This window comes from Lynx rufus, unplaced genomic scaffold, assembly GCF_022079265.1.
Source record: "Lynx rufus isolate CCGP_SWC_20201006 ecotype Redwood Valley unplaced genomic scaffold, mLynRuf1.p SCAF_1, whole genome shotgun sequence".
NCBI classification, from domain to species: Eukaryota; Metazoa; Chordata; class Mammalia; order Carnivora; family Felidae; genus Lynx; species Lynx rufus.
The window spans coordinates 84,609,952-84,670,899 of NW_025814823.1; the positions used below are offsets into that span (position 1 = coordinate 84,609,952).

The 60,948-nt window shown below is 40.6% G+C and overlaps 1 protein-coding gene across 1 annotated transcript; it reads left to right on the forward strand.

Annotated features, from left to right (window-relative positions):
• The first annotated feature begins 32,581 nt into the window (after nucleotides 1-32,581).
• PGBD2 (piggyBac transposable element derived 2) lies at nucleotides 32,582-54,529 on the forward strand. Its single transcript, XM_047082249.1, has 2 exons — nucleotides 32,582-32,646; nucleotides 52,143-54,529. The coding sequence occupies exons 1-2, from the start codon at nucleotides 32,630-32,632 to the stop codon at nucleotides 53,902-53,904; spliced, it is 1,779 nt and encodes a 592-aa protein (XP_046938205.1). The 5' UTR covers nucleotides 32,582-32,629; the 3' UTR covers nucleotides 53,905-54,529.
• The last annotated feature ends 6,419 nt before the right edge of the window (nucleotides 54,530-60,948 follow it).

Consider the following 60,948-nt stretch of genomic DNA (forward strand, 5'->3'; position numbering starts at 1 on the left):
TAGATCAATGGAACAGAATAGAAAACGTAGAAATAAATCCATAAATATATTGTCAATTAATCTTTGACAAAGCTGTAAAGAATATCCAATGGGAAAAAGGCAGTCTCTTCAACAAATTGTATTGGGAAACCGGGACAGCTACATGTGAAAGAATAAAACTGGACCACTTTTTTGTATCATACACAAAAATAAATTCATAATTGATGAACAACCAAAATGTGAGATCTGAAACCAGAAAAATCCTAGAAGAGAACACAGACATTAACTTCTTTGACATCAGCCCTAGCAACTTGTTTCTAGATACATCTTCTGAGGTACAGGAAACAAAGGGGAAAATGAACTATTTGGATTTCATTCAAGATAAAAAGTTTCTGCATAACAAAGGGAAGCCTCAACAAAACCAAAAGGCAACAATCAGAATGAGAGAAGTTATTTGTAAATAATATATCTGATAAAAGGTTAGTATCCAAAATATATAAAGAACTTATGAAACTCACTCAAAAAGCAAATGACCCAATTAACAAATGGATCAAAAGACATGAACAGACGTTTTTCCAAAGAAGACATCCAGATGGCCAATGGACACGTGGAAAGATGCTCCACATCACTCATCATCAGGGAAATACAAATCAAAACCACAATGAAATACCACCTCACAACCTGTTAGTATGGCTAAAATTACAACATAAGGAACAACAGGTGTTGGTGAGGATGTGGAGAAAGGGGAACCCTCTTTCACTTTTGTAGGGAATGCAAACTGGTTTGGCCACTACTGAAAATAGTATGCAGGTTCTTCAATAAGTTAAAAACAGAAGTATATGACAGATCATAGAAGCTCTATGATCCAGCATGTACACTACTATGTATTTACTCAAAGAATACAAAAATACTATTTCAAAGGGATACATGCACACAGAAATTTATAGCAGCATTATCTACAATAGTCAAATTATGGAAACACCCCTTTTGCCCATTGACTTTTGAATGGAGAAAGAGGATATGTTATACTTATTTATATTTATATATAATGGAATATTACTCAGTTGTAGAAGGAATGAAGTCTTGCCATTTGCAATGACATGAATGGAGCTAGAGATCATTATACTAGGTGAAATAATTCAGTCAGAGAAAGTCACATACCATATGATTTTACTCCTATGTGGAATTTAAGAAACAAAACAAATTAACAAAGTGAATAAAGAAAGGGAGAAGCAAGCCAAGAAAAAAGACTCTTAACTAAAGATAACAAACTTTTGGTTACCAGAAGGGAGACAAGTGGGGAGTGGGTTAAATAGGTTATTGGGATAAAGGAGAGCACTTGTGATGAGCACTGGATATTGTATGGTAGTGTTAAATTGCTATATTGTAAACCTGAAACAAATATTATACTGTATGTTAACCAAAACTTAAAAAAAAAACTTATGTGTAGAAAAAAAGAAACATATATAAGTGTTGGTAAATGTTATCATAGTCATTGTTGTCACATGATTAACTTAGTAAAATATGGCACAAAACTTGTTTAAGAGAAGAAAGGAATAGAGTAAAATTTTAACCAAGGCTATAAAAATCTCCATTTGAAGCAAAAATAAGCTACAAAACTGACTTAAACCATTCTAAAACAGGATAACTAAAACCGCAATATGCTATGCCCTAAACTAAAATGATAGAACCATTTACTTTTATTTATTTATTTTTGGCCAGAATAGTAGGAGCAATGATTTAAAACTCAGAGGGAGGGTAACAGTGGATGTTTTTATAATAGAAAAGGAGAGAACATACAAAGACACAGTCAGAAATCCATGTGAAGACAAAGGTATAGATTGGCATAATGTACCAGAAGCCAAGGAAGGTAAGGACATCCATTACTGGTTAGTCCCCATCCTAATCCAGGATGATCTCATCTCAAGATCTTTTTTAAATAATATCTGTGAAGACACTCCAAATAATGTCAAATGTTGAGGTTCTGAGTGGATGTATGTTTTGAGGGAGCACCATGAATCACACTAAGTGATGATTAAGACATTCAATACTGCGAGCAAAGCAAGAGTCTTTATATTAAAAAGAAAATGTCTCAATGCACTCTAAGGAGACATCTCAGAAAAGGAGATAAGACCTGATCTACTAAATGGGTTCACCATCTGGAACCCACCACTCAATCATTCCCCTCTTCCCTCTCTTTACCTCAGTCCATCTTTCCATGACTATTTTTTCTCTCTCATTTTGATTTAAACCTATTTCTCCCTTTATCCTAGGATACCCCTACTCCATATCTCTATAATCCTTAGTAGACCACAGTAGGGATATGATGTTTCTGGTGGTTGGTAAGCTGATTTATTCTGGAAAAGTATTAGCCTGTCATTTTTTTTTCTTCTTCCATTCCCCATTTGAGCTCATTCATAAATGGAGTCACAGTCTCTAGGACATGTATTGCCATATGAATAATAAAGTTCTTCCTTATGCCCTTTCTATTATCTGAGAGGAGAGAGGTAGGAAACCAGGGTGAAGGGGAGGTGTAATACCTCCCCAGGTTAAATTCTGACTTAGCTAGAGGTTATGAATATTTCCATTTCCTGATTCTGAGTAGAACAATCTTGTCAACCAAGGAGGGTCTCAGATTTTCAACTGAACACTTACACAGGAGAAAATGGCTTAGCTAGAGATCCTACCTGTTAATTTGGAGAAAGGTTGGTTATGAACTAGATAGGTATTTATCTCCTAGAAAAGGTAAGTCAGTCACCTACACTAACTTGCTAAGCAAGATATCTAATATGTCTAACACCAAAGTCCTGACCTCACATGAAACCTGTTCTTCTGTCATCCCTCCTTTCTCAGTTTATGTCAACACTGTTGTCCCGTGAAAGCCAACACTTTGAGTCTTCCTTGACTTTCTCTCATCTTCTACATTGAATCTAGAAGGAAATCCTTTTGTCTCTACTTTGAAAGAATGTCCAGAGTAACCCTAATTCTCTCCCTCTTTATCATAAGCACCCTAGTCCATTGGCCTGTCCATTATGACTGATATGAACAAGTGTAGTAGCATCCCATCTGGCTTCTTGCTCTGCTTCACCTCATAGGGCACTTCTAAAATCTACATTAGACTGCATTCTTAGTCGGCTTTAACATTGAGTGAACACTGAAGCTGGCAATGGCCTATAAGACCCCACACATCAGACACATTATTTATTACCCCTCTGACTTCATTTCTTTTTTTTTAAATTTCCTTTTTTTCTCACTATAATTCTTAATTTTAATTTTTAAAAATTTGCATCCAAATTTCTTAGCATATAGTGAAACAATGATTTCAGGAATAGATTCCTTAGTGCCCCTTACCCATTTAGCCCATCCCCCCTCCCACAACCCTTCCAGTAACCCTGTTTGTTCTCCATATTTATGAGTCTCTTAAATTTGTCCCCCTCCCTGTTTTTATATTATTTTTGTTTCCCTTCCCTTATGTTCATCTGCTTTGTCTCTTAAAGTCCTCATATGAGTGAAGTCATATATTTGTCTTTCTCTGACTAATTTCACTCAGCATAATACCCTCCAGTTCCATCCACATACTTGTAAATGACAAGATTTCATTCTTTTTGATTGCCAAGTAATATTCCATTGTTTCTATATACCACATCTTCTCTAGCCATTCACCCATCGATGGACATTTGGGCTCTTTCCATACTTTGACTATTGTTGATACTGCTGCTATAAACATTGGGGTGCAGACTTTCGGGGAAGATGGCGGCGTAGGAGGACGCTGGGCTCACTGCGCGTCCTGCTGATCACTTAGATTCCACCTACACCTGCCTAACTAACCCAGAAAACCACCAGAAGACTAGCAGAACGGAGTATCCGGAGCCCAGTGCAGACGAGAGGCCCATGGAAGAGGGTAGGAAGGGCGGAGAGGCGGTGCGTGCTGTATGGACTGGCGGGAGGGAGCCGGGGCAGAAGGGCAGCCTGCCGGCCAAGCAGAGCCCCCGAGTCTGGCTTGCAAAATCTGAGGGGAAGGACGGAGTGTGTTCCGACAGCAAGTGCGACTTAGCATCTGGGAGGTCATAAGTGAACAGTTCTCAGAAATCGGGGAGGCTGGAGGATGAAGGGAGGGAGAGTTGCTGAGCCCCAAGACGACAGAGCTCAGTTTGGCAGGGAACAAAGGCACTCGCCAGCGCCACCTCCCTCGCCCATCCCCCAGACAAAATCCCAAAGGGAACCAGTTCCTGCCAGGGAACTTGCTCGCTCTGCGCAAACACCCAACGCTGTGCTTCTGCGGAGCCACCCCTCTGGCAGCAGGTCTGACTCCCTCCCACTGCCACAGGGACCCTCCTGAAGTGGATCACCTAAGGAGAAGGGAGCTAAGCATGCCCCTCCTGCCCCCGTGCACCATGCCTACCCACCCCAGCTAATACGCCAGATCCCCAGCACCACAAGCCTGGCAGTGTGCAAGTAGCCCAGAAGGGCCACGCCACCCCACAGTGAATCCCGCCCTAGGAGAGGGGAAGAGAAGGCACACACCAGTCTGACTATGGCCCCAGCGGTGGGCTGGGGGCAGACATCAGGTCTGACTGCGGCTCCGCCCACCAGCTCCTGTTATACACCACAGCATAGGGGAAGTGCCCTGCAGGTCCGCACCACCCCAGGGACTATCCAAAATGACCAAACGGAAGAATTCCCCTCACAAAATCTCCAGGAAATAACAACAGCTAATGAACTGATCAAAAAGGATTTAAATAATATAACAGAAAGTGAATTTAGAATATTAGTCATAAAATTAATCGCTGGGCTTGAAAACAGTATAGAGGACAGCAGAGAATCTCTTGCTACAGAGATCAAGGGACTAAGGAGCAGTGACGAGGAGCTGAAAAACGCTTTAAATGAAATGCAAACCAAAATGGAAACCACGACGGCTCGGATGGAAGAGGCAGAGGAGAGAATAGGTGAACTAGAAGATAAAGTTATGGAAAAAGAGGAAGCTGAGAAAAAGAGAGATAAAAAAATCCAGGAGTATGAGGGGAAAATTAGAGAACTAAGTGATACACTAAAAAGAAATAATATATGCATAATAGGTATCCCAGAGGAGGAAGAGAGAGGGAAATGCGCTGAAGGGGTACTTGAAGAAATAATAGCTGAGAACTTCCCTGAACTGGGGAAGGAAAAAGGCATTGAAATCCAAGAGGCACAGAGAACTCCCTTCAGACGTAACTTGAATCGATCTTCTGCACGACATATCATAGTGAAACTGGCAAAATACAAGGATAAAGAGAAAATTCTGAAAGCAGCAAGGGGTAAACGTGCCCTAACATATAAAGGGAGACCTATAAGACTCTTGACTGATCTCTCTTTTGAAACTTGGCAGGCCAGAAAGGATTGGCACGAGATCTTTAATTTGCTGAACAGGAAAAATATGCAGCCGAGAATCCTTTATCCAGCAAGTCTGTCATTTAGAATAGAAGGAGAGATAAAGGTCTTCCCAAACAAACAAAAACTGAAGGAATTTGTCACCACTAAACCAGCCCTACAAGAGATCCTAAGGCAGACCCTGTGAGACAAAGTACCAGAGACATCACTACAAGCATAAAACATACAGACATCACAATGAATCTAAACCCGTATCTTTCTATAATAACACTGAATGTAAATGGATTAAATGCACCAACCAAAAGACATAGGGTATCAGAATGGATAAAAAAACAAGACCCATCTATTTGCTGTCCACAAGAGACATGTTTTATCTGAGGACACCTTTAGATTGAGAACTATTTATCATGCTACCGGAAGCCAAAAGAAAGCTGGAGTAGCCATACTTATATCAGACAAACTAGATTTTAAATTAAAGGCTATAACAAGAGATGAAGAAGGGCATTATATAATAATTACAGGGTCTATCCACCAGGAAGAGCTAACAATTATAAATGTCTATGCGCCGAATACCGGAGCCCCCAAATATATAAAACAATTACTCATAAACATAAGCAACCTTATTGATAAGAATGTGGTAATTGCAGGGGACTTTAACACTCCACTTACAGAAATGGATAGATCATCTAGACACATGGTCAATAAAGAAACAAGGGCCCTGAATGACACATTGGATCAGATGGACTTGACAGATATATTTAGAACTCTGCATCCCAAAGCAACAGAATATACTTTCTTCTCAAGTGCACATGGAACATTCTCCAAGATAGATCATATACTGAGTCACAAAACAGCCCTTCATAAGTATACTAAAATTGAAATTATATCATGCATACTTTCAGACCACAATGCTATGAAGCTTGAAATCAACCACAGGAAAAAGTCTGGAAAACCTCCAAAAGCATGGAGGTTAAAGAACACCCTACTAAAGAATGAGTGGGCCAACCAGGCAATTAGAGAAGAAATTAAAAAATATATGGAAACAAACAAAAATGAAAATACAACAATCCAAATGCTTTGGGATGCAGCGAAGGCGGTCCTGAGAGGAAAATACATCGCAATCCAGGCCTATCTCAAGAAACAAGAAAAATCCCAAATACAAAATCTAACAGCACACCTAAAAGAAATAGAAGAAGAACAGCAAAGACACCCTAAACCCAGCAGAAGAAGAGAAATAATAAAGATCAGAGCAGAAATGAACAATATAGAATCTAAAAATCTGTAGAGCAGATCAACGAAACCAAGAGTTGGTTTTTTGAAAAAATAAACAAAATTGACAAACCTCTAGCCAGGCTTCTCAAAAAAGAAAAGGGAGATGACCCAAATAGATAAAATCATGAATGAAAATGGAATTATTACAACCAATCCCTCAGAGATACAAACAATTATCAGGGAATACTATGAAAAATTATATGCCAACAAAATGGACAACCTGGAAGAAATGGACAAATTCCTAAACACCCATACTCTTCCAAAACTCAATCAGGAGGAAATAGGAAGCTTGAACAGACCCATAACCAGTGAAGAAATTGAATCTGTTATCAAAAATCTCCCAACAAATAAGAGTCCAGGACCAGATGGCTTCCCAGGGGAGTTCTACCAGACGTTTAAAGCAGAGATAATACCTATCCTTCTCAAGCTATTCCAAGAAATAGAAAGGGAAGAAAAACTTCCAGACTCATTCTATGAAGCCAGTATTACTTTGATTCCTAAACCAGACAGAGACCCAGGAAAAAAAGAGAACTACAGGCCAATATCCCTGATGAATATGGATGCCAAAATTCTCAATAAGATACTAGCAAAGCGAATTCAACAGCATATAAAAAGAATTATTCGCCATGATCAAGTGGGATTCATTCCTGGGATGCAGGGCTGGTTCAACATTCGCAAATCCATCACCGTGATACATCACATTAATAAAAGAAAAGATAAGAACCATATGATCCTGTCAATCAATGCAGAAAAGGCCTTTGATAAAATTCAGCAAACTTTCTTAATAAAAACCCTTGAGAAAGTCGGGATAGAAGGAGCATACTTAAAGATCATAAAAGCCATTTATGAATAGCCCACAGCTAACATCATCCTCAACGGGGAAAAACTGAGAGCTTTTTCCCTGAGATCAGGAACACGACAGGGATGCCCACTCTCACCGCTGTTGTTTAACATAGTGCTGGAAGTTCTAGCATCAGCAATCAGAAAACAAAAGGACATCAAAGGCATCAAAATTGGCAAAGATGAAGTCAAGCTTTCGCTTTTTGCAGATGACATGATATTATACATGGAAAATCTGATAGACTCCATCAAAAGTCTGGTAGAACGGATGCATGAATTCAGCAAAGTTGCAGGATACAAAATCAATGTTCAGAAATCAGTTGCATTCTTATACACTAACAATGAAGCCACAGAAAGACAAATAAAGAAACTGATCCCATTCACAATTGCACCAAGAAGCATAAAATACCTAGGAATAAATCTAACCAAAGATGTAAAAGATCTGTATGCTGAAAACTATGGAAAGCTTATGAAGGAAATTGAAGAAGATATAAAGAAATGGAAAGACATTCCCTGCTCATGGATTGAAAGAATAAATATTGTCAAAATGTCAATACTACCCAAAGCTATCTACACATTCAATGCAATCCCAATCAAAATTGCACCAGCATTCTTCTTGAAACTAGAACAAGCAATTCTAAAATTCATATGGAACCAGAAAAGGCCCCGAATAGCCAAAGTAATTTTGAAGAAGAAGACCAAAGCAGGAGGCATCACAATCCCAGACTTTAGCCTCTACTACAAAGCTGTCATCATCAAGACAGCATGGTATTGGCACAAAAACAGACACATAGACTAATGGAATAGAATAGAAACCCCAGAACTAGACCCACAAACATATGGCCAAGTAATTTTTTTTTTAATTTTTTTTTCAAAGTTTTTATTTATTTTTGGGACAGAGAGAGACAGAGCATGAACGGGGGAGGGGCAGAGAGAGAGGGAGACACAGAATCGGAAACAGGCTCCAGGCTCCGAGCCATCCGCCCAGAGCCTGACACGGGGCTCGAACTCACGGACCGCGAGATCGTGACCTGGCTGAAGTCGGACGCTTAACCGACTGCGCCACCCAGGCGCCCCATGGCCAAGTAATCTTTGACAAAGCAGGAAAGAACATCCAATGGAAAAAAAGACAGTCTCTTCAACAAATGGTGGTGGGAGAACTGGACAGCAACATGCAGAAGGTTGAAACTAGACCACTTTCTCACACCATTCACAAAAATAAACTCAAAATGGATAAAGGACCTGAATGTGAGACAGGAAACCATCAAAACCCTGAGGAGAAAGCAGGAAAAGACCTCTCTGACCTCAGCCGTAGCAATATCTTACTCGACACATCCCCAAAGACAAGGGAATTAAAAGCAAAAATGAATTACTGGGACCTTATGAAGATAAAAAGCTTCTGCACAGCAAAGGCAAAACTAATGAATAGCTAATGGCAACAAAACTAAAGGCAACCAATGGAATGGGAAAAGATATTTGCAAATGACATATCGGACAAAGGGCTAGTATCCAAAATCTATAAAGAGATCACCAAACTCCACACCCGAAAAACAAATAACCCAGTGAAGAAATGGGCAGAAAACATGAATAGACACTTCTCTAAAGAAGACATCCGGATGGCCAACAGGCACATGAAAAGATGCTCAACGTTGCTCCTCATCAGGGAAATACAAATCAAAACCACACTCAGATATCACCTCACGCTAGTCAGAGTGGCCAAAATGAACAAATCAGGAGACTATAGATGCTGGTGAGGATGTGGAAAAATGGGAACCCTCTTGCACTGTTGGTGGCAATGCAAATTGGTGCAGCCACTCTGGAAAGCAGTGTGGAGGTTCCTCAGAAAATTAAAAATAGACCTACCCTATGACCCAGCAATAGCACTGCTAGGAATTTACCCAAGGGATACAGGAGTACTGATGCATAGGGGCACTTGTACCCTAATGTTTACAGCAGCACTCTCAACAATAGCCAAATTATGGAAAGAGCCTAAATGTCCATCAACTGATGAATGGATAAAGAAATTGTGGTTTATATACACAATGGAGTACTACATGGCAATGAGAAAGAATGAAATATGGCCCTTTGTAGCCACGTGGATGGAACTGGAGAGTGTGATGCTAAGTGAAATAAGCCATACAGAGAAAGACAGATACCATATGTTTTCACTCTTCTGTGGATCCTGAGAAACTTAACAGAAACCCATGGAGGAGGGGAAGGAAAAAAAAAAGAGGTTAGAGAGGGAGAGAGCCAAAGCATAAGAGACTCTTAAAAACTGAGAAAAAACTGAGGGTTGATGGGGGGTGGGAGGGAGGGGAAGGTGGGTGATGGGTATTGAGGAGGGCACCTTTTGGGATGAGCACTGGGTGTTGTTTGGAACCAATTTGACAATAAATTTCATATATTGAAAAAGAAATAAAATAAAAATAAATAAATAAATAAATAAACATTGGGGTGCATGTGCCTTCAAAACAGCACACCTGTATCCCTTGCATAAATGTCTAGTAGTGAAATTTCTGGGTCATAGAGTAGTTCTATTTTTAGTTTTGTGAGGAATCTCCATACTATTGTCCAGAGTGGCTGCACCAGCTTGCATTACCACCAACAATGCAAGAGATCCTCTTTCTCTGCATCCTCGCCAACATCTGTTGTTGCCTGAGTTGTTAACGTTAGCCATTCTGACAGGGGCAAGGTGGTATCTCATTGTGGTTTTGATTTTTATTTCCCTGATGATGAGTGAAGTTCAGCATTTTTTCATGTGTTGGTTGGCCATCTGGATGTCTTCTTTGGAGAAGTGTCTATTCATGTCTTTTGCCCATTTCTTCACTGGTTTATTTGTTTTTAGGGTGTTGAGGGTGATAAGTTCTTTATAGATTTTGGATACCAACCCTTTATCTGATATGTCATTTGCAAATATCTTCTCCCATTCTGTCGGTTGCCTTTTAGTTTTGCTGATTGTTTCCTTCGCTGTGCAGAAGCTTTTCATTTTGATGAGGTCCCAGTAGTTGATTTTTGCTTTTGTTTCCCTTGCCTCCAGAGACGTGTTGAGTAAGAAGTTGCTGCGGCCAAGATCAAAGAGGTTTTTGCCTGCTTTCTCCTTGAGGATTTTGATGGCTTTCTGTCTTACATTGAGGTCTTTCATCCATTTTGAGTTTATTTTTGTGTATGGTATAAGAAAGTGGTTCAGGTTCATTCTTGTGCATGTCACTGTCCAGTTTTCCCAGCACCACTTGCTGAAGAGACTGTCTTCATTCCATTGGATATTCCTTCCTGCTTTGTCAAAGATTAGTTGGCCGTACGTTTGTGGGTCCATTTCTGGGTTCTCTATTCTGTTCTACTGATCTGAGTGTCTGTTTTTGTGCCAGTACCATACTGTCTTGATGATTACAGTCTGTGGTATAGCTTGAAGTCCAGGATTGTGATGCGTCCTGCTTTGGTTTTCTTTTTCAAGATTGCTTTGGCTATTCAGGGTCTTTTCTGGTTCCATCAAAATTTTAGTATTGTTTGTTCTAGCTCTGTGAAGAATGCTCATGTTATTTTGATAGGTATTACACTCAATATGTAGATTGCTTTTGGTAGTATTGACATTTTAAAAATATTTGTTCTTCCAATCCAGGAGCATGGAATATTTTTCCATTTTTTTGTGTCTTCTTCAATTTCTTTCTTAAGCTTTCTATAGTTTTCAGTGTATAGATTTTTTCACCTTTTTGGTTAGATTTATTCTTAGGTGTTTTATGGTTTTTGGTGTAATTGTCAATGGGATCGATTCCGTGATTTCTCTTTGCATAGGAATGCAACCGATTTCTGTGTGTTGATTTTATATCCTGCAACTTTGCTGAATTCATGAATCAGTTGTAGCAGTTTTTTTGTGGAATCTTTTGGGTTTTACATGTAGAGTATCCTGTCATCTTCAAAGAGTGAACTTTGACCTCCTCCTGGCTGACTTCATTTCTTTGACTCTCCTTATTCACTCAGCTCGTCATGCTGTTCCTCAAACTTGCTAAGCATGCTTTCACTCCAGGGCTTTTGAACATGCCATTCTTTTTGCCTAAATTATTTTTCCTTTTGAATTCTGAATGCTTTGTTCTTCATATCTCTTGGCTTTTCACTCAGATATAGTTTTCACAGTGAGGTCTTCCCTGACCACACTATGTAAAACTGGATTTGCTATTCCCTTTCCCACTTTATTTTTTTCCATAGCAGTCTCTAACATATATTTTACTTGTTTGTTTATGGTTTTTCTCACTGGAATGTAAGTACCATGAAGAAAAGGTGTGGTTTTTTTTCCTCACTGTTTTAACTACAGTGCTTAGAGGAGAAGAATGAGTGTCACAGAGTGCTATTCATTAGACATTTGTTGAATGAAGGAACAAATGAGACACAGGTTCTGGGGAGTAAAGTAATCTGAGAAACACTACCTTTACATTACCTAAAATAGCACCCCACACTTATAGCGATCATTCCTTATCCTCTTAAGTTGCTAAATAAAGCAATACCACAAAAATGTGTTAAATAAACCACATTTTGACACATTACATACTACTTGTTTCTTGAATGCCTCCTCTATTAGAAAGTGAGTCCATGAGAACAAGCACATTTTGTTCTCTGTTGTATCTGGTGTCCATGGCCTCACTGCATATAAGTGAAATGAACAATGACAAACTTGAGTGTAACATTGGCTGAGGATATCACAAATTGTCATAACTTGTATATATTTCTTACATATATGTATATATTTATATATATATATTTCTTACATATAACTTATATTTTGTAACACACTTTACAATGTTAAATAACAAGAATTCAACTAAGTAAATATTAGAGACCTGTTTAGCTTTATAAATTTATTCATGGATCAGGCAGCTCCACATATAGCAAGTAGATGTGATGTCCAAACAGCTATAAAAAAGGTTTTTAAAAGTAGAAAAAAGAAAATTATTAGCAAAGAATTTATTGTTGTAGGCAAGGTTGCCCTCCTGAGGGGAACAGAGAGTGTCTATCATTAAATTTCCTAAAACTGACTAACAAATCTCTCTGGTGACTGGTTAAAGGCTACATATCTGAGGGAGTTGAAACTGTATTCAAGTCCTACAAGCATGCATTGTATATTTGCTTTGTAAATGAGTATTCTAAAGGAAAACTATCTTGTCCTTAAAGACAATGCTTCTTATCCCTGCATTCCTTGATGTTACTACTTGTGATTCCTGCCTATATGTTAGTCTATAATATTTGAGCTCTTACAAGATGTAAAAAGTATATAACCCTGTAAAAACATCATTTTCCAGAGCACTCCCTTCTTTGGGAAGATGGTGTTTCTTGGGCAGCTGTCTCAACTCTGGTTCAAATGAAACTTTCTTTTAGAGATTCTAAAAGGTTTGTTCATTTTGCAACTCACTTTTCTTTTCTGCCCTATTTGGGGGCCCCCAATCTGATGGTTACCAAGCCAAATTCCTCAGGACACAAGACATGCTTAGTAAGATTTTGTTGTTTTTGCTAAATATCTGCAACTTTCAGGACTATAGTTCTTGGACATAAAATAAATTGGTATGCTGGAAGGTGTCATGCTTGAATCTAGAACTTAAGGATCCATTAGCTAAGCCTTTTGGGTTTCTCAGACTTGAACTACTACCTAAAAGGGATGTGCCACTGGATGGAGGATTGTGCATGTTTTACAATATATCTTGTTGCATGGAGATTTTCTTGCAGTTGGCGGGCAAACTAGTGTGAACCTAACCCATTCCATGACCAACTTATCCTAACATAAGAGTCTTCTTGAAGTAGCAAATGATCTAATAGACTTTCAGTCCTAAACTCACACCCCCCAATTTTGCAGCTTTTTGGTCTCGAAAATGCCCGTTAGCAATAGCCCTTATCTACATAAAACAAGACGAACATCTGCACCTTTTTAATCTTTTTTTTAACCTTTATTTATTTTTGAGACAGAAAGAGACACAGCATGAACAGGGGAGGGTCAGAGAGAGAGGGAGACATAGAATCTGAAACAGGCTCCAGGCTCTGAGCTGTCAGCACAGAGCCCAACGCGGGGCTCGAACCCACAGACCGCAAGACCATGACCTGAGCTGAAGGCAGACGCTTAACTGACTGAGCCACCCAGGCGCCCCACGTGTGCACCTTAATGTATTGACAGTAACCACAAAATGTTAGTGCCTCCTGGTCACAAGAATGCCTTGTGTGCACACTATCACCAATTCCCATGGAAACTGTTGAGGTTTTCTACCCAGGGAATTGTGGTCTGAAAGGTCAGAGTTTGGCCCTGGGAACATCCTCTGCCAGCTCAGTTGGGCACCAGGCAAACATGGAAGATCAACTGGGTTCCATATTTATGGAAGCTCAGTTGCCTCTGGGAATATCTCCTGGCAGCTCAAGTTGATGTGCCTTGTAAAAGAATGCCAATTAGATTTGAAAGTTTGAATGCAGAAAGTGTGGAAGTCAGAACTGAGAAGAACTTACTTATAGCCCTTGGAAATGTGAGAAGGACAGGGACTTCAAAGGATTCATGGAGAGCATGCTTATTTATTTATTTATTTTTATTTTTTTTTTTGCATTGTCCCTGAATGTTGCCAAAAGTTTGCTTCGAATGACACTGCTGATACCAAATCTGTTAAATAACAAAAACTCAACAGAATAAATTTAAAAATCTAATTGGCTTTATATATTGATTCATGAATCACACAGCATCCTGTCTGGAAAGTAGAGGGGAGTTCCAAAGGTCTACAGAAAAGGGAAAAAAAATTAAACGTTTTTTAATTTATTTTTGAGAGAGAGAGAGAGAAAGCATGAATGAGTGGGGTAGGAGTGGGGGGGGGGGGTGGGGGCAGAAGATCCAAGGTGGGCTCTGCGCTGATGTGGGCTTGCGGTCAGGAACTGAACCAAACCATGAAATCATAACCTGAGCTGAAGTCAGATGCTAACCAACTGAGCCACCCAGGCACCCTGGGAAAGGTTTTTAAAGATAGAGAGGAATTGACAAAAAGGAAATTATTGTCCACGAACCCATTATTTTAGACAAGGTTGTCCTCCTAAGGGGTACTGACGGGGTCTCTCAGTAAATTTCCTAGTGCTGACCAGGAAATCCCCATGTTGACTGATTAAAGTTTACATTTCTGCAGAGTTGAAACTGCAGTTAGGTTAGGTAATAATTGTTGGTTTACTGACTTCAGGCCTTAACTTAAGTGACACCATTTTGATTTTATTTTTACAAACAGTGACAAAACCAACCAAACAAAAAATATCTTCTGGAGAATTGCCAGGGTAGACAAGCAAATGCAAAACCTTTGCTACTTGACTCTCTTGGATGTTTAACATAGGTTGTTCCCAAGAATATTTGTGTTTAGACAGAGCCTTTGAGGCCAAGTCACCCTTTTCTGTGAAGTATGCTGTCCCATGTATCTCATAAAGCAGTAATTCTCAAGCTGTGAAGGTACAGGTGGGTTGGAGTAGAGGAGGAATTTTGCGTCCTTGGTGTGAAAAAGGAAACCACAGGCTCAAAATGTGTCACTTACATTGAGTTCCTACATTGGGGATTAATACCAATCTAATTGCAGATTTGGGGTGCCTGGATGACTTCGTCAGTAGAGCATGCAACTCTTGATCTCAGGGTTATGAGTTTGAGCCCCACATTGGGTGCGGAGATTTCTTAAAGAAAGAAAATAGGGGCACCTGGGTGGCTCAGTTAGTTGAGCATCCAACTTCAGCTCGGGTCATGCATGGTCTTGCAGTTCTGAGTTCGAGCCCTGCATCGAGCACCGCATCAGGCTCTGGGCTAACAAACAGCTCAGAACCTGGAGCCTGCTTCAGATTCTGTATCTCTCTCTCTCTCTCTCTCTCTCTTTCTCTCTCCCTCCCCTGGTCATGCTCTGCCTCTGTCTCTCAAAAATAAATAAATGTTAAAAAAAATTTAAAAAAGAAAAAAGAAAATAAATTGTAAACAAAAAAAATTTAAAAATTGCAATTTCAACCTCCCCCAGAAATGTAGTGTTTGTTTACTGGTAAGTCAGGAATTTTTTTGATCAGTGCCAGTTTTCCATAATAGGCCCTCTCCATCCCCCAAAGGCAGATGAGGTCAATTCCACAATAAAATCCCTTGCCTTTACCCACAAGGAAAGTGGTCTTTCTAGGAACAGTCCTTTTCCTTTGCTAGTAATTTTCTTGCCCCACCTTTCTTCTATAAAAAACTTCAATTTTGTATAATTCCTCAGAACTTTCCTCCATTTACTAGAGGGAATGCTCCCCAATTTGTGAATGATTTAATAAAACAACTTAGATCTTTAAATTTAGTCAAATGAATTTTTTATTTAACAATGAGCATACTGGAGACATTTTTAGTGGTCATAACTGGAGGGGCAAGGGTGTGGTGTGCTACTGGCACCTAACAGGTAGAGGCCAGGGATGTTCAAATATCCTATAATCAGAATTTTCAGATTTAGCAAATAAAAATACATGTAGGGTAGTGTCTCCAAATAAAATACAGGACTCTCAGTTAAATTTGAATCTTAAATTAACACTGTTGTTTAGTTGAAAATCAAATTTAACTGGTCACCTTGTATTTTATGGTGACTCTACCCGTAAAGCACAGGACAGACCCCCACAACAGAGAATTATACAGGCCAAAATGTCCAGAGTATGGAGGTTGAGAAAACTTGTCACAGACCAGTGGTTTTCAAAACCTACTTTGTATCACCTCAAGGGATGTTGGGCCTGCCCTCAGTTTCTGATTCAGTAGGTTTGGGGTGGAACTCCAGGATTTGCTTTTTTACTAAGTTCCCAGGTGAAGCAGCTATTGGTCTGGAAAACTGTTACCCAAAACTAAGTTCACCTCTTGGTGGATGTGGAGCCAAAATACACAACGAACCCAAAGAATAGGAAGAGTAAGAGTTTTACTTGCAACAGGTAAAGGGTGGTCTTTCCCAAGAGAGTCTCCTTGAACAACAAAATTGGGTAAATTTTAAGCTAAGGGAGCACGCATACTCCTGAAAGGCTTGCACAATGGGGAAGACAACAAGGAATTAGGGTAAAAGTCATCTTAAGTTGACTGTCTCCAGGTTGAACTCACAAGGTCCAACCAGGTGAGCATTATTAGTTCAATGGCTCCAGTAGGTCTTGTACCTGAGTGCTCAAAGTGGTTTAGATTCTGTAAAGTTAACTCAAGTATGTGTGTCAGGTCAGTCTTCACTTTTGAGTCAGCACTGGGAGTTTTAGCACTGATTATATTGTCCCTTACGTGACTAGGGTATCTTCTGGCTTGATAGCGGCTATTTGCTTTTAAATTCTTTCACAAGATGGTCAGCGTCTTAAAATGACTTTTCTTATGTAGAGAAAGCGAAGTCTGTACTTTTCCAGAGGCCCCCCTAACTCATTCTGTTTACAGAACCACCAACCTAGATAGAAAAAAGCCTCCTGCTTTTGTGACCAGGGGCGAGAAAAGTGCCTAGACTAGCACGGGAGAGAGCAGTGTGAGCGGAGCAAACAGGAGATTCTTCTGACACTTCTGCGGCTCAGACAGGCTCGCGGAGGTACTTCCAAGGTCCCTCTAGGCTCTGCGGAGGCCCTGGCCTCTCTGTGGTTGCTCGGGTCGGGGCGTGGTCGGGGGCGTGACTGGGGCGGGACACAGAAGGCAAGCCCAGGCGCCCAGAGCGCTCTGGTGCCGGACGTTGCGCGGCCGCGACGCCCGAGGCGGGCGCGGCCCGGCGCTTTGGGGTTCCCTGCCTCGCTCTGTGTCCAGCGCGGCTCAGCGAGACTTCAGCCCGCACGGCGCGCAGGTAGGCGTCGGCCCGCTCGCGTTGCGGACCGCCCTGGTTTGGGTTCAGGAGCGGTGGGGCCTGGCGTTGCGTTTTCTCAACGGCATCCCAGGCTTTGGCCCTCAGCGCCGCGCGCGGATAGTGGTTACGAGGGACTGGTATGGTGACAATGGGCTTCTGGGCTCCTAAGGCCGAACAGCCGCACTCCCGCTGTAGGGCGGGAGGCGGGCTGAGGGCGGTGCGGACTCAGCGGAGAGAACCTAGAACCTTTGGACTGGGCGGGAATGCGCTGAAGCAGGATGTACGGGAGTTGAGTGGTCGCCACCTGTGGGCGGAGTCCCGGCTGCGGAGAGACCTGGTAGGGGGCGAGTCTCGGGTCGCGCTCCCTCAGGGGAGGGAGCACCCTCAGGGAGGGGTGACCCGGAGCGGGGACTTGCTGGGTGCTTCTGCCTGCCTCTGCGATCGCGGAGTGCCTTTTGTTTTCCTATTCTCGGTTTGATTTTGTAATGGGGAAGAGGAGGGGAGGGGGCTGGTGTCTCACAAAGGCTTTTCCCCAGCCGTTTTGCACGTGGCTCAACTTTGAGGCATTTACATTTGTAAAATGTCTTATTAAAGAAATATTTTCGAAATAATTTCAGAATTAAGAAAAAGTTTAGAAACTAGTACAAAGAATTCTCATTCTATTCACTTGGACTCTCCAAATGTTAACATCTAATTTAACAGAACCGCAAAACTAGGACACTAACATCTACAGGTTCTATTCAGATCAGTCTGTTTGTCTAGCCCATTTCTTTTCTGTGGTATAGGATCCAAGTCAGTATTTAGTTGCATTTAGTTGTCTTATTGGACAAATTTACATTTTAACCAGTAGAGGCTCTCTCCCCTTCAGAGTGGCATTGGAAGCACCAGATCTCAAATCAGAGGGTCTTTTCTTCCTCCCTGCCAGGCCCAATAGAGAGTGGCAGCTTTGGTCATCCTCTGTGCTTTGACCCATCCTGGTCCTAGCCAGCCTCTCTTGATTCTCCTTCTACTTATCAGGCCTATCTCCTTTTGTCCTCAAATCTCTGAAGATGCCCTCCTTGGCCATCTTCTCTTTCAGTCTGGGCATCTTCCCTGGGTGATCTCTTGTGGCTTTAAGGATTGTTGTGGTTTTGAGCAAACCCAGGTCCAGCCCAGGTCATTTCTCTGTCCCAGACTTGCTTAGCCTGTGGCCTACATGATACGTTTCTGGGTTATCTCAAAAGCGTTTCTGTCTCAATATGAGCATAAGGCACCTTGAGCTCACTCACATCTGGTCCTCTTCTAGTGCCCCCAATTTCTGTGAATGACATCACCTTACCCTAGCCACCCAGACACTCCTGGGGAAGGCATCCCTTGTCAGCTCTTCCCCCAGCTCTAGCCTGCAGTCAATACAGATTTGGTTACCTTTTTGAATTCTCCCTGGGCTGGCCCACTTTTCTCTATGGGAACCACCATCCTGCCTTTTGTCTACCTGTGCTTGCTTTGGTGCCCTCAGTTGGCTGCACCACAGTCAGAATAAGCTTGTTAAAATGTCCAAGTGATTTTGTCGTATTCTGCCTATAATCTTTAAAGATATTCCTTTGCTAAAAAAAAAAAATAGAGGACTTATTTCTCACAGTTTCAGAGAATCTTTATAAGTATATTTTGGTAAGGGTCAGTCATATATCAAGAGTTCCTAGTTCTGTTCTGAATAAGTGACTGAAAGTCAAAAGGTAAAGATGGAAATGAAGGCCTGATAAGGTGGATTAGGTTCCCTGAACTATGGCCATTTGCTCATTTGTTCAGTTCGGCAAGTATTTATTGGGTGCATACTGCATGCCAGGAGTTGTGTTGGCTTCTGGGGATATAAAGGTGAATAAATTTACCAGGCAACTGCCTGGCCATGGGGGCACTTGGTGAGGTCAACATGCAGTAACTCTTGACTTAGATAAGAACATTGCAGGACATAGGGTGGCCTGAGCCTAGGCAGGGGCTCGGTAGGGGAAGGCTCAGGACCAGGCTGTTTAGTGGCCTTGATCTAATACCAGAGCCTGTGCAGTTGTGATCTGGGAAGGTTCTTGGCAGATTGTGAGGATGGGCCAGTGTCAGAATGACTTGATTGGGGGCTGTCACTGAATGTCAGTGAGTGGAAGAGGACCGCCTAGGGCACAACAGAGAAAAAGGTAATGAGCTGAACTGCTGAGGGTTAGCATGACTGTGAAATGGTAACCAGGTCACATTATCTGACCCCAAACTGGCCAGACGTGTTTGGATTTTATCAAAGTCATACTAAAGCACCCCTAATCAAACACAGGATTTCTGCAGCAAAATGTATGGATACCTACAGTTAGAAATAGAGATTGCAGAGAGCCTCACATCATTTTAGATTTTGCTGCCAGAGTTTGTTGGTACATTTTGAAGAATTGTTCAGTTTTCACAGCATTTTTGACTTCTGAGAATTGTGGGGGAGGGATTGTGGATCTCAAATGATAGCTAACACTTTTAGAGCCAGGCCCCTTGTATGTGCTTCACATGCCTTGACTCTTATCTTCACAGTGACCCCACTAGGATTGGTACCATGAAGATATCATTTTATAGGTGAGGAGATGTGGGCACAGACAAGGTTAGCGACTTACCCATTATTACAGAGCTTGCCACTGGTGGCTCCATGGTCTACATTCTTACCAGGCTGCAGATTTGTGAATGGGAGGTGGGGAGAGGGGTTGAAGGACCAAGGTCTTTCTCCTACTATTTAGACACCTAGCATCTATAGCCAGCCTGCCTGAGTGCTGAGGAAGGTCAGAGGAGAAGGGAGGTGGGAGGCCCATAGAGGTTATAGTCACATACTCAGATACACTAAGGGCTTGTGGGACTTGTTTCCGTGATGCCTGCATCTTGTGTGGTTGGGCTGTAGGGGAATTTATATGCAGCGTCAAGTAGACCAGAGGAAGAGGTGAGGTGGTCAGAGACGCTGTGTGGACAAGCTGGGATGTGGGCTGGCTGGGCTTTGAGAAATAAGGATTCTGTAAAGAGACTCTTCATGAGACTATAGAGTGGGGAGATAACTGTTTTCTAATTTTCTTCCTCTAGTTGTGCAAGATACATGTGTTCTGGAACACCACAGAATACCTTCTGCCTGCCACTCCTTCATCACCGCAGACAGCAGTCTTCCTGAGGGGCACAGAGTGGATCAACTCGCTAGTATTTGCTCACGGTGTGCAAATATCCTTGTGCCTTTGTGTGTGTCTGTGTGAGTGTGCAAAAAATATATAAAATGCATGTGAACAAAAATAATGAAACAATGTTCAATACCCTGCTTAGTTTAAGAAATGGAACCTTATCCAAACCTTAGAAGTCATTTATCTGTCTGCTCCAGTTCATCTTTTCTCTTCAGAGGTAACCACTGTCCTGAAGTATCTTTTAATCATTTCCTTGCATTTCTTTATGGTTTTACCATGTGTATGTGTGTATTTCCAGATAATACATACTTTAGTTTTGTTTACCTTTTTGGTCCTTATAAAATGAATGCATGTAATGAAGTATGTGGGTTTTTTTTGCTAATGATTTTTTTTGCAATTCATTCAGTGGTGTGTGTGGCTGAAGTTCTTCATTCACTTTTTTTGTTGTATTTCATTATACAACAAAAAAAGGGAGATCCTTTTTTGTTGTCATAACTGGCAAGTGAGGTGCTACTGTCTCTAATGGGTAGAGGTCATGCATGCTGCTAAACATTCTGTAATGCACAGGACAGCCTCCCATCTCCAGCCCTCCCACACACTGAAGAATTGTTTAGTCCCCAGTGTCATTGCTGAGGCTGAGAACTCTTGCCCTAGGGTAAATACTTGGGGTGGATTGCTGGGTGTGGGTTTGGGCATAGATACTAATGCATCTTTTACACTCCTTCCAGCACTGAGGCCTCTTGTATGACTCATGGTCCTCTCCAATACTTGATAATGTCTGCCTTTAAAATTTTTGCCAACCTAGTGAAGTGATGTGTGAAATGATACCTCAATTGTGATTGAAATTTTTATTTCCCTAATAGTAATGAGATTGACTGTCTTTTCATGTTTGCATGCTGTTTGTATTTCCTTTGAGAAGTACCTGCTGATATCCTTTTACCCATTTTCCTGTTGTGTTATTTGTGTTTTTCTTAATTGTTCCTCTGATTTCTTTGTATATCTTAGATTCTTTGGGTCTCCTAGATACTAATCCCTTATATTTGTTACAGGTAACTTTTTCTATTTATGAGTTTCTTCTGATGAACTAAGAAGTTCTTAATTTAAATGTGGTGTAATTTATCATTTTCTTTATGGTTAATACTTTCTGCGGAAAGATGTGGTTCTTGCTGGTCCCCAGGTGGATGTGACTGCCTTTGGGACCACATTCAGTCAAGGCTGCAGCTGAACCACAGGACTGCTTCAGGGACCACAGCTGGGACTAAGATTAGCTGGTCTGCCACTGGGGGATTGGATCGGTGTGTCTCCCACTGGTTCCCTGGACCTACCCTAGACTGTGGCAGAGAGAGGCTGAAACCATGTCTCAGGGCTGCTTCTGGGTCCACAGCTGACACTGAGGTCAGCAGGCCTCATACTAGAAGAATGGATGGGTGCTGCTAGGTCCCTGGGTGAGAAGGACTAAGGGCAGACTAGAGCCTGGACACAGGGGTGCTTTGGGATCCGTAGTCTGGTCCAAGGCTGGGGGACCTATTATTGGTGTGTGGACACTGTGGCTCTTCCTAAGTTCCTTGGCACATGGGATTGGTTGCAGGACTATGGCCAGGCAGGCCTGGAGCTCAGTCCCTAGGGTGTTGAGGCTGCCTTTGGTTTGTAGGCCATGCTGCATTTGGTGAACTTGCCACCAGAGTGCTGGCCTTTTTTCAAAGAAGCTTTCCTTAGTCTTGGTTCACCCCAGTTTAGAAGCCTCCTACCAGGATCCCAAAGCACCTACAAAGGCACTTTTCTGTGGTTGGCTGCCAAATCATTGTGTAGGGAGACACAAGATAGGGACTTTCTGTTCTTCCATCTTGCTGACATCACTGCTGTTTAGGATAGACCAAACGTTGTCAGTTTTGCTGTTCAGGTCTCAGTAATTTTGTCTGCTTGATTATTAATCACTGAGAGAGGTGTATTGAATCTCTCACTACTGTGATGGATTTGTCAGCTTCTGCAGTTAATTTTTACTTTATTTTGAGGTTGTTATTAAGTGCATAAAATTTAAAATTATTATATCCTTCTAGCAAGTAGGAGATTTTTTCTCTAGAAGTTACCTTCTTTTTCTCTGATAATTGTAAAAATTAACATAAAATAAAATTTGCCATATTAACTGCTTTTCACTAGTGTTAATATACTCAAATTGTTGTACAGCCAATCTTGAGAACACTTTTATCTTGCAACATTGAACTCTACACCCATTAAGTATCATCTCCCCATTTCCCCCTCCACCCTCCACTGGTGTTAGCAACCACCCTTCTACTTTCTGTTTCTGTGAATTGGAGTAATTTAGATACCTCATATAAATGGAATCCTACAGTGTTTGTCTTTTTGTGCTTGGTTTATTTAGCATAATATCCTTAAGTTTCATCCATGCTATAACATGTAACAAGATTTTATTCCTTTTTGAGACTGAATAATACTCCATTGTAAGTATATACCACATTTTCTTTATCTAGCCATATATATATATATATATATATATATATATATTTAATTTTTATTTAAGTACAAGTTAACATACAGTGCAATATTGGTTTCAGGAGTAGAATAAAATGATCCATCACTTACATACAACATCCAGTGCTCATCATCACAAGTGCCCTCCTTATTACCCAACACCCATTTAGCCCATCCCCACCCAACCACTCCATCAACCTTGTTTGTTCTCCATCATTAAGAGTCTCTTATGGTTTCCTTCCCTCTCTTTTTTTTCCCTCTTCCATATGTTCATCTGTTTTGTTTCTTAAGTTGCATATTTGAGTAAAGTTATGTGGTTATTTGTTTTTTCCTGAATGAATTATTTCACTTAGCATAAAATACTGTAGCTCCATCCACCTCTTTGCAAATGGCAAGATTTCATTCTTTTTGAAGGCTGAGTGATAATGTTCCTGTGTGTGTGTGTGTGTGTGTGTGTGTGTGTGTGTCCATTCATCAGTTGATGGACGTTTGGGCTCTTTCTATAGTTTGGCTATTGTTAATAAGGCTGTGATAAACGTTGGGGTGCGTTGACCCCTTTGAATCTGTATTTTTGTATCCTTTGGGTAAATATCTAATAGTACAATTGCTGGATGATAACGTAGTTCTATTTTTAACTTTTTGAGGAACCTCCATATTGTTCTCCAGAGTGGCTGTACCAGTTTGCATTCCCACCAGCAGGGCCAAAGGGTTTCCCTTTCTCCACAATCGCGCCAATGCCTGTTGTTTCTTGTGTTGTTAATTTTAGCCATTCTGACAGGTGTGAGGTGGTATGTCATTGTGATTTTGATTCATATTTCCCTGATGATGAGTGATGGTGAGCATCTTTTCATGTGTCCATTAGCCATCTGGATGTCTTCTTTGGAAAAGTTTCTGTTCATGTCCTCTCCCATTTCTTTACTGGATTATTTGTTTTTGGGTGCTGAGTTTGGTAAGTTCTTTATAGATTTTGGATACTAACCCTTTATCAGTCAGATATATCATTTGGAAATATCTTCTCCTGTTCCCTAGGTTGTTTTTCAGTTTTGTTGATAGTTACTTCACTGTGCAGGATCTTTTTATATTCATCAAGGTCCAATAGCCCATTTTTGCTTTTGTTTCTGTGCCTCCAGTGATGTATCTAGTAAGAAGTTGCTGTGGCCAAGGTCAAAGAGGTTGCTGCCTGTAATACAGCAAAATTCCTCTAGAATTTTGATGGTTCTCTGTCTCACACTTAGGTCTTTCATCCATTTTGAATTTATTTTTGTGTATGTTATAAGAAAGTGGTCTAGTTTCATTCTTCTGCATGTTGCTGTCCAGTTTTCCCAGCACCGTTTTTTAAAGAGACTTTTTTCTATTTGATACTCTTTCTTGCTTTGTTGAAGATTAATGGACCATATAATTGTGGTTCCATTCCTGCATTTTCTATCTGTTTCATTGATCTGTGTGTCTGTTTTTGTGCCAGTACCATAGTGTCTTGATGATTATAGCTTTGTAATAGAGCTTGATATCTGGAATCGTGATGTCTCCAGCTTTTCTTTTTTTTTTCAGGATTGCTTGGCTATCTGGGGTCTTTTCTGGTTCCATACAAATTTTAGGATTCTTTGTTGTAGCTCTGTGAAAAATGCTGGTGGTATGGGGGCAGGGTATTGACAGGGATTACATTAAATGTGTAGATTGCATTGTGTAAAATGTAGACATTTTAACAATGTTCTTCCAATCCATGAACATGGAATGGTTTTCCATTTCTTTTTTTTTTTTTTTTTCAACGTTTTTTATTTATTTTTGGGACAGAGAGAGACAGAGCATGAACGGGGGAGGGGCAGAGAGAGAGGGAGACACAGAATCGGAAACAGGCTCCAGGCTCCGAGCCATCAGCCCAGAGCCCGACACGGGGCTCGAACTCACGGACCGCGAGATCGTGACCTGGCTGAAGTCGGACGCTTAACCGACTGCGCCACCCAGGCGCCCCTGGTTTTCCATTTCTTTGTGTCCTCTTCAATTTCTTTCATAAGCGTTCTATGGTTTTCAGAGTACAGATCTCTTACCTCTTTGGTTAGGTTTATTCCTAGGTATCTTACGGTTTTTGGTGCAATTGTAAATGGGATTGATTCCTTGATTTCTGCTGTGTTGTTGTTGTTGTTTAATGCAGTACATTTCTGTACATTGAAATTGTATGCTCCAATTTTGCTGGATTCATTTATCAGTTCTAGCAATTTTTGGGTGAAGTCTTTTGGGATTTCTAAATAGAGTAACATGTCTTCTGCAAATAGTGAAAGTTTGACTTCTTCCTTGGTGATTTGAATACTTTTTGTTTCTTTTTGCTGTCTGATTGCTGAGGCTAAGACTTACAATACTATGTTAAATAGTATGGTGAGAGTGGACAACCCTGTCTTCTTCCTGACCATAGAGGAAAGGCTCTCAGTTTTTCCCTATTGAGGATTGTATGAGCTGTGGAGTCTTTCAGATACGGACTTTATTATGTTGAGGTATGTTTCATCTATCCCTATTTTGCTGAGGGCTTTTCTTTCAAGAATGTATGCTATACTTTGTCAAATACGTTTTCTGCATTTATTGAGAGGATTGTATGGTTCATGGCTTTTTTTTTTTAATGTGTATCATATTGATTGATTTGTGAACACTGAACTACCCCTGAATCCAAGGAATAAATACCGCTGATCGTGGGCAATAAATCTTTTAAGTCCTGTTGGATACAATTTGCTAGTATCTTGTTGAGGATTTTAGTATCCATGATCATTGGGAATATTGGCCTGTTCTCTATTTTAGTGGGTTCTTTTTCTCATTTTTGGATTAAGGTAATGCTGGCCTTGTAGAATGAGACTGGAAGTTTTCCTTCTATTTCTGTTTTTTGGAACAATTTGAGCAGGGTATATATTAACTTTTCTTTAAATGTCTGGTAGAATTCCCCTGGCAAGTTGTCTGGCCTTGGACTTTTGTTTGTTGGGAGATTTTTGATAACATTCAATTTCTTGGCTAGTTACGGGTCTATTCAAATTTTCTATTTCTTCATGTTTTAGTTTTGGTAGTTTGTATTTTTCTAGAAATTTGTCCATTTCTTCTAGATTGCCCAGTTTGTTGGCATATAATTTTTCTTAATATTCTCTTAGAGTTGTTTGTATTTCTAAAGTGTTGGTTGTGATGTCTCCTCTTTCATTTGTGATTTTATTTATTTGGGTCCTTTGTCTTTTCTTTTTGATAAGTCTGGCTAGGGGTTTATCAATTTTATTAATTCTCTCAAAGAACCAGCTCCTCATTTTGTTGATCTTTTTTTAATTTCTATACCATTTATTTGTGCTCTAATCCTTATTATTTACCTTCTTCTGCTGGCTTCAGACTTTATTTGCTTTTCCTTTTCTAGCTTCATTAGGTGTAAGGTTATTGTGTAACCTTGTGTATTGAGACTTTTCTTCCTTTTTGAGGTAGGCCTATATTGTGATCTATTTCCCTCTTAGGTCCGCCTTTGCTACATCCCAAAGGGTTTGGACTGTCGTGTTTTCATTTTCATTTGCTTCCATGTACATTTTAAATTCTTTAATTTCCTGGTTAATCCTTTTCATTCTTCGGTAGGATGTTCTTTAACCTCCAAGGGCTTTCCATATTTTTTCTTGTGGTTGACTTCAAGTTTCATAGCATTGTGATAGGACAGTATGAAGGGCATGATCTCGATATTTCTGTACCTGTTGAGGACTGATATGTGACCTAATGTGATCTGTTCTGGGGAATGTTCCATGTACACTTGAGATGAATATGTATTCTGTTGCTTTAGGATGAAATGTTCTGAATATGTCTGTTAAGTCTCTCTGCTCCAGTGTGTCATTCAAAGCCATTATTTCCTTGTGGATTTTCTGCTTAGGTGATCTGTCCATTACTGTCAGTTGGGTGTTAAAGTTCTCTATCAATGAGTTTCTTTATGTTTGTTATTAATTGATTCTTATATTTGGGAACTCTCAATTGGACCCTAAGTATTTAAAATTGTTAGATCTTTTGTTTTTAATTTTTTAAATGTTTATTCATTTTTGAGAGAAAGAGAGACAGAGAGAGAGAGAGAAAGAGCATGAGCAGGGGAGGGTCAGAGAGAGAGAGGGAGACATAGAATCTGAAGCAGGCTGCAGGCTCTGAGCTGTCAACACAGACTGCGACACGGGGCTCAAACCCACCAACCATGAGATCATGACCTTAGCTGAAGTCGGACACTTAACCTCCCCAAATTGTTAGATCTTCTTGATGGATAGACCGCTTAACTGTGATGTAATGCACTTCTTCATCTCCTGTTACAGTCTTTGGTTTTTTATTTATTTTTTTTGCTTTATGTTTTTTAAATTTTTTTTAATTTATTTTTTATTTAAGTTCAAGTTAGTTAAAATATATTGTAAAAATGATTTCAGGAGTAGAATTTAGTGATTAATTACTTACATATAACACCCAGTACTCATCCCAACCAGTGCCCTCCTTAATGCCCATCACCCATTTAGTGCATCCCCCCATGCAGTATCCCTTCAGCAACCATCAGTTCCCTGTATATAAGAGTCTCTTATGGTTTGCCTCCCTCTCTGGTTTTGTCTTATTTTTCCTTCCCTTCCTCTATGTTCATCTGTTGAGTTTCTCAAATTCCACATATGAGTGAAATCATGATTGTCTTTCTCTGACTATTTTGCTTCACATATACACTCTAATTCCATCCATGTTGTTGCAAATGGCAAGATTTTATTCTTTTTGATCACCAATTAGTATTCCATTGTACATATACACCACATCTTTTTTTTTAATATTTTTAAAAAATTTTTTATTTATTTTTGAGAGAGAGACAGAGTATGAGTGGGGGATGGGCAGAGAGAGAGGGAGACACAGAATCCGAAGCAGGCTCCAGCACAGAGCCTGACGCGGGGCTTGAACTAATGACCTGAGCCGAAGATCCGATGCGAGATCATGACCTGAGCCGAAGTCGGACGCTTAACCAACTGAGCCACCCAGGCGCCCTGATATATACCACATCTTCTTTATCCATTCATCAGTTGATGGACATTTGGGCTCTTTCCATAATTTGGCTGTTGTCGATAGTGCTGCTATCAACATTGTGGAGCATGTGCTCCTTTGAATTAGCATTTTTGTATACTTGGATAAATACCTAGTGCAATTGCTGGGTCGTAGGGTAGTTCTGTTTTTAATTGTCTGAGGCACCTCCATACTGTTTTCCAGAGTTTGCATTTCCACCAAGAGTGCAAAAGGGTTCCCCTTTCACAGCATCCTCACCAACATCTTGTTACTGTCTTTGATTTAAAATGTAATTTGTATGATCTAAGTATGGGTACTGTGGCTTTCTTTTGACAGCCATTAGCATGATAGATGATTCTCCATCCCCTCACTTTGAATCTGCAGTTGTCTTTAGGTTAAAATGACTCTCTTATAGGCAGCATATTGATGGGGTCTTGGTTTTTTCTTGTTGTTGTTGTTTTTAATCTGTTCTGACATCCTGTGTTTTTTGATTAGAATATTTAGTCCATTTACATTCAGAATGGTTATTGAAAGATATGAATTTAGTGCCATTTTGTTACATGTAAAGTTGGTGTTTCTGGTGATGTTCTCTTTTCCCTTCTATCCTTGTTGGTTTTGTTTTTGTTTTTTTTTCCCCCACTCAAAGAGTCCCTGTTACTGTTTCTTGCAGGGCTGGTTTAGTGGTCATGAACTCCTTTAGTTTTTGCTGGTCTGAGAAACTCTTTATCTCTCCTTCTATTCTGAATAACATCCTTTCTGAATAAAGTATTCTTGGTTGCATATGATTCCTATTCAGCACGTTGAATATATCATGCTATTCCCTTCTCTCCTGTCAAGTTTCTGTGGACAGATCTGTTGTGAACCTGATATGTTTTCCCTTATAGGTGAAGGACTTTTTTGCTCTGTGCTTTCAGGATTTTTTCCTTGTGTGTATTATTTTGTGTATTTGACTATGATGTGTCTTCATGGTGGCTAACTTTTGTTGAATTTAATGGGAGTTCTCTGTGCTTCTTGGGATTGTGATGTCAGTTTTATTCCCCAGATTAGGGAAGTTTTCAGCTATAATTTACTCAGATAACCCTCTACCTTTTTCTCTGCATCTTCTGGGACTCTTATGTTTTGAATGTTATAACAGTTTAAGGAGTCACTGAGTTCCTAAAGTCTACATTCGTGATCTGAAACCTTTCTTTTCCTCTTCTTTTCAGCTTCATTGCTTTCCATAATTTTAGATTCTGTATCACTGATTCTTACCTCTGCGTCCTCTCTGTCATGGCATCCATTCAGGTTTGTATCTCGGTTATAGCATTTTTAATTTTGGCCTGACTAGTTTTTAGTTCTTTTGTCTTTGTAGTAATGGATTCCTTAGTGTCTTCTATGCTTTTTTCAATATCAGCTAGTACCCTTAAAATTGTTGTTTCAAATTCTAGTTCAGACATCTTATATCTGTGTTGATTAAATCTCTGGCCATGAATTTTTCCATTTTTTTCTTTTGGGATGGGATGAATTTCTACTTGTCACTTTGGAGGTCAAAAAAAAAATGAGGGAGAAAGAGAGATAGAGAAGAAAGCAGGCTAGATCTTCAGTGTGTTTTGGTCTCCTTGTTAAGAGACACTTGATCCAAAATAAAAAAGAAAAATAAAACAAATAGAATAAAATAACAATTTAAAAAATAAAATAGCGTGTGGGTGGCTTAGCCAGTGAAGTGTCTGACTTTTGATTTTGGCTCAGGTCATGATCTCACAGTTTGTGAGATCGAACCTCACATTGGGCTCTATGTTAACATTGCAGAGCCTGCTTGGGATTCTCTCCCTCTCTGTCAGTCCCTCCCCTACTCACTCGTGCACATTTTGTCTCTCTTTTATAATAAATAAATAAACAATAAAAATAAATAGAAAAAGAATAAACAAAAATTCCTTTCTCTGTATTTATATATACATATGTATACATATACATATACATATACACACACATATATACACATACATATATATAAATCCAAAGGAGGCTAGATCCTGTTTCCCCTAGAGCTGAAGCTTTGTAGCACTTTATTATCAGTAGACTTGGTGCATGTGAGGGATTTGTGCTGATATTCTGGGGTAGGAGCTGATTGCTCTGATTCTCAGGAGGACTTGCCCTAGTCAAGTTGTACTTGCAGAGCACAGTGGGGTGAGGCTTGCAGTAAGCGGCTCCAGCTTCCACTTGGTGATGCTGTTTTGTTCCCTGAAGTTGGTCAGAGTTGAAGGGTGGGGGAAGAATGGTTTTTCCCTGCTTTCTTTTCTCTGGATCAGGGACCTCATGCATACTGCTCCTCAGGAAGCCCTCACAGATGATCAAAGAGTCACCCCTCCTTTGTTCCAAGCTTCTGTCAGATACCCGTCATCATCCTATGTATGAACTGTCTGCCTACCAGGAGGCACAGCACTTCTGTGTTTTATCTGTGGCATGACTGAGTTTCAAAACTCACCCTGAGGTGCATACTTCTGCTGATCCTCTGGGGGAGGGTCTTGCTGTGTGCTGTGGCCAGTGCTGGCAGTCCCAGAAAACAGTCATATGGCTGCACAGCAGTTTGGAGTTTATGGTAAATCACAGCACAAAGCCAGCACCAAGGTTTGCTGTCCTCAGCCAGTATCTTTGTTCCTTTGCTGATGAACAGGGCAGTTCAATGGCTCCTGCAGGGTCTTTTGCCCCCAGAGAGGCCATATCACCTCTACCAATGCACCCCAGACAGGGGAACTCTTTCTTCCTGTCTGATCCAGGGGATCTGCCTGCTCCTGGGTGTCTGCCGTCCTTCCCCACCAGAACACTGCTAATGCTGCCAGGCATGACCACGGTGATGGCACTGATCTCTGAAACTTTAGACTCTGCACTCTGCTGTTTATAAAACCTCCAATATTAAAACCCTTTCCTTTTGCCACTCAGTGGTTTTGGGGAAGAGTTTTCTTGTGCAATCCCCTGCACATTTTCACTCTTTTTCTCACTCTTTCTCTCATTCTCTTTAACTCTTCTTTGTCCACATTCAGGGCTCCATGTCCTTTGCAGCACCTGCAGCGCTTTTCTCTCTTAAATCAGTTCTTTGCACCTCATACCTTCCTCAAGGTGGTCTTTTTTCTGCTTGTAGATGTGCAACTTTGTTCTCTCAGTCCTCAGACTGGTTTCTTGGGTGTTCATAATGATTTGATATTTATCTAGTTGTGGTCGAGGAAGGAGACAAACTTAGGGTCACCCTACTCCTCTGCATTTGTAACCTGGGGCCCAAGATTTTGTCTTTTTATGGGTGAATAATATTCTATTGTATCACGTATTTTTAATCCATTCATCTATTCTTTTTATAGTTCCTAAGATATGAAGTTTTTTTTTTTTTTGGATCTATTTATTTAATGTATGTGTTTATAACTATAAACTTCTCTTCTAGAAATCATTTGCTGCATCCTATATGTTTTGATATATTGTGTTTCTTTTTTATTTGTTTCAAGATACTTTTTATTTTTTTAAATATTTTATTTATTTTTGAGAGAGTGCAAGTGGGGAGGGGTGGAAGGAGAGAGGGACAGAGGATCTGAAGCGGGCTCTGCACTGACAGTAGCGAGCCTGATGTGGGGCTTGAACTCACGAACTGCGAGATCATGGCCTGAGCTGAAGTTGGATGCTCAACCCACTGAGGCACCCAGGTGCCCCTTAATTTTTTTTAATGTTTATTTACTTATTTTTGAGAGAGAGATAGAGCACATGTGCAAGCGTGCAAGCATGAGCAGGGGAGGGGTAGAGAGAGAGGGAGAGAAAGAATCCCAAGCAGGCTCTGTGTTGACAGTGCAGACTCCCAGACCCAGATGCAGGGTTTGATCTCATGAACCATAAGGTCATGACCTGAGCTGAAACCACTTAACCAACTTAGCCAGCCATGCACTCCAACAAGATATATTTAAATTTTCTTTTTAATTTCTTCTTTAATTCATTGGTTGTTAAGGAGAATCTTGTTTCATAGTCAGTTCTTTACATATCTAGGACTTCACTGTCAAATGCACTGGCCGCTGGCTAGGCATATATGACTACATTAAAATTAATTGAAATCACATAAAATTAAAAATTCACTTTCTTAGTCACAAGCCATATATCAGATGTTTAATAATCACAGGTGGCTCATGGCTACCATATTAGGTACCAATGATACAAAACATTTCCACTATTATAATAACTTTCATTGGCAATCCTGATATAGAATAATAGTTGTTCACCAGGAGCAATTTTTACCCTATGGGACACTTGACAATATCTGGAAACATTTTTGATTTCTACAAATAAGGGATGGGTATTCTGGTTTCTATTGGATAGAGGGCTGGAGAGCTATTAAACATCCCATAATACACAGGACAGCCCCCCCCCCCCCGCCCCACAGCAAAGACTCATTCAGCCAACATGACAATAATTCTGATGGTGGGAAACTCTGCCCTACGATGTATTTTGATGTGAAGTGTGAGGTGGAGATCTTGTTGTTTTTCCCTCTGCTTAACCAGTTGCCTAGACACCATCCCTGTCCCTGTATACTCAGTCCATTTACTCTGCTGGTGAACCTTAAGCTAGAGATGCTTTTTGTTTTTGTTTTTGTTTTCCTTAAATGGTCTAGAAAGTCCTGTTGCCTTTCTACTTAAGATACGATTTTTAAAAATCAATTTTTGTTGCCTTACAGATTCTTTGACTTTGCACGTAAAGACCACTCTGTGTTCCCAGTATATCATGGCTTCAACTTCAAGGTAAGTCCTGTTTGATGAAAGACTTTATGCAAGTGATTAATTCTCTTTGAAATGCCCAAGCCCATGACATTTTTAGCCCTTAGTCTTACTGACCTCACTAAGCATTTGGTCTCTAGAAGGAAAAAGTAGGAAGAGAGAGGAGACTGGGAGGATGGAGAAAAGGTGAGGCAGACAAGGTCGGGTGTGTGGGATAGGTGTGGCCCTGTAGTTCCAGTGTCTATACTTGATCTAAAAATGTGATTTACTTTCTGGGGTGCCTGGGTGTCTCAGTCGATTAAGTGTCTGACTTCAGCTCAGCTCATAATCTCATGGTTTGTTGGTTTGAGCCCTGCGTCAGGTTCTGTGCTGCCTGCTTCTGCCTGCTTCAGATCCTGTGTTTCCTTCTCTCTCTGCCCTTCCCCCACTCACTCACACTCTCTCTCTCTCTCTCTCTCTCTCTGTCTCTCTGTCTCTCAAAAATGAATAAGCATTAAAAAAAATTTAAAAATGTGATTTACTTTCCTCATCTTTTAATGCACAAGATGGTTGCTACTGGGGCTGCTTCAGTCCTTGCAAGCCTTCCCACTCCAGGAGTCTTTTTGTTTGTTTGTTTCAAGTTTTATTTAAATTCTAGTTAGTTAACATATAGTGCAATATTGATTTCAGTAGTAGGATTTAGTGATTCGTCACTCACAGATAACACCTAGTGCTCATCACAAGTGTCCTCCTTAATGCCCATCACCCAGTTAGCCCATCTCCCCATCCACCTCCAACCCTCCAGCAACCCTCAGTTTGTTCTCTATAGTTAAGAGTCTCTTATGGATTGCATCCCTCCTTTTGTTTTATTCCTTCTTCTATGTGCATCTCTTTTTTTTTTCTAATTCCACATATGAGTGAAATCATAAGGTATTTATCTAACTGAATTATTTCACTTAACACACTCTATCTCCATCTACGAATTTGCAAATGACAAGATTTCATTCTTTTTAATAACTAATATTCCATTGTGTGTGTGTGTGTGTGTGTGTGTGTGTGTGTGTGTGTATACACTACATCTTTATCCATTTATCAATTGATGGACATTTGGTCTCCTTCTATAATTTGGCTATTCTTGATAATGTTGCTATAAATATGAGGTGCACATGCCCCTTAGAATCTGTGTTTTTGTATTCTTTGCATAAATACCTAGTAGTACAACTGCTGGATCATAGGGTAATTCTATTTTTTTTTTTTTAACGTTTATTTATTTTTGAGACAGAGAGAGACAGAACATGAATGGGGGAGGGGCAGAGAGAGAGGGGGACACAGAATCGGAAGCAGGCTCCAGGCTCTGAGCCATCAGCCCAGAGCCCGATGCGGGGCTCGAACTCACAGACCGCGAGATCGTGACCTGAGCTGAAGTCGGACGCTCAACCGACTGAGCCACCCAGGCGCCCCAGGGTAATTCTATTTTTAACTTTTGAGGAACCTCCATCTCTTTTAGAGTGGCTGCACCAATTTGCATTCCAACCATCAGTGAAAGAGAGCTCCCCTTTCTCTGCATCTTCTCCTATATCCGTTGTTTTCTTGTGTTAATTTTAGCCATTCTGACAGGTGTGAGGTGGTATCTCATTGTAGTTTTGATTTGTATTTCCTTGATGAGTGGTTTTGAACATCTTTTCATGTTTCTGTTAGCCATTGGGGTGTCTTCATTGGAGAAGATTCTATTCATGTCCTCTGCCAGTTTTTTAATTGGATTATTTTTTTGGGAGTATTGCAGTTTATAAGTTCTTTATAGATTTGGATACCAACCCTTTATCAATCAGATATGTCATTTGGAAATATCTTCTCCCGTACCCTAGGTTGCCTTTTAGTTTTGTTGATAGGTACCTTTGCTGTGCAGGACCTATTTATCTTCTTCAAGTCCCAGTAGTTCATTTTCACTTTTGTTTCTGTGCTTCCAGTGATGTATCTAGTAAGAAGTGGCCATGGCCAGCGTCAAAGAGGTTGCTGCCTGTATTCTCCTCTAGGATTTTGATGGTTTCCTGTCTCACATTTAGGTCTTTCATCCATTTTTAATTTATTTTTGTGTATGGTACAAGAAAGTGGTCCAGGTGTATTCTTCTGCATGTTGCTGTCCAGTTTTCCTAACACCATTTGCTGAAGAGTCTGTCTCTTCATTGGATATTCTTTCCTGCTTTATCAAAGATTAGTTTTACATACATCTGTGGGTCTCTTTCTGGGTTCTCTGTTTCACTGATCTTTTTGTCTGTTTTTATGCTAGTACCATACTGTATTGATGACTACAGCTTTGTAATACAGCTTCATGAAATCAGAAATTGTGATGCCTCCAGCTTTGGTTTTCATTTTCAATATTACTTTGGCTATCTGGGGTCTTTTTTGGTTCCATACAAATTTTGAAATTGTTCTAGGCCTGTGAAATATGCTATAGTTATTTTGATACAGATTGCATTCAATGTAAAGGTTGCTTTGGATAGTATAGACATTTTTACAGTATTTGTTCTTCCAGTCCATGAGCATGGAATGTTTCTCCATTTCTTCAGTTTTCTTCAATTTCTTGCATAAACATTCTGTAGTTTTCAGTGGACAGATCTTTTGCTTCTTTGGTTGGTATTTTATGGTTTTGCTATAATTGTAAATGGGATTGAGCCCTTCATTTTCTTCTGCTTCATTATCGGTGTATAGAAATTCAATCGATTTCTTTATGTTAATTTTATTTTACTAAAAAAAATTTTTTAATGCTTATTATTTTTGAGAGAGAGAGAGAGAGACAGAGCAAGCAGGGAAGGGGCAGAGAGAGAGACACAGAATTGGAAGCAGGCTTCAGGCTCTGAGTTGTCAGTCAGCACAAAGCCGAATGTGGGGCTCGAACTCACAGACCAGGAGATCATGACCTGAGCTGTAGTCGGCTGCCCAACTGACCGAGTCACCCAAGCGCCCCTACATTGATTTTATATCTTGTGACTTTGCCAAATTCATGTATCAGTTCTAGCAGTATTTTGGTGGAGTTTTTTGAGTTTTCCACATAGAGCGCGTATCATGTCATCTGCAAAGAGTGAAAGTTTGACTTCTTTCTTGCCATTTTGGATGCCTTTCCTTTGTGTTGTCTGATTGCTGAGGCTAGGACTTCCATTACTATGTTGAACAACAGTGGTGAGAGTGTACATCCCTCTCATGTTCCTGACCTTAGGGGAAAAGCTGTCAGTTTTTCCCCATTGAGATTGATACTAGCTGTAGGTCTTTCATATGTGGCCTTTATTATGTTGCATTATGTTCCTTCTATCCCTACTCTCTGGAGGATTTTTATCAAGAAAGGATGCTGTATTTTGTCAAATGCTTTTTCTGCATCAATTGAGAGGATCTTATGGTTCTTATCCTTTATTAATGTGGTGTTATGATGTTGATTTGCAAATATTGAACCAGCCCTGCAGCCCAGGAATATATCCCACTTGATAATGGTGAATAATTCTTTCAATGCATTGTTGGATTCAACTTGCTAGTATCTTGTTCAGAATTTTTGCATCCATGTTCATCAAGGAGATTGGTCTGTAACTTTTACAGACACCCTTTTTAGTGGGAACTTTGTCTGGTTTTGGAATCAAAGTAATACTGGCTTCATAGAATGAGTTTGGAAGTTTTCCTTCCATTTGTATTTTTTGGAACAGGTCCAGAATAATAGGTATTATCTCTTCTTTAAATGTTTAGTAGAATTCCCTTGGGAATCCGTCCACCCTTAGACCCTTGTTTGTTGGGAGATTTTTGATTACTGATTGAATGTCTTTGCTGTTTGAATTTTCTATTTCTTCCTGTTTCATTTTTGGTAGTTTGTGAGTTCCTAGGAAATTGGTCCATCTTCCAGATTGCCCTGTTTGTTGGCATATAATTTTCATAGTATTCTCTTATTATAGTTTTCATTTCTGTGAGTCGGTTGTGATCTCTCCTCTTTCATTCGTGATTTTATTTACTTGGTCCTATTCCTTTTTCTTTTTTTTTTTTTTTTTTTTTTACAATTTATTTTTTTTTTCAACGTTTATTTATTTTGGGGACAGAGAGAGACAGAGCATGAACGGGGGAGGGGCAGAGAGAGAGGGAGACACAGAGTCGGAAACAGGCTCCAGGCTCCGAGCCATCAGCCCAGAGCCCGACGCGGGGCTCGAACTCACGGACCGCGAGATCGTGACCTGGCTGAAGTCGGACGCTTAACCGACTGCGCCACCCAGGCGCCCCTATTCCTTTTTCTTTTTAATAAATATGGCAAGGAGTTTATCAATTTTGTTAATTCTTTCAAAGAACCGGCTCCTGGTTTCATTGATCTGTTCTGTTTTTGTTTTGTTTTGTTTTTTTGATATCATTGATTTCTGCCCTAATCTTTATTATTTTCCTCTTCTGGTTTTGGACTTTATTTGCTGTTGTTTTTCCAATTTCTTTAGGTATAAGGTTAGGTTATGTATCTAAGAATTTACTTCCTTATTTAGGAATGTCTGGATTGCTATATACTTTCCTCTTATGACTGCCTTTGTTGAATCCCAAAGGTTTTGGACAATAGTGTTTTCATTTCATTGGCTCCCATGTGTTTTTAAATTTCTTTTTTACTTTCTTCGTTAACCCATTCATTCTTTAGTAGGGTTTATTTTTTTTTAATGTCCAAATATTTGTGGTCTTTCCAAATATTTTTTCATGTGGTTGATTGCAAGTTTCATAGTGTTTTTGTCTAAAAATATGCATGGTATGATGTAAATCTTTTTGTACTTGCTGAGTGCTGATTTGTGACTCAATATGTGATCTTTTCTGGAGAATGTTACATGTGCACTGGAAAAGAATGTGTGTTCTGCTACTTTAGGATGAAATGTTGTGAATATAACTGTTAAGTCCATCTGGTGCATTGTATCAGTCAAAGCGATTATTTTCTTTCTTGTTGATTTTCTGTTTACATGATCTGTCCATTGTTGTAATTTGGATGTTAAAGTCCCCTATACTATGGTATTTTTATCAATGAGTTTCTTTCTGTTTGTGATTGATTTATAATTTGGTTGTTCCCAACTTGGCAGCATAGATATTTACAACTGTTAGATCTTTTTTGTAGATAGACCCCTTAATTATTATATAATGCCCTTCCTCATCTCTTGTTACAGTCTTTGTTTTAACATCTAGTTTGTCTGATATAGGTATGTCTATTCTGGCTTTCTTTTAATGTCCATTGCCACGACAGATGGTTTTCCATCGCTTTACATTCAATCTGCATATGTCTTTAGGTTTAAAATGAGTCTCTTATAATCAGCATATAAATGGGTGTTGTTTTTTTTTTTTTTTTTTTAATCAATTCTGATACCCTGTGTCTTTTGATTGGAGCATTCAGTCCTTTTACATTTAGAGTGATTATTGGAAGATATTAATTTAGTGCCATTGTGTGTCCTGTAGAGTTGGTGTTTCTGTTGATGTTCTCTCTGGCCCATTCTAATCTTTGTTGCCTTTGGTCTGATTTTTGTTTGTTTGTTTTGTTTTTTCTCCACTCCAAAGTCCTCCTTATGATTTCTTGCAGGGCTGGTTTTGTTTGGGGAACTATTTATCTCTTTTTCTATTCTGAATGACAGCCTTTCTAGATAAAGAATTCTTGGCTGCATATTTTTCCTATAAGCACGTTGAATATATACTGCCACTCCTTTCTGGTCTGCCATGTATCTGTGGAATATCCACTGCAAGCTTGATCTGTCTTCCCTTGTGGGTTAAGGACTTTTTTCCTTGCTGCTTTCAGGGTTCTTTCCTTGTCTGTGTTTTGTGAATTTGATTATGATATGCCGTAGTGATGTTGGTTTTTTTAAATCTAATGGGAATTCTCTGTGCTTCTTGAATTTTGATGTCTGTATCTTTACCCAGATTAAGAAAGTTTCAGCTATAATTTGCTAACATAAACCTTCTGCCCCCTTTTCTCTTTCCTTATTTTCTGTGATTCCTATGATACAAATGGTATTCCTCTTTAATAATTTATATTCTCTCAGTCTTGTATCATAGTCTTTTGCCTTTGTTTCCTTCTTTTTTCTGTATCCTTATTTTCCATAATTTTATCTTCTGTATTATTGATTCTCTTCTCTGCTTTGTCTATCTTTGCCAACAAGGTGTCCATTCAAGATTACATCTTGGTTATTGCATTTTTAATTTTGGCCTGACTATATTTTAATTCTTTTATCTCTGCAGAAAGGGATTCTCTGGCATCTTCTGTGCTTTTTTCAACTCCAACTAATATTATTATAATTGTGGTTTGAAATTCTAATTCACTCATGATTCTTATATCTGTGTTGATTAAATCCCTGGCCATCATTTTTTCATGTTCTTTCTTTTGGGGTGAATTCCTCTGTCTTGTCATTTTGGAGGCAAAAAAAATAAAATAAAATAAAAAATTAAAATTAAAAAATTACAAACAAGATAATACAATACAAATCAAATAATGGAAGCTAGATACTAGGTGTGTTTCTTTTTTTTTTTTTTAATTTTTTTAATGTTTATTTATTTTTGGAGAGACAGAGCATGAGCAGGGGAGGGGCAGAAGAGGGAGTCACAGAACTTGAAGCAGGCTCCAGGCTCTGAGCTGTCAGCACAGAGCCTGATTCAGGGCTTGAACTCACGAGCTGTGAGATCATGACCTCAGCTGAACTCAGACACTTAACCAACTGAGCCCCCCAGGTACCCCTAGGTGTGTTTCTTTCTGCTTGTTGAGAGGTTGATAGAAAAGAGAGAAAAAAAAGGAAAACAAAAAACTATAAACAAAATTTAAAAAAAAAATTTTTAATGTTTATTTATTTTTGAGAGACAGAGCATGACTAGGGGAGGAGCAGAGAGAGAGGGAGACACAGAATCGGAAGCAGGCTCCAGGCTCTGACCTGTCAGCATGGAGCCTGAAATGGGGCTCGAACTCCCAAACCGTGAGATCATGACCTGAGCCAAAGCCGGATGCTCAACTGGCTGAGCCACCCAGGCACCCCTATAAACAAAATTTTAAATTGAAAAATAGAGTTCTTAAGTAATAGAATAAAATAAGGAAAATAAAAAAAATAAAAAATTGCTTTTTCTGTATCCAAGAAAGAGAAAAGAATGAAGGAAAAAAAAAGATAAGCAAAAACAGAAGGAAAGAAAACGAACAAACAAATGAAGAAGCAAACAGAATGAAACCTGAATGAAGTACATTCATTTTCCCCTAGAATGAAATCTTCGTAAGACACTATAATTCATAGACTAAGTAGGTGGAAGGATTTGTCCTGGTCTTCTGGGGCATGTGCCTAGAGGGCACAGCTGGGTGGGGCGTGGGGTAACTGTTTCTGTTCTCCATTTGGTGGCACTGCTTAGCTTATGGGTGTCCATCAAGGAGTGCATCCATGCATGTATGCTTGTTAGTGGTGAGAATGACTTCACAGAGCTCTCTAGTGTCTGATGTGGGAATTTTTGCCCTTGTGGACATGCATTCAAGTGCCTCTCCTTGGTCTCAGGCCTCTATCTGCTCCCTGCCTTCACCCTGTCTGTGTCCAAGCTGTGTCCCTTCCAGGTGGCACCTCCCTCCCGAGTTTTATCTCACACAGAGCTGTGTTTCAAAACCCCTCACTTCAGAGATCCCTGTGGCTTGGACCCATGCTAATGCTTTGGGGAAGGGTGTCCACAGAAAACATTTGCACGATCCCACAGCAGCAGAGGCTCAGAGTTTATGGTGAATCACAGCACATATCCTGTACAGGTCATGGTGCACTCTGGCATCTTTGTTTCAGTACTACAGCTACATGGTAGCTCTCTGGGATATGCCAGGAATTTTGCCCATGGGGAAGCCTATGGCCTCTACCAAGTACACTCCAATCAGGAGAACCACTTTTCCCCAGGTGGCACATGGACCCCTCAAACCATGCTTCCTGCTCCTGGGGATTCACCTGACTTACTCACCAGAGCACCGCCAAGCACTGAGCTCCAAAACTTCAGATTCTGTCCTATTATAGAATATAGCTATATATAGAATCCTGGTGGTATTGAAATCCCCTCCTTTCTTCCATCAGTGGTTTTTGTGAACAGATTTCTTGTCTAGTCCCATGCGAGTGTTTTCACTCTTTCTTTCTTTCTCTCCAGCTACTTTTGGGGGGAGTGCTTTTCTTGCATGATCCTGATGTGCTGCCTTCTCCCCAGTCCTCTCTCTGCAAAAATGGCTTCCTACCCTCTACGGCTCCTCAGCTTTTCTCCCCCCAGTCCACCTCTCCACACCATGTACCTGCTAAGTTCTCTGATTCAAATTATGCAGATTGTTGCAATAATTCTCAGATCAATTTCCTAAGTGTTCAAAATGGTTTGATGCTGATCTAGCTGTGTTTCAGGGACAAGACAAGCTCAGGGTCCCCTTACTGCTCTGCCATCTTAACTCCTACCTGTCTGGGAAACTCTATCTCTCCTTCTATTCTAAATGGCAGCATTGCTGGATAAAGTATTCTCGGCTGCATATTTTTCCCATTCACTTTGAATATATCATGCCACTCCCTGCTAGTTTGCCAAGTTTCTGCTGATAAGTATGCTAACCTTATTTGTCTTCCCTTATGACTTAGGGATTTCTTTTTCCTTGCTGCTCTCAGGATTTTTTCCTTAACTCTGTATTTTGCAAATTTTTCTACAATATGTCTTGGTGTTGCCCTGCTTTTGTTGATTATGGTGGGAGTTCTCTGTGTGTCCTTGACTTGAATGTTTGTTTCCTTCCCCAGATTAGGGACATTTTCCACAATAATTTGCTCAAATAAGTTTCTGCCCCTGTTTTCCTCTCTTCTTCTGGCACTCCTGTGATACAAATGTTATTACATCTTATGGAGTTGCTGAGTTCCCTATGTCTACATTCTGATCTAATGTTTTCTTTCCCTATTCTTCTCAGCTTTATTATCTTCCATAATTTTATCTTACATTATCACTTACTCATTCCTCTGCTTCTTCCATTCTCATGGTCATTTCTTAGAGTTGGTTTCACATCTCAGTTATAGCATTTTTTATTACTGTCTGACTAGTTTTTAGATCTTTTTTTTTTTTTAATTTTTTTTTTCAACGTTTTTTTTTTATTTATTTGTGGGACAGAGAGAGACAGAGCATGAACGGGGGAGGGGCAGAGAGAGAGGGAGACACAGAATCGGAAACAGGCTCCAGGCTCTGAGCCATCAGCCCAGAGCCCGACGCGGGGCTCGAACTCCCGGACCGCGAGATCGTGACCTGGCTGAAGTCGGACGCTCAACCGACTGCGCCACCCAGGCGCCCCGGTTTTTAGATCTTTTATCTCTGTGTTAAGAGACTCCTTGGTGTCTTCTGTGCTTTTCTCAAGCCCAGCTATATCCTTATGATTGTTGTTTTAAATCCTGGTACAGGCATATTACTTATATCTATTTTGATTAGATCTCTGGCTATGACCTTTTTTTATTTTTTGTTTCGTGATCCATTTCTCCATCTTGGCACTTTGCTTTAGTCTCTGTTTTCTCTGTGTTAGGAAAGCCTGTTATATTTCCTGCTTCTGAGAGTAAAGGCTATATTAAGAAGATGCTATATACTGACCCCGGCTTGGCGCTCCAGGAAGTGTTTCTGGTGTGCAGTTTGTACACTCTGCTTTTGTGTTTTAACTGCTCTTTCCCTCACGTCAGTCCTCTGCAGTTTCACCTTGTCTGTACTGGGTTGTGTTTGGGCCTTGCCCAGTGTGTGGTGAGTTTTAACTCGGTGTGTTTTGGTCTGCTTGTTCAAAAGGCCAGATCCATTTTCCACTAGAGCTGAAGTTTTGCATCACTCCGTTGTCAGTAGACTTGGTAGGTACAAGGGGTTTGTGCTCGTCTTCTAGCAGAGGGACCTGCTTCTGCTCTGGCTCTCAGGCACAATTGCACTCATGAAAAAGCACCTGCAGAGCCTACAGGGACGGGTCTTGGAGTAAGTGGCTCAGGCCTCTAATGTGTGTGCTGTGTTGCTCACTTAAGTCTGTCTGTGCTGATAGGTGAGGAATTAATATAGTTTCAGCCCACTGTCTTCCTGCAGAGGGGTGTTTGCGCCCACTGATGTTCAGGAAACCCTCACTGAAGATCGAACAATCTCCCCTCCTGTGTCCCAGGAATCCCTCAGATCTCTCTGCCTTCACCCATTCTGTGTCTGAGCCTTTTGCCCACCCAGCATCATGGTCCTGTGCTGGACACAACCTGTGCTGAGTTTCAGAACTCCAAAGGGACCTGGCATGGTTGGCCCTGCACTAACCATCTGGGGTGGGGTCTCACTACACTGTGGCTGGTGCCTGCTTGTCTCAGAAGGGCAGTCACAGAATGTGCGGCCACTTGGAGTATGGTAAAGCACAGCGAAAGGCTGATTTTCAGGTTACCTGGTCTCAGCAGGTGTCTCTGCTCCTATTGGAATGAATAGGGTAGCTCAGTGGCACCCGCTGGCAGTGCCACCTCTCTCAAATGCACTGTAAGGAGGAGATCTGTCTGTCCCAGTGTGGCCCAGGGTATCTGTAGACCATCTGTCTTCTCCCAGGCCGCTGCCCTCCCTCTCAACAGAAGCACATCTGTGCTGGTCAGGTTCTGTCTCTGGTCATGGCATGGACTTCTAAAACTTCTGACTTTGAGTTCCACTGCTTGGAAAAAACTTGGCAATAGTCAGCCCCAATTGTTTTGCTTCTCAGTGGTTTTGGGGAAGTGTTTTTCTTGTGCAGTGCCCTGCATGCACATGCTTTCTCACATGTGCTCTCTGTCTCTGAATCTCTTTCCTGTGTGATCAGGGCTCCTTACCCCCCACAGCACCCACGATTCTTTTCTCGCTAATCACTTCTCTGTACCTCCTCCCTTCCACAGTGTGGCCTCTTTTATCCCTGTAGTTGTGCAGTTTGTTCTCTCAGTCCTCAGATTCATTTCTTGGGTGTTTGGAATGGATTTGATATTTATCTAGCTATGTTTGATGGACAAAGTAAGTATAGGGTCCCCCTACTACTCTGACATCTAAATCCTGTCCTACTCCAGGAGTCTTAACAACTATGTACAGAAAGTTTTTGGAGGCATGGGGGCACACAGGAGCTTAGATAGTGAGAGTGGTGGAAACCCTGACTATATAGGCCTGGATCTGCTGCTCGAAAATAGGAGAGGCTGAGAAGATGGCAAGTTGTCTACTGACCCCTGAGAACCTCTCAGTCTGAGGTCCATGGGAAGTGCTTCAGATTTCCTATCCCTGAAAGCTGGGTTCCCTTTCTGGCATAGCATGAGAAATACCTTGCCTTCCCTGAGGTCAGATCTCCTGTGCCCTAGTAGACTCTAGCACAGAGGCTGATGGAGTCCGTGTTCACCAAATGAGGTTGTAGTGAATCTCTAATGCAGTGAACTCCCAAGTCCAAGGGTAAGTCTGTAGAGAAATAACCTTTGCGGTAAAGCTTGTGTCTTCCCTCTGGTTTGAGATTCTTCTCATGTGGAGGTTGGGCCAGAGTGACACAGGGCAGCAGTAGAGCCCACCTTCCTTGCCCGTCCATTCTCATAGCCAGTGATGTGCGTCACTGCCCCTTCTGCATCCTACTAGAGGGCTTCCTGTGACAGCTGAACACTACTGAAAGTCCTCATTAGGGCCTATAGAGCCCTGTGGGTCCTGGTCCTGGCAGCCTGTGCTCTGCTCTCCTCCCTTTACTACATCTGAAGTCTCACTGACCTCCTTGCTGTTCACAGTTATCAAGTCCCTTCAGGCTCAGGGCCTTGTGCCTACAATTCTTTTTCTCTGTCTGGGACACCCTGTTTCTAGTTGTCTGTAAGGCCCCCTCCCTCTTTTTTCAGGCCACCTGCCTGGGAGCCTTCACTTATCATCCATCTAAAATAGTAACCCCAGTCCTACTCCTTTGCTACATTCTCTGCCCATTGTCCAGGATGGCCCCCATCTTGCATAGCTACTTGTGTGCTGAACTGTCATCTTTCACCTCCAGGTAGACAAGTGCTGTGCAGGTCAGGAGCAGAGTGTGTCCATTGCCAGTTACTGGGAAGTGCCTGCTCGTGGTTGGTGCTCATTAAATATAGGTATCTCTTGTCATCCATTTAGATCCTAGTGCACAGGGAGAGTTAGGATAGATGGGGTTTCCATGTTTTCTAAATCTGTTTGGCTTCTGAATTGCAACTAGTGTATAGTAAGATGTCTGATACTGAGGGAACCGTCTGAAAATTTGTCTGAATCTGTTCAGGTCCTGATATTGGGTAGTAAGAGGTCAAGTAGGGAGAGCTTGGGAATTTGGGAGGGAGGAACCTTATATTTGCCAAATTAATAAGGGAAAGGGAAGACAAAGGTAAGACTGAAGCATGAAAGTAGAGCTGCTGGGACCAATGAATCAGAAGACATCAGTGGATGTCACTTCAGCCTAGGCTTCCTTTTTGGTGGTTACTGTCATTTGGGTAATGACAGTGGCACCTGTCATTTATCAGTAAAGGGAATTCTGTATTCAAGACACATTAAGAAGGAAGGAGGTATGTAACATTTCTTTGTTGTTGTTACCTACTTTTTATTTAAATATAGTTAATATACAGTGCAATATTGGTTTCAGAACTAGAATTCAGTGATTTACAAAGTTGGCATTTTTTTCCCTAAGATTTTATTTAAATTTAAGTTAGTTAACATATAGGTGTATCAGAAGTAGAATTTAGTGATTTATCACTTACATATAACACCCAGTGCTCATCACAAGTGCCCTCCTTAATACCCAACACCAATTTAGCCTATCTCCCACCATCAGCCCTGTTTGTTCTCTGTTGTTAAGTCTCTTGTGGTTTCTTTTCTTCTCCTTCTTCCCTCCATTCCCATATGTTCATCTGTTTTGTTTCGTACATTCCACATATAAGTGGAATCATATGATGTTTGTTTTCTCTGATTGACTTATTTCGTTTAGCAAAATATATTCTAGCTCCATCCACGTCATTGGAAATGGCAAGATTTCATTCCTTTTGATGCTAATATTCCATTGTATGTGTGTATGTATATATATGTATACATATACACCACATCTTCTTTTTTTAATTTATTTTATTTTTTTAATTTACATTCAAATTAGTTAGCATATAGTGCAACAATAATTTCAGGAGTAGATTCCTTAATGCCCCTTGCCCATTTAGCCCATCCCCCCTCCCAACCCCTCCAATAACCCTCAGTTTGTTCTCCATATTTAAGAGTCTTTTATGTTTTGTCCCCCTCCCTGTTTTTATATGATATTTACTTCCTTCCCTTGTGTCCATCTGTTCTGTGTCTTAAAGTCCTCATATGAGTGAAGACATATGATATTTGTCTTTCTCTGACTAATTTTGCTTAGCATAATACCCTCTAGTTCCATCCATGTAGATGCAAATGGCAAGATTTCATTCCTTTTGATTGCCTAGGAATATTCCATTGTGTATATGTACATATACCACATCTTCTTTATCCATTCATCCGTGTGTGGACATTTGGGCTCTTTCCATTCTTTGGCTATTGTTGATAGTACTGCTATAAACATGGGGTGCATGTGTCTCTTTGAAACAGCATACCTGTATCCCTTGCATAAATACCTAGTAGTGCAATTGCTGGGTCATAGGGTAGTTCTATTTTTAATTTTTTGAGGAATCTCCACACTTTTCCAGAGTGGCTGCACCAGCTTGTTCCTACCAGCAGTGGAAAGAGATCCTCTTTTTCCACATCCTTGCCAACGTCTGTTGTTGCCTGAGTTGTTAATGTCAGCCATTCTGACAGGGGTGAGGTGGTATCTCATGGTGGTTTTGATTTCTATTTCCCTGGTGATGAGTGACGTTAAGCATTTTTTCATGTGTTGGTTGGCCATCTGGATGTCTTCTTTGGAGAAATGTCTATTCATATCTTTTGCCCATTTCTTCACTGAATTATTTGGTTTTTTTGGGTGTTGTTGATAAGTTCTTTAGAGATTTTGACAACTAACCCTTTATCTGATATGTTGTTTGCAAATATCTTCTCCTATTCTTTCGGTTGCCTTTTAGTTTTGCTGATTGTTTCCTTCGCTATGCAGAATATTATTTTGATGAGGTCCCAGTAGTTGATTTTTGCTTTTGTTTCCCTTACCTCCAGAGACGTGTTGAGTAAGAAGTTGTTGCCCCCAAGATCAAAGATGTTTTTGCCTGCTTTCTCCTCGAGAACTTTGATGACTTCCTGTCTTACATTGAGGTCTTTCATCTATTTTGAATTTATTTTTGTGTATGGTGTAAGAAAATGGTCCAGGTTCATTCTTCTGCATGTCGCTGTCCAGTTTTTCCAGCACCACTTGCTGAAGAGACTGTCTTTATTCCATTGGATAGTCTTTCCTGCTTTGTCCAACATTAGTTGGCCATACGTTTGTGGGTCCATTTCTGGGTTCTCTATTCTGTTGCATTGATCTGAGTGTCTGTTCTTGTGCCAGTACCATACTGTCTTGATGATTACAGCTTTATAGTATATAGCTTGAAGTCTGGGATTGTGATGCATCCTGCTTTGGTTTTCTTTTTCAAGATTGCTTTGGCTATTCGGGGTCTTTCCTGGTTCCATACAAATTTTAGGATGATTTGTTCTAGCTCTGTGAAGAATGCTGGTGTTATTTTGATAGGGATTGCATTGACTGTGTAGATTACTTTGGGTAATATGGACATTTTAACAATATTTGTTCTTACTATCCAGGAGCATGAAATCTTTTTCCATTTTTTTTGTGTCATCTTCAATTTCTTTCATAAGCTTTCTATAGTTTTCAGTGTATAGATTTTTCACCTCTTTGGTTAGATTTATTCCTAGGTATTTTATGTTTTTTGGTGCAACTGTAAATGGGATCGATACCTTGATTACTCTTTCTGTTGCTTCATTGTTGGTGTATAGGAATGCACCCGATTTTTGTGCATTGATTTTATATCCTGCAACTTTGCTGAATTCATGAATTAATTCTAGCATTTTTTTTGGTGGAATCTTTTGGGTTTTTTATATAGAGTATCATGTCATCTGCAAAGAGTGAAAGTTTGACCTCCTCCTGGCTGATTTAGATGCGTTTTATTTCTTTGTGTTGTCTGATTGCAGAGGCTAAGATTTCCAATAGTATGTTGAATAACAGTGGCAAGAGTGGACATCCCTGTCTTGTTCCTGACCTTAGGGGGAAAGCTCTCAGTTTTTCCCCATTGAGAATATTACCATTATCATTCATATATGACTTTTATGATCTCGAGATAAGCTCCTTCTATCCCTAATTTCTTGAGGGTTTTTATAAAGAAAGGATGCTGTATTTTGTCAAATGCCTTCTCTGCATCTATTGAAAGGATCATATGGTTCTTTCCTTTTTTTAATTGATGTGATGAATCACGTTAATTGTTTTGCGGATATTGAACCAGCCCTGCATCCCAGGTATAAATCCCACTTGGTCATGGTGAATAATTTGTTTAATGTATTGTTAGATCTGGTTGGCTAATATCTTGTTGAGGATTTTTGCATCCATGTTCATCAGGGAAATTGGTCTATAGTTAGTTCTCCTTTTTAGTGGGACCTCTGTCTCATTTTGGAATCAAGGTAATGCTGGCTTCATAGAAAGAATTTGGAAGTTTTCCTTCCATTCCTATTTTTTGGAACAGCTTCAAAAGAATAGGTGTTAACTCTTCCTTAAATGCTTGGTAGAATTCCCCTGGAAGCCATCTGGCCCTGGACTCTTGTTTTTTAGGAGATTTTTGATTACTCATTCGATTTCCTTATTGGTTATGGGTCTGTTCAAATTTTTTGTTTCTTCCTGTTTCAGTTTTGGTCGTGTATGTTTCTAGGAATTTGTCCATTTCTTCCAGATAGCCCATTTTATTGGCATATAATTTCTCATAATATTCTCTTAGTATTGTTTTTATTTCTGCTGTGTTGGTTGTGATCGCTCCTCTTTCATTTTTGATTTTATTTATTTGGGTCCTTTCCTTTTTCTTTTTGATCAAACTGGCTAGTGGTTTATCAATTTTGTTAATTCTTTCAAAGAACCAGCTTCTGGTTTCATTGTTCTGTTCTACTGTTTTTTTGGTTTCCATAGCATTGATTTCTGCTCTAATCTTTGTTATTTCCTGTCTTCAGCTCGTTTTGGGTTTTATTTGCTGTTGTTTTTCCAGCTCTTTAAGGCGTAAAGTTAGGTTTTGTATCTGAGACCTTTCTTCCTTCTTTAGGAAGGCCTGGATTGCTATATACTTTCCTCTTATGACCACCTTTGCTGAGTCCCAGAGGTTCTGGGTTGTGGTGTTATCATTTTCATTGGCTTCCGTGAACTTTTTAATTTTCTCTTTAACTTCTTAGTTAGCCCATTCATTCTTTAGTAGGATGTTATTTAGTCTCCAAGTATTTGTTACCTTTCCAAATTTTTTCTTATGGTTGATTTCAAGTTTCATAGCATTGTGGTCTGAAAATATGCATGGTATGATCTCAATACTTTTGTACTTGTTGAGGGCTGATTTGTGTCCCAGTAAGTGGTCTATTCTGGAGAAACGTTCCATGTGCACTGGAGATGAATGTATATTCTGCTGCTTTAGGATGAAATGTTCTGAATATATCTATTAAGTCCATCTGGTCCAGTGTGTGATTCAAAGCCATTGTTTCCTTGTTGATGTTTTGATTAGATGATTTGTCCATTGCTGTGAGTGGGGTGTTGAAGTCCCCTACTATTATGGTATTACTATCAATGAGTTTCTTTATGTTTGTAATTAATTGATTTATATATGTGGGTGCTTTCACATTTGGAGCATAAATGTTTACAATGGTTAGGTCTTCTTGGTGGATAGACCCCTTAATTATGATATAATGCCCTTCTTCATCTCTTGATACAGCCTTTAGTTTAAAGTCTAGATTGTCTGATATAAGTATGGCTACTCCGGCTTTCTTTTGTGGACCATTAACATGATAGATGGCTCTCCATCCCCTTACTTTCAATCTGAAGGTGTCTTTAAGTCTAAAGTAGGTCTCTTGTAAACAGAATATACATGGATCTTGTTTTCTTATACATTCTGTTACCCTGTGTCTTTTGATTGGAGCACTGAGTCCGTTGACATTTAGAGTGATAACTGAAAGGTATGAACTTACTGCCATTATGTTGGTTGCAGAGTTGGAGTTTCTGGTGGCGTTCTCTGGTCCTTTCTAGTCTTTGTTGCCTTTTTTTTTGTTTGTTTATTATTTCATCTTTTCTCCCCTCAGAGAATCCCCCTTAAAATTTCTTCCAGGGCTGGTTTAGTACTCACAAACTCCTTTAATTTACTTTTGTCTGGGAAACTTTTTATCTCTCCTTCTATTTTGAATGACAGCCTTGCTGGATAAAGAATTCTTGGCTGCATATTTTTCTGAATCAGCACATTGAACATATCCTGCCACTCCTTTTTGGCCTGCCAAGTTTCTTTGGATAGGTCTCCTGCAAACCTGATCTGTGTTCCCTTGTAATTTAGGGACTTTTTCTCCCTTGCTGCTTTCATGATTCTTTCCTTGCCTGAGTATTTTGTGAATTTGACTATGATATGCCTTATTGATGGTCAGTTTTTGTTGAATCTAATGGGGGCCCTCTGTGATTCCTGGATTTTTATGTCTGTGTCTTTCCCCAGGTTAGGAAAGTTTTCTGCTATGATTTGCTCATAACCCCTTCTAGTTCCATCCATGTAGTTGCAAATGACAAGATTTCATTCTTTTTGATTGCCGAGTAATACTCCACATCTTCTTTATCCATTCATCCATAGAGCTCCTCCTTTCTTACAGTGGAGAGTGTTTGGACCTTTAGCTGGGTTTGCTTTGATTTGTTAATTAAAATAAGCCTGGAAAAAAAAAAAAACAAACAAAACAAACAATAAAAAACCTGATCCTGTAAAAGAAAGGGAAAAGGAACAAAAAACACCAATCAAAAAACTATAAGCTGAATTCAAAGAGAAAGAAAACTAAAAAAATAAAAGACAAATAAAAGAAAAAAGAAGCTTGACCCTCCCAAAAAAGGAGAAAGGAAATGAAAATAGCCAACTAACAAACATATAAAACAGTATGAGCCTGATTCTAGAAGAAAAAAGAAAGAAAGAAAAACAAATAAACAAACAAATGGGGGGGGGGGCTGTGGTAGAAAAAAAGTAAACTTGGTCCTGTTTCCACCAGAACTACATGTGTCATTTTGAAGCATTCAATTTTCAGTACAGTTGGTACATGAAGGGTGCTGCCTATGGTGGTCTTCTGCGTGAGAGACTGACTGAAATGGCTCAGAGTCAGTCTTACTCCAGTAAATAAGCAGTTACCAGGCACTTTGAGGCAGGTTGTGGTGTAACCGGGTCCCACCTCTGCTGGGGGCTGCTGTGTTGGTCTCAGAAGTCCCACTGTGTTGGTATTGGGGGAAAATGACGCCACCCCAATCTTTGTCCCCAGAAAGAATCTCACATCCCCCACCATTCAGGCAGTCCTCACAGATAGTAAGGGCAGTCAACTTGCCCTGCACCACAGCTTTCTTGAGTTTTTCCTTGGTGTGCAGCTGGAATACAAAACTTGAAAACTTAATGGGCACAGCACTACATGGACCTGCTTCCCTCCTCTGGAGTAGAGCCTCTGCATGCTGTGTCAGATGGTTTTTGTCCCAGAAGAATAGTTCCTCGCCAGCATGTTGTGTGGAGTGTATAGTGTAACACCACTGAAAGCAGCAACAAGGTCATATGCTATCTGCTGTACCTCTGTCCCCTGCTGATGAAACGCCATTAGTTGGCACCTATAGGTTCTTTTGTCCTTGGAGAGGCAATAAACCTCTTCCAAAAGTACTCCAGGAAGGGGAATGTTCTCTCCCAGTGTGCCTTGAAGGTCCCTACACCAGGCTATGCACTCTGGGGCCAGCTCCTTCCTTCCCCCCATGACCACACACTACAGCTCTCTGCTAGAGAGTCACACACTTCCAAAACTTCAGGGTTGAGCTGCACACGCTGTTTGCAAACCACAAAACATAACAAAAACCTGTAACGCTCAGTACTTCTTGCACCCCAGTCTGTGGTCTAGAGAGATATTCCTCTTGTGTGAACCCAGTGCTATACTCTCTCAACACCTCTCTCTTTCCCTCCCTTCTTTTCTCTTACCAGAAAGGGTTTCCTCCCCCTCTGCAGCACTGCCATTTTTCTATCCACCAATTCATATCCATGTACCTCACACCTGCCACCCTGTCTCCCTCCAACCATGCAGGTCCTTCTGCCACTCTGCAGATCGATTTCCTGGGTGTTCCAAGTGATGTGACCTCGGTAGAGCTGTGTTTGGGGGGTGAGAAAGCTCAGGGTTCCCCTATTTCTCCTCTATCTTACCTCCTCCCCCTGGAACTTCTCTTTAGAATGCCTCCTATCATTAAAATACTTTTGCACTTGAAAGAGTAACCTATGTTTGGAAAATTCCCTTAACTGGTACTGTGCCTGGTGGTACTGGTTCCAAAATGCGGTTCAAGCTCAGCTGGTCTGCAATGGGAGCGCCCTCCTCTCAGGTGATGCTTTAACAGAGTTTTCTGCTGAAAACACTGTCTCCTATGTGACCTCGCTTTATTTCGTTTCCTGTCATTGCAGCAGTCCCACTGTTGGGAGAGATGCCAGTTCAAAGCTCAAGTCCATGAAGCTACTTGAGGTTCTGAATGCATTGGAGGAGGAGGGTCCTAGCCACCGCAGGGAAGAGATCTTCATTGCACCACCTGACAATGCCTCAGGGGATTTCACTGATGAGGACTCAGGTGATGAAGATGGCCAGCGAGGCTCCCATGTGCCCGGTAGTGTGCTGCATGCCTCTGTTGTACCTGAGGACTCTGGCACTGAGAAGGAGGATGACGACCTGCAGCCACCACCAGCCATGAAGAGGCAGAAGGCAGTAGTGGAACCTCAGCGTGTTTGGATCAAAAGAGATATCCAACCCAACTTCCGCAGCTGGACTCCATCAGATCCCCATATAGAGGATCTCAAAAGCCAGGAACTGAGTCCTGTAGGCCTATTTGAGTTGTTTTTTGATGAAGGAACTATTAATTTTATTGTTAATGAAACCAATCGTTATGCTTGGCAAAAAAATGTCAACCTTGGGCTCACAGCCCAGGAATTAAAGTGTGTTTTGGGAATTTTGATTTTAAGTGGGTATATATCCTATCCAAGGAGAAGGATGTTTTGGGAAACATCTCCTGATTCACATCATCATCTTGTGGCTGATGCAATTAGAAGGGACAGATTTGAACTGATCTTTTCATACCTGCATTTTGCGGATAATAATGAGCTGGATGAAAGTGATAGGTTTGCCAAGGTCAGGCCTCTCATTGTCCGAATGAATTGCAATTTCCAGAAGCACGCACCCTTGGAAGAGTTCTACAGCTTTGGTGAGTCCATGTGTGAATACTTTGGACACCGGGGATCCAAGCAGCTGCCAGCAGGGAAACCCATGCGTCTGGGCTACAAGATCTGGTGTGGGACAACCAGCAGGGGCTATCTGGTGTGGTTTGAGCCCTCACAGGGCACACTGTTCACCAAGTCAGACAGGGGCTTAGACTTAGGAGGTAGTATGGTGGTAAAATTTGTGGATGCTCTTCAGGAACGTGGCTGTTTGCCATACCACATATTTTTTGACAAGGTTTTTACAAGTGTCAAACTCATGTCCATTTTGAGGAAAAAGGGGGTGAAGGCCACAGGAACTGTTCGTGAATACAGGACTGAGCGATGTCCCCTCAAAGATCCCAAAGAACTTAAGAAAATGAAGAGGGGTTCATTTGATTATAAAGTTGATGAGAGTGAGGAGATTATCGTGTGCCGCTGGCATGATAGCAGTGTGGTTAACATCTGCTCTAATGCTGTGGGCATAGAGCCAGTGGAGCTGACCAGCCATCATTCAGGAATAGCTAAAACACGGACCCAAGTCCATCAACCATCCCTGGTGAAGCTGTACCAGGAGAAAGTGGGGGGTGTCAGCCGGATGGACCAGAATATTGCCAAATACAAGGTAAAGATCCGGGGCATGAAGTGGTACTCAAGCTTCATTGGCTATGTCATTGATGCTGCCCTCAATAATGCTTGGCAACTACACAGGATCTGCAGCCATGATGCCCAGGTAGACCTCCTGGCCTTCCGGAGATATGTGGCCTGTGTGTACCTAGAGAGCAATGCTGACATGTCCTCCCAAGGGAGGCGAAGCAGACGGCTGGAAACTGAGAGCCGCTTTGACATGATTGGTCACTGGATCGTCCACCAGGACAAGAGGACTCGGTGTGCCCTTTGCCACTCGCAGACCAACACCCGCTGCGAGAAATGCCAGAAGGGTGTCCATGCCAAGTGTTTCAGGGAGTACCACATTCGGTGATGCAGAATGGACAGAGGGAGCCCTGTGGATGTTTGGTTTATAATGAAATGTTTACAGCTAATTTCATAAAGCAGATAGAGCACTTGTGTTTTATTTGTGTTGGAAAAACAACACCTGAATCGCTAATGATTTGGTCTTGTATTTTCTACCCACCTCCATTACAGTTCTCTTTTTATTGTCTTCTGTGATACCTACATGTAACATAAATTAATATTTATATTGGTAATTATAGATGTTTGTAAATCTATAGATTATACTGTTACTTATTTCAAATAATGGGCCCCTGTGGGTGATAGATGAGTCCTAGTTAGGAAAATCAAATAGAACCAAAAACTTTAGAGAAACTTTCATGAATAATAAAAAGATTTTATAATTGTATACTATTGGTTTTAACATAAGATGAGACAATAGTATGTAAGTATGGTATCAATATGATGAAGGAGATTTTAATCATAGTTATTTCACTTTAACACTAGCAAGCTGTTTAGGAATAGATAATCAGCTTTGTGTTTATCCAGAGGGCTAGATTTGTAGACTTTGTATTTCCTTGATAAAAATATTTTCCTAATACAAGTATATCCTTATGGAATTCATTTTTATAACTAGTGTAAGATAGGTATCTGGTTTTTCCCCCTTAAGCAATGGTTTGCATCATTTATTAAAATATTCATATTTTCCCATTGATTTAAATTCTAATTTTATAAGGGGGGAGGAGTTAAGATGGTGGTGTAGTAAGGGGAACCTGGGCTAGTCTCAGTCCCTCAAACACAGCTCAATCAACATCAAATCATTTTAAACACCTAGGAAATTGACCTGAGGATTAAAAGAACAGTCTGCATAATTTGAGGGAGAGAACATGGCAGGTGTGGAGAGGAGATTTGGGGGAGAGAAAAGCCATGGTGCTGCAGAAGGGATGGGAGTCCTACTTGCAGAGAGGAGAAAGGGTAGTGGGGAGAGACTAGTGTGTCAGATTCACATAAGGAAAGCAATCCCCCAAAACCATTGATGGGGGAATTGTGAGGAACTGAATATCCCAAGGTTTTGCAAACAGTGGAGGTGAAATTCTGAGTTTTTGGAAGTCTGTGCTGTTTGCTGTAATAGATCTGGATGGGCAGCAGTGCTCCTGGGGAGAAGGAGGGGAAGCCCAAGAGCAGACAGTGGACAGTGTGGTGCAAAGATTCCTTTGGTCTCACTGGGAGAGAAAGTTCTCTTTCCCCAAGTGTATTTGGAAGAGACTATAATGCCTTTCCAAGGACAAAAGACCCAGCTGGCACCTTTGAACATGTATTCAACAGCAAGGGACAGGGGCACATGCAGAGGGTGGATGAAGTGGTCGTAGCTTTTCATTGTGCTTCACCATAAACTCTAGGCACCAGGATGGCCATGGGACTGCTTTTCTGGGACAGAACAGTACCAGATGCAGTGCTGTGAAGCTCTCCTCTGCAGTGGGGGAGCGGGTCTGTGCCTTGCCTGGTCCTTTAAAATTTGAGAGTTGGGAATCCCAGTTGTATGCCATAGATAAAACACTGGAGAGCTGTGGCACCAGGCAAGTTGATGGCCCAGGCACAAAAGGGTAAGGGGAAGAATCTGATGAACCATGGGTCACAGGAGAGGAGATTGGTTGCTTGTCTGTGAGGGCTACCTGAACAGCTGCAGGTTCCATCTTTTCTGCCTGGGGAAAAGAGAGTGGTATGGTACTGTCTACCCCCACCCACCAGCCCATCACACCAGCCCATCATACACAGCACTCCTAATTGAGGCTACAGCTACTTATACCAAAGCCTGGCCCCCTGGCCCCTACAATGGTTATCTTACAGGGGCAGGTCTGATTGTGAGCCAGTGCACTGGGCTTTTCCCCCAGAGGAACAACACGGGCTCCCCCACATGCACTAAGTCTAATGATCATAGAGTGCTCCAAAGCATCAGCATCAGTTATGCTGGAAACAAGAAGAGGCCTTTTTTTTTTTTTTTTTTTTTTTTTTTATCAGGCCTATAGTTTTTTTGTTTCCTTTTCTCATGTTTTGAAACTGACTTCTTTTTCTTTTTTTTATTCTTGAATTCAGCTTATAGTATTTTGTCTGTGTATTTGGGTTTTTTGTTTTTGTTTTTGTTTTTTTTTTTGATTGCTCTACCTTTTTTTTTGGATAAGGCGTTTTTGTTTTCGTTAATTTGTATTGTTTTTTAAATCGGGCTTATTTTAATAAGTCAAAAGCACACCTGGTTAAAGGTCGAAACACTCCCCGCTACAGGTAAGGAGGAACTTTACAGAGGACTGACCTGGGGGAAAGAGCAGCCAAATCACAACAGGAGATGTATAGTGCACACACCATACACCAGAAACACTTCCTGAAGTACAAGGCCCTGGAGAGTGTATAACGCTTCTTAATATAGTATTATATCCAGGAACAGGAAGCCTAACAAACTTTCATAACACACCAAAAACAGAAACCTAGACAGAATGACAAGATGATTCTTCCACAAAGAAAGATCAAGAAGAAACCACAGGCATGGATTTGTTCAAAACAGATATAAGTAATATATCTGAAGGAGAATTTGGAACGACAGTCATAACTAGCTGGACTTAAAACAAAACAGAAGGCTCCAGATAAACCATGGCTGTAGAGGTAAAAGAGCTAAAAACTACCCAGTCTGAAATGAATAATGCTATAACTGAGATCAAAACTGACTGGGTGTAATTACAACGAGGATGAAAGAAGCAGAGGATTGAATAGGTGATACAGAAGGTAAAATTATAGAAAATAATGAGCCAGAAAAGGAGAGGGGAATAAAACTATTAGATCACAAATATAAACTTAGGGAACTCAGTGATTCTACAAAGTGCAATAATATCCATCTCATAAGAGTCAAAGAATAGCAGGGAAAAGTGAAAGAAGATTTATTTGAATAAGTTATAGCTGAGAGATTCCTTGATATTCGGAAAGGAACAGGCATTCAAATCCAAGAGTCACAGAGAACTCCCCTCAAAATCAACAAAAACAGGTCAAAACCACGACATATAATGAAACTTGCAAAATGCAAAGATAAAGAGAATTCTGAAAGCAGCTAAAGACAAAAGGTCCTTAACCTACAAGGGTAGACACATGAGGTTGGAAGCAGACAAGTCAACAGTATCTTGGCCAGAAGGGAGTGATATGATATATTTAATGTGCTAAATGTGAAAAATATGCAACCAACAATACTTCCTCCGGCAAGACTATCATTCAGAACAGAAGGATATCTGAAGAGATTCTAAGAATCTGTAGATTCTTAGCAAAACTCCTTAGCAAAAGCTATAGGAGTTTGTGAACAATAAAACAGTTCTGGAAGAATTACTTTAAACTTTATTTAAATTCAAGTTAGTTAACCTACAGTGTAGTGTTGGTTTCAGGAGAGCCCAGTGATTGATCACTTACATATAGCATCCAGTGCTCCTCCCAATAGGTGTCCTCCTTAATGCCTATCACGCATTTTTTTTAAGTTTATTTATTTTGAGAGAGAGAAAGAGGGCAACATTGGCAGGGGAAGGACAGAGGGGGTGGGGGGAGGAATCCCAAGCAGGTTCCATACTGTCAGTACCCAGAGCCCAACATGGGGCTTGATCTCATGAATCATGAGATCATGACCTGAGCCAAAATCAAGTGTTGGACACTTAACCAATTGAGCCACCCAGGCACCCCTGCCTGTAAGCCATTTAACCCATCCCCACCAACCTCCCCTCAAGCAACCCTCAGTTTGTTCTCTGTATTTGAGTCTTTTATGTTTCATCTCTCTTTGTATTTTTATCTTTCCCCCCCTTCTCCCTTATCTGTTGTGTTTCTTAAATTCCACATGAGTAAAATCATATAATATTTGTCTTTCTCTACTGACTTATCTCATTTAACATAATACCTTCTAGTTCCATCCTTGCCTTATTGAAAATGGCAAGATTTCATTCCTTTTCATTGCCAAGTAGTATTCCATTGCATATATATACCACATCTTCTTTGCCATTGGTCAATTGATGGGCATTTAGGCTCTTTCTGTAATTTGGCGATTGTTGATACTAGTGCTATAAACAATAGGGTGCCTGTGCCCCTGAAAATCAGCATATTTCTATCGTTTGGATAAATATCTAATAATGAAATTGCTGGGTTGTAGGGTAGTTCTTTTTTTAGTTTTTGGAGGAACCTCCACACTGTTTTGCAGAATGGCCACATCAGTTTGCATTCCCACTGAGAATGCAAAAAGGTCGCCCTTTCTCCTCATCCTCGCCAATATCTATTGTTTCCTGAGTTGTTAATTTTAGCCATTCTGACTGGTGTCTCACTGTGGTTTTGCTTTGTATTTTCCTGATGCTGAGTGATGTTGAGTATCTTTTCATGTGTCTGTTAGCCATCTGGGTGTCTTGTTTGGAAAGTGGCTATTCATGTCTTCTGCCCATTTCACTGGATTATTTGATTTTGGGCGTTGTTTGGTAAGTTTTTTATACATTTTGGATACTGACCCATTATCTGATATTTCATTTCCAAATATCTTCTTCCATTCCATTAGTTACCTTTTAGTTTTGTTGTTTCCTTCACTGTGCAGAAGCTTATTTTGATGAGGTCCCAATACTTCATTTTTATTTTAATTTTGTTGAGGAACCTCCATACTATTTTCCAGAAAGGCTGCACCAGATTGTGACTTTTCATGTGTCTATTAGCCATCTGGATGACTTCTTTGAAAAAGTGTCTGTTCATGTCTTTTGCCCATTTCTTCACTGGATTATTTGTTTCTTGGGTGTTGAGTTTGATAAGTTCTTTATAGATTTTAGATACAACCTTTCACCCGATTACACATTTGCAAATATCTTCTCCAATTCCGTCAGGTTACTTTTAGTTATCTTGATTGTTCCCTTTTCTGTGCAGAAGCTTTTTTTCTTGATGAGGTCCCAATAATTCACTTTTGGGTTTGTTTCCCTTGCCTCCAGAGACATAAGAAGTTGCTGTGACTGAGGTTGAAAGAGTAGACCTAGACCGGCCGACTCCATTTTGTTCTGTGTCCTCCATCACTGGCCGACTCCATTTTGTTCTGTGTCCTCCATCTTGAGTGACTATGTCCCCAACATGGCCCCCTTTCCGGAAAAACCACGGAAAGAAATTCCTGCTCAAACCTCAGACCACGCCTCCTCCCCTTGAGTAACTTCCTGCTCACCCGTTCAAACTTCCCATTCAAACCACACCCAGCAACCTGTGCAAAGGGACTCTGACCCTTCCCCAGCCAATTAGCTAAGGCCACGACCATCACCCCCCCAACTGCCCCTAGATCCCTATAAAACCTTTGTGCTTTTGAAATACGCTCTCTCTCTCTCCGGCATCTCACCGCTGCGTCGATGCATTTAGGGGATTGAGCTCAAGCTAGCTCGAATAAAGGCTCTTTGCTTTTGCATCGGACTCGGCTCCCTGGTGGTCTTCGGGGATCACGAATTCTGGGCATAACAAGGTCAAAGAGGATTGCTGCCTGTTTTCTCCTCTAGGATTTTGATGGTTTCCTGTCACATTTAGGTCTTTCATCCATTTTGAATTTACTTTTGTGTATGGTGTAAGAAAGTGGTCCAGCTTCAGTCTTCTGCATGTCCCTGTTCAGTTTTCCCAAAACAATTTGCTGAAGAGACTTCTTTTTTTCCTTTGGATATCCTTTCCTACTTTTTGAAGGTTAATTGGGCATACATTTGTGGAACCATTTCTTTGTTCCCTATTCTGTTCCATTGATCTATGTGTATTTTTGTGCGAGTACCATACCATCCTGATGATTACAGCTTTGTAATACAGCTTGAAGTTCAGAAGTGTGATGCCTCCAACACTGGTTTTCTTTTTCAACATTACTTTGGTTATTTGGGGTCTTTTCTGGTTCAATACAAATTTTAAAATCATTTGTTCTAACTCTGTTGTTGCAGGAAGTATGGCCGGAGTCACAAAGATGAGTCTGCACACAAAGTGCAGTTAAGTGAAGGTCCTCATACTCCAGTCTGAATGAGGCCCTGACTCCAGAATGAAGCCTCTTTTTATTAGGATAATTCCTAAAGACTGTGTGCATAAAGTCAGCTAAGCAAGTGTGTTAATCAATCTAATAGTTTAGCTTTTCAAGGTTGAATTTCAAGTTAATTGGTTTCTATAACACTAGGAAGGGTCAGGTGTGAAGGAGAATCCGGCCCTGGGCAATGTTAATGACTCTAGGCATTCCTTAGGAGCCAAAGCCAAGCTGTAGCTGCCTCGCATTCAGCTGTGTAAACATGTCCTAAGGCCTTGCACCTTCTCCAGCCCTTCCCTTTTGAAGTCTTTTCCTTTGATGCTTCTCTCCTGCATCTCCCACTCTGTGAAGAATGCTGTTATTTTGATAGGGATTGCATGAATGTGTGGGTTGCTATGGATAGTATCAACATTTTAACACTATTTGTTCTTCTAATCCATGAGCATGGAATGTTTTTCTATTTCCATTTCTTTGTATCTTCTTCAATTTTTGAGTTTTCTATGGTTTTCAGTGTACAGATCTTTAACTTCTTTGGATAAGTTTATTCCTGGGTATTTTATGGTTTTTGGTGCAACTATCAATGAGATCGATTCCTTGATTTCTCTTTCTGCAGCTTTATTATTGGTGTATAGAAATGCAACTGATTATGTTGATTTTATATGCTGTGACTTAGCTGAATTCATGTATCAGTTCTAGCAATTAATTGGTGGAGTCTAGGTTTTCCACATAGAGTATCATGTCATCTGCCAAGAATGAAAGCTTAACTTCTTCATTGCCAGTTGGTATGCTTTTTATTTCCTTTTGTTGTCTGATGGTGAGGTTAGGACCTCCAAGTAGTATGTTGAACAACAGTGGTGAGAGTGGACATCCCTGTCCTGTTCCTGATCTCTCAGTTTTTCCCCATTGAAGATGATAATAGCCGTGGGTCTTTCAAATGTGGCCATTATGATGTTGAGGTATGTTCCTTCTATCCCTACTTTCTTGAGGGTTTTTCTTATCAAGAAAGGATGCTGTATTTTGTCAAATACTTTTTCTGCATCTATTGAGACCATCATA